This window comes from Hemitrygon akajei, unplaced genomic scaffold (assembly GCF_048418815.1).
Source record: "Hemitrygon akajei unplaced genomic scaffold, sHemAka1.3 Scf000045, whole genome shotgun sequence".
NCBI lineage: Eukaryota > Metazoa > Chordata > Chondrichthyes > Myliobatiformes > Dasyatidae > Hemitrygon > Hemitrygon akajei.
The window spans coordinates 2,150,154-2,222,242 of record NW_027331931.1 but is presented as its reverse complement, the minus strand read 5'-3'; the positions used below and the strand labels follow the sequence as shown (position 1 = coordinate 2,222,242).

Below are 72,089 nucleotides of genomic sequence, written 5' to 3'. Positions count from 1 at the left end.
ACTAAACCTGTGCTCTTCGCTTCAGATGCACCTGATGTGGGGAAACGGTTACCACCGCTGACCAAATAAAACCTTCTGTATGAAATCCTTTTCTCTCCTCTTCAAGGACAGAATGACGGATTCTCCACTGATCTCCACAATGTTTTTTTCCGGCACCTTCCTGCGGAAATCCCTCTGCATCGGCTCCACTGCATCCACATCATTTACTGATGGGGAGCCGAACAAATGCTGAGAAACTCGAATCTGACCAAAATTATTTATCGTTACATCGGGACCTTTCCCGTCAGTGAAGGCAGGGATTTCCAATGTATTTGTCACCACATTATCAATCCGCATCCTCGCCCACAATGATGTTTGAAATTGCACTTCCATGTCCGTCTCTAATCAGCACTGTGGTGAACCCCGTCACACTTTGTGAACATCCCAGCCCTACTCACCTACGGAAGACAACCACAATGTATCTCGATAATTACCAAGACCCGATTTCGCCCTTCATTTGCCAAATCAGTCATATTACCAAAATACCTAGGAGCAGAATTAGGCCATTCAGCCCATCGAGCCTGCTTGGCTGTTGGCAAACCATTGGCTTTTCCTGCAACCGGTATCGCGACACGTGACAGGATCTACTTGTGTGCTGTTTAGTTCAATCCGTTCAAAGCATAAGCACACTGAGGTAGCAACACGGGAAATTAAAGCAGAAAATAGAATGTTGTGTTATATTTCCAGTGAAAGTGCAGTTCAGATTGTTAAACAAGTCAATACGACTATCACCGCGTTACTTATATCGTTACCAAATAAGTGTATCTGCAAATCAATTCTCATTGCTGGTACAGGTGTAATGAATGCAGACGCCCTGTCGGTTTAAGCATTGGCACCAATTAGAAGGTCATGTGTACGGTGATTGAGTTACTTTGCTGCATACTGGTACGAAATTTGATGGGAGCTGGTTTACCTTGTGAGAAACTGCATTATATTTCAAGTCAAGTCAAGTCACTTTTATTGTCAATTCGACCATAACCGCTGGTACAGTGCATAGTAAAAATGAGACAACGTTTCTCAGGACCATGGTGTTACATGACACAGTACAAAAAAACTAGACTGAACTACGCAATAAAAAAAATAACACAGAGAAAGCTACACTAGACTACAGACCTACACAGGACTGCATAAAGTGCACAAAAAAGTGCAGGCATTTACAATTTACAATAAATAATAAACGTCAACATTTATTTACAATAAATAATAATCTATGTCATGTACACGGAGGAACTCAGCGGGTTAGGCAGCATATATGGAAGAGAATAGCGAATTGACGTTTCGGGCCGTTCCCCGTCAACAGGTTGAAAGTAAGATGTTATTCCCCCAGCCAGAGAGTGGCCTCGCCGTGGCAGAGAGGGCGGCCATTGGCCGACATCCCAGGCAGAGAATGGGATTATGATTTGAAATGTTTGGCCACCGGGAATATCTACTTTTCGTTGCCTCGGTCAGAGAGGACGACACTTTATTCATTTCCATAGATGCTGCCTGACCTGTTGAGTTCGTCCAGCATTTTGTGTGCGTTCCAATTAATGTAGTTAGCAATCTGGATGCGATATTAGTTTAAGGCTTTTTGCGATTTTCCAGGAACGTGCAAACAACATATTGTTTATTTTTTTAAAAATTCTATTTCAAGATTTATAACAGAGCAAATTTTTCAGAGTGAAACAGAGCAGCCAATAAGAGTGCAGCATTAGTCCATGATGACAAAATCTATGCAGTCTCGGAATGGAGAAGTTCAATAATAAAAATCATGAATTTGAGAGATGAGCATGAGAGCGTTTCACAACAACATTCACTGACTTCCCAAATCGTCGTTTCTTCGTCTTTGAGATGTTGCAATTTCGTGTCAAGATATCCATACCTCAACACAATTGGGATTTTAATTGAATTACCTCATGTTTATTTTTACCCCAGCTGTTGGAAGACACGTCAGCCTTGTGTAGTATTGAATATTCCGTGTGCTGGAGCGAGTATAAATGAATGACCGTGGAGATTCATCAGTTCAGAGATTCTTCAGCGATATCGCGGGCAGCTGGAAGACAGGCTGAATCTCACACAACATGCTTCAGACATTTTTCCGTGTGAGGAAGATATGGTTCATGATCATTGCCGTTATTGGTGTTCCCGGTAAGAACAGAGGCGAACGAACATTTGTTTTTCCGTGTGCGCAGTCTTCGGACTCGTTCAGTGACCAACGCGCTGTGATCCCGGTGTATCAGAGAGTGCGGTGCAGACGTTGTGGCAAAACTCTTTGCTCGTTCAGAAGTTCCCTTGCATTTTAATTCGTGACCCCCCCCCCCCCCCGCTGTAACTAAACCCGTAGTTGAAACAGATGTGAAGTGGAAGATCGAGGAGATTGATTCATGTTGCGGATTCATGGCAGGCCGTTTGGATTTATCAATGGAAAACGAAATTCCGATAGTTCAGCGCGCTGGACACCCTAGCATTATTCCGCATCGATAACGCAACAAGCTTTAAACTCGGTTTAATGTGCCTTACTTCCTGAGATATCATTCTTTGAAAGTGATTGAAAATATCCCCTGGGAATGTATTGGAAAGCCGGTTACTATAAGGATCCCGGGTGGTCGGGATATAGCTGGTGTTCTACCGTTTTAAATGCCATTATTCCCGTTCGTGTTATTACAACTGTTCAATGCTCTGAGAGTCAGACGCATTTAGTGACTAGTCACGTCCGTAAGGGGCTGAGGGGTCAGAGCAAGACGGAGAACCGCAGTGACCCGATGACGCAGAGCAGGAGGAGGTCTGTGATCGTACTTCTCAACATCTCCGGTAGCTTCATCATCCTGTTATCGGTGAATGTTACTGAATTCCTTTACTGCACCACTGCCGGATTGAATCCAAATAATTATAACGATTCTGAATTAATATTTCAACAGTCGGGATACATGCTGTTGATATTAAGCTGCTGCATAACCATGTTTATTTATGGGGTAAATCAGTTCAAGTTCAGAGAGCAGTTCATCAGCGGAGCGAAACAGGCGTTCATGTCCATTATTCAACTAATTAATAAACAAAATAGAGGTCATTTGGGTGGGGTAAGTTTCATGCGAATCTCCGCCCTGGAATAATATGCATCAAAACCATTCAGAAAAAAAACGATGCAGTAGCTTGGAGCAACCACTAAATGCAGATTATTTAAAGTACCTGTATTGTATTTCCTTTGCAAATTGGGACGATTACGCACAATCCATGAAACATTCTGCGAATCAGGCAAAAATTTCTAAGAGCGAAAATTGGAAGTTTCTGACCGAATGCTGCGAAGGAACTCCGGTCCAGAGTGGTTTCAGAATGTAAAAGAAGCGAGCCAAATGGGACCTCCGTGGACAGGTGAGGAACGGAGAGTCCAGAGTGGTTTCAGAATGTAAAAGAAGCGAGCCAAATGGGACCTCCGTGGACAGGTGAGGAGCGGGGTGTCCAGACTGGTTTCAGAATGTAAAAGAAGCGAGACAAATGGGACCTCCGTGGACAGGTGAGGAGCGGGGAGTCCAGAGTGGTTTCAGAATGTAAAAGAAGCGAGCCAAATGGGACCTCCGTGGACAGGTGAGGAGCGGGGAGTCCAGAGTGGTTTCAGAATGTAAAAGAAGCGAGCCAAATGGGGCCTCCGTGGACAGGTGAGGAGCGGGGAGTCCTGGAGGAGACAAGGTAGGCGAATGAGGGAAATGAATTGTTTTGAACTATGTAACTGGGCAGAGGAGCGGCTTCGCTGTACGGGGAGAGTGATAAAACATAAGTGTCGGGAACGCGGCCATAACCATCGCTGAAAAAGTTGCCGATATATGCAGCCTTTACACGTCAGTCGAAACCTGATGCTAGGAGAGTTTAATTGATTTCTCCAGAACGCTCTCGGTGACCAGTTGACAGTGTGTCCTTCCCAAACACAGTTCCATTTCCAGTACCGATTCACCGCTCCCTTTCACCCAACATGCACGCGGCTGAGGCATCTCTGTCTCGTGCTTTATGCCTTTTAAAACTCCAAAAATTAGCTGTCTGCGAAGTTTGATTGTTCTCAATTTCTCGCTGAGCTTTGCTCAGAGACCCACAGAGTGGTGAGACAGTAATCCACTCATTCTTTTTTTCTGTTTCTCCAGTGAATTTAGTGGCGATTGTCATCCTGTCCCGGGGAAAGTGCGGCCTCTCTACCTGCACCACTCGCTACCTGGTGGCCATGGCAGCGGCGGATCTACTGACCATCATCTTTGATGTCATACTGTGGCGGCTCAGTTATTATTACTTCCCCGGGACTTTTCTGGACATCACCCCCGTATGCATTGCGATCGCTGCCGTGGGGGAGTCAGCCACTCACTGTTCTGTCTGGTTCACCGTCACTTTTACATTTGATCGGTTTGTCGCCATCTGTTGCCAGAAGTGGAAAGCAAAGTATTGCACCGGGAAAACTGGGGCTGTTGTTCTGACAACAACCGGCGTTCTCCTCTGTTTTAAAAATGTGCCCGAATTCTTTAGATATCGTCCTCTGAAAGTGATTGACAATATACCCTGGGACTGTCTTATAAAGCCGAACTACTATACTGACCCCAGCTGGGTGGGATATAGCTGGCTTTCTACTGTTCTAATGCCATTACTCCCGTTTGTGTTAATACTACTGTTCAACGCGCTGACAGTCAGACACATTTTAGTGACGAGTCGCGTCCGTAAGGGGCTGAGGGGCCAGAACAAGGCGGCGAACAGCAGTGACCCGGAGATGGAGAGCAGGAGGAGGTCTGTGATCTTACTTCTCTCCATCTCCGGAAGCTTCATCATCCTCTGGTCGGTGAATGTTGCTGAATTCCTTTACTACATCAGTATGGGATTGAATCAAAGTAATTACAACGAAACAGAATTCATATTTAAACACACCGGATATATGCTGATGCTATTAAGTTGCTGTACAAACACGTTTATTTATGGGGTTACTCAGTCCAAGTTCAGAGAGCAGTTCATCAGAGCAGTAAAATATCCGCTCACGTCAATTACTCAACTAATAAACAAACGTAATATATAAGTTCTTCTCAGTGGGGTCGGAGAGCTCTCCATCTTCACAATTCAACGGGGAACGTGGCGGCAGGGAGAATAAATCTGGTTTAGAGTCCGAGAGAAACACAGCACGTGAACAGACCCTACGTCACCCGCAGCCCGAGACATCCACCTCCTACCAATTATTAAACTCAAACTATTTTTTATTTTTTATTTGTTTCACTACATCTCCGCTCCCGTCACAGCCACACCAGTTTCCATAATGACGGAGCGCTTCGGGATCTGAGGACATCGAAGAACAAATCGGTGAAAATGCAGCTCGTTTGTTATAATAGACAATAGACAATAGGTGCAGAAGTAGACCATTCGGCCCCTCGACCCTACACCGCCATACTGAGATCATGGCTGATCATCTACTATCAATACCCGGTTCCTGCCTTGTCCCCATATCCCTTGATGCCCCTAACCATAAGATACCTATCCAGCTCCTTCTTGAAAGCATCCAGAGAATTGGCCTTCACTGTCTTCCGAGGCAGTGCATTCCAGCCGCCCACAACTCTCTGGGAGAAGAGGTTTTTCCTTAACTCTGTCCTAAATGACCTACCCCTTATTCTCAAACCATGCCCTCTGGTACTGGACTCTCCCAGCATCTGGAACATATTTCCTGCCTCTATCTTGTCCAATCCCTTAATAATCTTGTAAGTTGCAATCAGATCCCCTTTCAATCTCCTTAATTCCAGCGTGTACAAGCCCAGTCTCTCTAACCTCTCTGCGTAAGACAGTCCGGACATCCCAGGAATTAACCTCGTGAATCTACGCTGCACTTCCTCTACAGCCAGGATGTCCTTCCTTTACCCTGGAGACCAAAACTGTACACAATACTCCAGGTGTGGTCTCACCAGGGCTCTGTACAAATGCAAGAGGATTTCCTTGGTCTTATACTCAATTCCCTTTGTAATAAAGGCCAAGATTTCATTAGCCTTCTTCACTGCCTGCTGCACTTGCTCATTCACCTTCAGTGACTGATGAACAAGGACTCCGAGATCTCTTTGTATTTCTCCCTTACCTAACTCTACACCGTTCAGATAATAGTCTGCCTTCCTGTTCTTACTCCCAAAATGGATAACCCCACACTTATTCACATTAACCTTCATCTGCCAAGTAGCTGCCCACTCACTCAGCCTATCCAAGTCACCCTGAATTCTCCTAACATCCTCATCACATGTCACACTGCCACCCAGCTTAGTATCATCAGCAAACTTGCTGACGTTATTCTCAATGCCTTCATCTAAATCATTAATGTAAATCGTAAACAGCTGTGGTCCTAATACCGAGCCTTGTGGCACCCCACTAGTCACCACCTGCCATTCTGAGAAACACCCATTCACCGTTACCTTTTGCTTTCTATACGCCAACCAGTTTTCTATCCATGTCAATATCTTCCCCCCAATGCCATGAGCTCTGATTTTACCCACTAATCTCCTATGTGGGACCTTATCAAATGCCTTCTGAAAATTGTTACTTTAGTCTCTTGCACTATAATGAAATGAAAAAGACAATTAACAGTCTGCACGAACTTACAGTAAACCTTGCATTTGCCCTTCGCATTAGAGAGACCTGTTATGAAGAAATGTTTAACACCAGAGAACAGGTGCATTCGCTTCATAATGCGAACTCTGCTTCAAGGATGTAATGTCTTCTCACTTCCTGATTTGTAATAAATTTCCGTCCGAGCAAACTGCATGCTGAAACTCCTCTGCATTCACCCCAGTACAATGGTATGTTTATTATCAGATATATTATTTTCATTAAAGCTGGTAAAACTTCAGATATTGACAGAGATACGTACACCGATTTCTCGAGTGTTATAAACTTTCAGACCATTCTAGCGGTGTTTCGTATTGTGGCTTTCTTGAGATTTACATTGTGCCGGGTGGGCATAATTGTTTAATGTCATTGTGTGTTGGCTTTGGGATGATACCGATCGTGGACAATATTTACAGAGAGTAACGGGCGAAAAGAAGGACGACAGCGAGACCAGAGAGGAAGACTGGATGGTGGTACTGAATGTCTGAAAGTGGGAGGGGTAGAGAGAAAAAGGAGGAATGGGGGGTGTTTGGGAAAGAGAGTGTCAGGAGGGAAGACGGGGAAGAGAGGCAGGTGAGAGGAAAAGGAAAGGTAGAGAATTGCAGGAAACCTCATGGATGTGGGTGATAAATAAACGGAGAGCGACAGACTGGGGGAAGAGAGTCACGCGGAGACGCTGAAAGACGCAGGTAGCGAGAGGCAGAATCGGAAGGAGGGAGAGGTGAAAGATGGGAGCGAGGGATGGGGAGAGAAGGAGTGTGAGACAAATACGGGAGCGGGAGACTGGAGGAGGATCATTAGCAGAGGGAAGAGCGAAGCACTGAGGAAAGCGAGAGAGTAGAAGGAGAGAGAGACTGGGGAGAACGTGATAAATCTGTTGAAGAGAAAGATTACCTGCAGCGAGAGACTAAGTGGAGAAAGACTGAGGGGAGAGAGACTGTAGAGTGGGAAACTAGGGAGAGAGATAATGTAGAGACAGGGACTAGGGAAGAGAGGGAGACGGGAGGCGAGAGAGTCTGGGGAGAGAGAGAGACTAGAGGAAAGAGAAAGAAGCGGGAGAGAGAGTGCGGAGAGAGAGAATGGGGAGACAGAGACTGGAGAGACAGAGATTGGGGAAGAGAGCTGGGGGAGAGAGATAGGGGAGAGAGAGGCTGGGGAGAGAGATAGGGGAGAGAGAGGCTGGGGAGAGAGAGAGACTGCGAGGAAGGAACTGCGGAGGGAGACTGGTGAAACTGAGACGGTGAGAGTGAGTGACTGGGGGAGAGAGACAGGAAAGAGGAAAACTGGGGAAAGGAGAGTCTGTTGGAGAGAGAGGCAGAGAGAGACTGGGAAGCGAGACTTAGAGAGACGCTGGAGGTGAGAGGCACTGGTGGACAGAGAAGGACTGGGGAGAGAGACCGGCGGTGAGCAGGACTGTTGGAAAGGGGAAGACTGCGTGAGAGATAGACTGGTGGAGAGGGAGAAATGGAGGGGGGGGGGGGGTGAGAGAGAGACGCGTCAGCGAGAAAGACCGCGGAGAGAGGCTGAAGGGACAGGGAGAACAAAGGGAGACAGACTTTGGGAAAACTGAGAGAAAGAGAGGGTAAGAAGGGAGAGGGTGAAAGAGACAGTGCAGAAAGACTGGGAAATGAAACACGGGAGAGAGACACAGGGAGACAGAGTGAAATTGGAGAGATAGGGAGAGTGTTCGTGGAATACTCGGTGAAAAGTGACGAAAGGGAAAGGGACTCAGGAGGAGAGAGACGTGCAGAGGGACTGGGTGAGAGACAGTGGAGGAAAGAAAGAAATGGAAATTGAGACAGCTACTGGATGTGAGAGAGGGAGTATAGTTACAGTGAGAGAAAGTGAGAGAGAAAGGAGAGAGAAAAAGAAAGTGTTGAAAGAATCAGACTGGGGGCGGAGAGAGGGCAGGGGGTCAGAAAAGACATGGGAGAGAGGGACGGGGAAAGGAAGACCGGATGAGAGGAGGAGATATTATCACCAATCCACACAGATTGTGGTCTTCATGTTAAAAGGCTGAGGATTCAATTGCAGAGGGAGGTCCAGATGCCTAGGAATGGTAACTTCTCAATCAAGATTGTGGGAATGATGCTATTAAATGCTGAGCTATAGTCGATGAACAGCTGCTTGTATTGTCCAGGTGGTCTAGGGCCGTGTGAAGAGCCATTGAGATTGCATCTGCCGTTCACCTGTTGTGGCGATAGGCAGACTGCACTGGGTCCAGGTCCTTGCTGAGACAGGAGTGCCGTCTAGTCATGACCAACCACTCAACGCATTTCATCACTGTAGATGTGAGTGCGACCGTGCGATGGTCATTAAGGCAGCTCACATTAATCTTCTGAGACACTGGGATAATTTTTGCCTTTTTGAAGCAAGTGGGAAATTCTGCCCGCAGCAGTGAGAGGTTGAAAATGTCCTTAAATACGTCCGGCAGTCGGTTGGCGCACGTTTTCAGAGCCTTACCAGGAAATCCATCAGAACTTTTCAGCTTGCGAGGGTTCACCCTCTTTAAAGACAGCCTAACATCGGCCTCTGAGACAGAAATCACAGGGTCATCAGGTGCAGCGGGGATCTTCACAGCTGTAGTTATATTCTCCCTTTCAAAGCGCGCAGAGAAGGCGTTGGGTATATCTGGTAGTGAACCATCGCTGCCATTCGTGCCATTGGGTTTCGCTTTGTAGGAAGTAATGTCTTGCAAACCCTGCCAGTGTTGTCGTACATCTGATTTCGCCTCCAACCTCGTTCAAAATTGCCTCTTCCTCCTTGAAATGGCCCTCCGCAAATCATACCTGGATTTCTGGAACTGGCGCGGGAGGCCAGATTTAAATGCCACTGATCTAGACTTCAGCAGACGGTGTACCCTCTGTTTCATCCACGGCCTTTGGTTTGGGTTTGTACAGTAATTCTTTGTAGGAACATACTCATCCACGCAGGTTTTAATGAAGACCGCAAGAGCTACACCATACTCAGCCAGGTTGGAAGATGAATCGCTGGATACAGTCCAGCCCACCGATTCGAAGCCGTCCTCTAGGCGCTCCTGCGCTTCCCTGGTCCAAACGTTCTTGGTCCTCACTGCGGGTGCTGCGGTCTTCAGTCTCGGCCTATACTCTGGGAGCAGAAGTACAGCCAGGTGATCAGACTTCCCGAAGTGAGGGAGTGGAACCGCACGGTAGATGGTGGTGTAAGAGTGGTCCAGTCTGTGGTTTCCTCTGGTACTGCAAGCGATCTGTTGATGGTAATTGCTTGGTGATTTTTTTTCTGGCTGGCCTGGTTAACATCCCCCAAATCGCTGGTGAAGGCGTTAGGGGGCGCTGTTTTGTGCATGTTGACCCATTGCTTCTTCCTCATGCCACCGAAAGTCGGGTTCACACCTATTAAGTTTCTGACTGAAATGTGTGTTCTCTCTCTTCTCTCTAACAACCTGGAAAGTAGTGGAATGACGGTCATTGGTCGCGAATGAATTCCCCACTGACACAGGAGCGACGTGAAACGTCTCGTCCCCTCACAAGTGATCGAGTGTAACGGTCTGACTTTCAGTATCATCTTCATTTCACTTCTCAAAGCTGTCCCGGAGTCACATAAAACATTTGACTCATATCAGGGAAACGGGAAATAAAGTCAGTGAGATTGTCTCCTGATTTTTGCCTGCACTTGGTTCGCTCTCCAAAATCACTCTGCTGACGGACTGCCACATATCGGCAGCCGAGCACGGTCACCTTTAACCACGTCCCCATGGTGACGTTATATCCGTCATTGTCGTTTCTCCCTCTATTCCTCTGGGGAATCCAAACGCGCTTTGTATTGCAGGACAAGTGGGTTCTACACACTTTTCAGAACGTCCACAGACAAGGGGTTACAAATGTCACAGATCTGTACCCTAGCCCGAACTCCAGAAACAGTCCACAGCCCGATTACCGCGGAGGTGCCAATCATAATTTATTTTTTGGGTATTGTGTAACTGGACCGACTTCTGATTTCACTTCTTTTTCTTTCTGCCCGTTTCCTGTTCTAATACGCAAATTATAGTCGTCCCAGTTTTCAGTCCCCTCGACCTGTGCAGAAGTGACCCGAAAAAAAAGGTTCACCTTTCCTTCGATAGATCTTTGTCTTGCCGTTTGTTCCCCTCCTGCTCCTCTGTTTCGGTTGCCTGAGTGTAATAAGGCGGGGTCGGGGTGTTTGATTCTGTCGTACAGCGTCTGCTAACAATAAATCTTTATCCAGACCTGAATCCGGCCTGGGCTCAGGCTCTCCAGGTGAGGATAGAAGAATTGAGACGCCTCCACTTTCTTTTGTTTGGACTTTGTTTGGTCACACAGTCTATTTTTATCTGTCAACAATGTTGATGTCGCTTTTGTACCCCCAGCACTTTTCCAATCCTTTCTTCCCGTCCGTGGCCCAGGCTCAGGAAGGTTCAAACAGGAGCGAACTCGAAGATGCCTTTACGACCCTCAGATACGCCATCGTTCGACCTCCTTTTGTAGGAATCCTCCTCAACTACGCCAAGGGTAGAAATTGTTTTAATATAAAGTTCAATACCAGACGTCAATTGGCGAATCTTTTATTTGATTATGATATCATAGAGAGTCCACACGTGTGGAACTGAGATATAAGCAAAAGACTTGTCTTTATATCTAGTAGCAAAGAGCGTGCCAGACGTTACCAGAACAATGGAAATAGTTCATAATGTTGTTTTCCTGATCTGTGGCTCATCCGATTGCATACACTTCATTTGTACAGCCGTGTTATCGTTCTGAGGAGCGGTAGTGCCAAGCACGATATTCCGGTGGAAAACACAGAAGTCCGCAATGTCACTGAGCTACAGAGACATTCAGCCCTGTAACATACATATTCGGAAATTTCATCCACAGGGAAGGAAGCTGGAGGTCAGAGAGAGAGGGAAGGTGATGGTTAAGAAGTAGGCATGGGGAAGGAGTAGAAAGTGGGGAAAGACAGAAATTAGGTAGAAAGCGAGTGTGAAGAGAGAGAGATCTGGGGGAAGAAAAACTGGGGAGAGGAAGAACCTGGGAGAGAGCGACTGTCGGGCAGAGTGCGGACGGGAAAACAATGAGGAAAAGATCGGGAGAGAGGGATATTTGGTAGAGAGCGATGCCAGGGTTATGAGAGAGATTTCGAATGGGTAGAGAGATCTGAGTGGGGGAGGGTCCGAAGATAAGATTGAGGAGACACAGGTGGATGGAGAAGAGAGACAGGAACGGTATCGAGACGGTGAGTGAACGAGTTGGGAAACAGACACTGTGAAGAGAGGGCACTCAGTGTGCGGCGCGATGGTTAATAGAGCCTGGTAAAGAGATAGACGGGGTGTACCGAAAGAGACTGGTCCGAGAATGAGACAGGGGCTGGGCAGAGAAAGGTTCCGTAGCCGGGGTGCCTGGGAAGAGGGTGTGTAAGGAAGTGTCTCAAAATCCAGGAAGAAAATGTACTGTGAGGAGCTAGAGGGCTTTCCTTCATGCTTTGCATTTTGGGATTGCTGTCCCCCCCATTGTGAAGTGCTGCCGAAACATACAATCCTTCCCGTCTCGGTGACTCTTTCCCTCGACCCCTCTCCTTCCAACTCGCATCCACAATCTCCCTCCCTACAAGCCTTCTTCGCCACCATCACTCTCCCTCACTGTCTGACCTCCAACCTCCCTGTACGTGGATGAAATTTCCGAATATAAGTTTTACAGGGCTGTATGTTGCTGTAGCTCAGTGATATAGCGGACTTTCCAGGTGAATATCGTGCTTGGCACTGCTACACCTTCGAACGATAACAGAGCTACACAAGTGCGAAGAGTGTAAGCGGATGGACTACAAATCGCGAGAAGAACATTATGAACTAATTCCACTGTTCTGGGAAGGTCTGGCGCGCTTTTTGCTACTAGATATAAAGACAAGCTTTCCAATTGTACCTCAAATTTCCACAGACGCGGACTCTCCACGACATGAAAGATTCCCCAATTTAAGTCTGGCACTGAATTTCATTTTAAAATAACTTTTGGCAAATTGGCGTAGTCGAGCAGGATTCCGACATAACGGTCGAACGATAGATAAACTGAGGGCAGCAAAGGCAAGAACGAGTTCGTCATGACCCTGGCCCATGACTGTGTAGAAAGCAGGGGATCGGCCAGACGAGGTAGGAAAGACCGCACCATTATGTGAAGTGTTGTGCGAAATAAGGAAGTCCGGATCTGAATCCTAGACCCACCTAAGATTTTCTCCGATTAGTAAATAAAAGTAGTAAATATAAATAAGATGTCAAGAGGCGAACGGAACGAAATTTCATTCGCGCTTGTGCTTGAGACTGACTGTCCTTCTTTTGCAGGAGCAGGTAAGTGGATTTAAGTAGGATGGAATATAGTAAGAGTAAAGTTGATCAGGAATGCGGGGAGAGAGTTCCCTGTAAAGACAAAGATGAAAACCAGGTAAGTAGATTGAAGGAAGATGGTGAGTAATGATAGTAAAGTTTATGAGTGAAATACGGGGAGAGTTTTCTCTGTAAAGGTAAAGAAGAAACCGAGAAAGAAACACCATAAGTTTGAACAAGTAAAGAAATCCCTGGGAGATCCGCTGACGCCGCCAACTTCCTCTGCTGATAAGGTCTCGTTGGAAAGTGGATATAGTAGAGATGTGACACACACAAAATGCTGGTGGAACACAGCAGGCCAGCCGGCATCTACAGGGAGAAGCACTGTCGACGTTTCGGACCGAGACCCTTCGTCAAGACTAACTGAAAGGAAAGCTAGTAAAAGATTTGAAAGTAGGAGGGGGAGGGGGAAATACGAAACGACAGGAGAAGACGGGGGAGGGTTGAAGCTATGAGCTGGAAAGGTGATTAGCAAAAGGAGCTTCTTCAGCTCCTATCATTTCGCATTTTCTCCTCCCCCTCCTACTTTCAAGTCTCTTACCATCTTTCCTTTCAGATGGTCCTGACGAAGGGTCTCGATCCGAAACGTCGACAGTACTTCTCCCTATAGATGCTGCCTGGCTTGCTGTGTTCCAAAAGTACTTTGTGCGTGTTGCTTGAATTTCCAGCATCTGCAGATTTCCTCGTGTTTGTATTGTCGGTATGTGATTCCTTTTACAAGTAGCGTGTGCGTTTAGACACAAGGGCGGTGGCACTATCGGGGCCTTTTGAGATAAAGAAAAATAAATATTTTAGACAAAAAACTGGTAGCGGAGACGGAGACCCTACGTGGGATTATGATTATATAATAACGTGTTTTGATTTATGCAACTTTGTCCGTGGCTCATCGGAGGATGCTGTCCTTTCTTTCATAAGTGGTTGTGTGTTGTGTGTGTGTGCTGTGCTTTACACCCCGGGTCGGGGAAACATTGTCGTGTTTGTCGGTGAGCATGTGTGTTGTTAAATTACAACAAAGTCGACTTGAGTTGAATAAGTGCTGGAGGTAGCTGAGCGACACCAACCTACGAAACAACAACAACAAAAATAGACTGATTGTCCAAACCACGTCCAAACAAAAGAAAGGGGAGGAATCTCAAAGTCTCTATCCTCACCTAGACAGCCTGTGCCCAGGCCGGAATCAGGTCTGGGAAAGGTTTTCATGTCAGCAGAAGCTACACGACAGAATCAAACACCCCGACCCCGCCTGATAACTCTCAGGCAACCGAAGCAGAGGGGCAGGAGGGAGACAAACGGCAAGACAAAGAACTATGCAACGAAAGATGAGCCCATTTTTAGGGCCGCTTCTGAACCGTCGATGGGTCTTAAAAAATGGACATGACTAATTTGCGTATTGGAACAGGAGGCGGGGAGAAATAAAAAAAGCTCATTTAGAACTCGATCCTGTTACATCATGTCTAAAAGATTATGTTTGGCACCACCGCGGTAACTGGGCTGTAGACCCTGTATGAAGTTCGGTCTATGTGACAAAATTGTGAAATTTATAACTCCTTGCCTGGAAATGTTCAGATGTTATGAAAGTTGATGTGTGGAACCCACTTGGCCTGAAGTACAAAGCGCGTTTGAATTCCCCACAGGAATAGAGGGGGAAACGATAATGATGCATATTCCGTTACCATGGGGACGTGGTTAAAGGGGACCGTGTTCGACGGCCCGTGTGGGGCAGTCCGGCAGCAGAGTGATTTTGGAGAGGGAACCTGGTGTAGGCAAAAATCAGGAGACAATATAACTGACGTCATTTCCCGTTTCCCTGACACATGATAGACTTGCAGAGCAACTCTGCGCTGCCGTACACAGAATTGGAAATACACCTGGGCTAAGATGTTAACCAACGACAGCTTATCCTGACATGCCGACCTCTGATACATTTCCATCGCACAGTCCGATACACTGAAACATCTCAGCCGAGCGATCACCAGAAGCACCTTTCGGTAACTAACAGAACAGAAACTCTTCCTTTAACTGAACACATCTATTATGGTCCAAAGGACAAAGCGACAGAAGGGTTTTTGAGTGAATATCTGAATGAGCGATTTAAACTGCCAAACGTAACCCCTCATGTCACCACAGCCATCAAACCCCCTGCAACTCCTCAACTACTCGGATCCGCGCTTCAGACTTTACAGGAGTTAAACCGCACACAGTGTATAACTCTGCCTAATACTAACGCTACTCGACAACTTCATTCCGCTCAGGCGGGGTGTATAATATTTCCTTCTTCATCGTTAAAACAAGGTTTGACCTGTTTGCTCCTCCTGCGTTGCCTGAGCATGTCGTGCACGTGTTGCTTTCGCAGATTTACCTCCCTCCCTGTGGTCGATAAACAAAAATCACGAGAGACTTGTACTTTCCGCCCCACCATACGAAGACCAACGCTATTCTACCCTCTAAACGGCAATACGATTTGCCACTGGAGGCAATGGAAGGCAGGAAACCTGTCATAAAAGCGCTTTTCGATCAGGAAGGGTTTGTACCAACCTGCAGTCCCTGTAATTCTCTTGTTTTACCAGTTCCGAAAACAGGTCGTGATATTGAGTGACTTTTTGCAATACTTAAGGGCGATTAGCAAGATAGCATGCCTAGGGTTTACTGATGGCAATTTATCACAACGACACGGAGCCGCAGACAACACATTGCACAGTGCTCTGCACCATTACCAGCAGTTGTAAGAGGCATGCCTGGGTGTCTAACATCTGTCGCCGACACTACAATTAAAAAAACATAGAACATAGAAAACTAAAGCCCATTACAGGCCCTTCGGCCCACAATGTTGTGCCCACCATGAAACCCACTCTAGAAACTGCCTTGGATTTCCCTGGTGCACAGACCTCTACTTTTCAAAGTTCCATGTACCTGTCCGAGAGGCTCTTAAACACCCTATTGTATTCGCTTCCATCACGGCCGCCGGCAGTGTTTTCCACGTACCCAACACTCTCTGTGTGAAAACTGGACTCTGACATTCCCTCCGTACCTATTTCCAAGCACCTTAAAAGTATACCCCGCGTATTAGCCATTTTGTCCCGGGGAAAAAACCACGGGTTATCCACGCGATCAATGCCGCTCATCATCTTGTACATATAATTATGGTAGAAACGTCCGATCCTATTAAATTGGATCTCCCTGATGAAGTGTGTCGGCCCGGAACATTGACTGTTTACTCTTTTGCATAGATTCTGCCCGGCTTGCTGAGCTCCTTAGGATTGTGTGGGTATTACTTTGATTTCCAGCGTCTGCAGATGTTCTCCAGTTTGCGATTAGACTTGGACAACAGTCAACAACATTGGAAACTGCGCTGCCTTCACGAGGCAAAATTAACCCCAGGTCATTACCAACTCCGGAACGCGATGCTCTTGTCATTTAATCTTGCCAGGCATTTATGTCGTAGTCTTTAAGCCACTCAATCTGATTGGGAGTTAAATTGGCCAAGACTAGAATGACGTCGCTTGGGATTCAGGCTGCTTTTGTGCTCACGGTGGACGGAGATGGGACAAAATCCTTACGTATCACTGGAAACATTATTTATGATAAAGTGTTGAGTTGGTAATACCTGGCGCGAGGCGCATAAATCAATTCTGCGCTCAAAAAGATATCTGTCGTGTCGACTCTAACTTCCATCAATCACGGGCGAGGAGAATCACTGTTGTTGTGCAACGCTAATCGGTGGCAGGACAGACATCAGTGAGACGGAACTGGAAATGCAACAGAGTGAGTAATGTTCCGTCAGAAAGCGGTACAACATCTCTTTAAGTAATTTTAATTCGGATTTCCAGTATCATTCATTTATTTTTCATACATCGATAAAACTTCAAGGTAGAGCTCAGTTAGATCGAGAGAGAAACAAATAAACAAATAACTTTTCTTCCCGCGGCTCTGGAAGTTGATAAAATTTCAGCGTACATTGATGATCAATATAAATATATGTTCCTGCAATGAGATTTATTTTGCTCAGGTCGCGACCGGACGGAAGGTGTGGTCAGAGAGAAACACAGAACAGAGAGAAGCAGAGGGAAAGAATCAGACTGTGACGGAGCCTCGGGATGTGAACAGAGATAAAGCCGGAGAGATGCGGGGACAACGAGGGAGCAGGTCGGAGATGGAGTTGAAAAAGAAGGAAAAGAACGCACACACACTCTGTTCCAGCCCGATCATGTCTCCCTCACGGTGAAACTCACTCGTCTACAATGAGATTAGATTCTGTTCAGAACACACACACACACACACACACACACACACACACACACACACACACACACACACACACACACACACACACACACACACACACACACACACACACACACACACACACACACACACACACACACACCTCCGCTATGTTTCAGTCTGATCACGTTCCCCTCACCGGCGTGGGGGAAGGAGTGAGCGAGGACAACGTGAGAGATATTGGGAGTAAAACACTGTGAGCGTCACTGAAAATGATGAATCAGAAACAACGGAGAGAATGGAGAAAAGGGAGAGGATTCTTCCGAACCGGACCAACCCAGAGTAAAACGCTGTCAGATGTAATGGAGATTATTAAAATCAAACGGGCGGGATCTGACCATAGACCCTCCATCGGGGTGAATTACAGCTGAGGTAACCGCTACATATTACATATTTGATGAAGGACACATTTCACCTGTACGGGGTAAACAGCGAGTGAAATATATTATCACAAAACGCATGCGTATTTCGGAGCGCTCAGTTGTTACCCGTGGTTCTACATACCGGCAAGTGGATAGATTATGGAGGAAACATGGTGTTTGACTGAAATCTCCGGCAGAAACCAACAAGTCGCTCTAGGAGTTAAGGAATTTAGTTAACAGTTTCTGCGGGTATTTCACCGCGTTCTTCAGCTCCTCTCTGAACTTGCTCTGAGTCACGGCGTAAATACATGTGTTGGTGCAGGAGCTGAGGATCTGCAGCATCGTCGCCGTGGAGTCTGCGATATAAATCGGATCCGTGTCCAAGTAACGAGGGATGTTTGCAATCAGTACGTAGATATCAAAAACCACTAGTGTTATCCACAGAAATATAAAACTACCGGTTATATTGAATAGTAAAACCACCGAATTCCTTCGCTTCTCCATCTTCGGGTCCTTGTCATTCTTTCCGTTACTGCGGCCCCGGAGCCCCATCCGGACTTTATTAGCGGACAAAATCCGTCTGACTGTCTGAGCATTGAACAATAAAATCAGAACAAACGGGAGACAAGGCATGAAAATGCGATGAATCATGCGAAGTGCAGCCCACGAGGGAGACGTATAGAAGTTCTCTTTGGTGACACAGCCATAGAAAACTCCATCAATTATCACAAAATGCTCCAAAGTAAAGTAGAAAGTGACACTTTCCAAACAGCCCAGAACCCCCACTGTCCCGATAAACACAGCCGCCGTTCTTTCGGTGCAATATTTTGTTTTCAGCTTTTCACAACAAATTGCCACAAATCTGTCACAGGTGAACACGACTGTCAGCCAGACAGAGACCCCGGTGCTTGCTATGAGCAGGCAACGGGAGACCCTGCAAACGGGAGTTTGATTGAGGAAGGAAGACGTAAAGTATATGAAAACAGTCCAGTTCAACAGTGGGTCAGAGATAACGACCAGGAGATCGGCCGCTGCCATTCCCAGCAGGTAGCGAGTGATGCATTTGGAGAGACCGCACTTTCCTCGGGACAGGATAACAATCGCCACCAGGTTAACTGCAAGAGGGAGGGAGGGAAACAGAGAAATTACTGACCTGTCAGGGCAATAGAGCAAAATTATTATTATTAGACTTCATCTTGTGTTTTTTTTTTGCTTCAAATAGAGGAAACAGAACCCAGAACATATGAACCCGCTGACAGTGTGCAATATCGGCGTGACAGAGAACTCTACGCGAGTTTTGTAAATGGGTTCAATCTGGGTGAATTCCCAAATCGACCAGATGACAGCTGGTTAAACGCTTCCTGACCGCAGTAAGGAATGGGTATGATATACCAACGTCACTGGTCTGAGCGGCACAGGAATGAAATGAAATCCAGATCGGCAGTTCCCTCTGCTCATATTTCTAACACAAATGAGCCAGTCGCGTTGTTCCATCACCTAGTCAGGCAATTCACAGTCGATTTATACAGACAGAACAAAAGTTCGGCTGGCTCCCCACGGATGCTGTATAGCACGGTGCCCCCCTGTGCAGACATTCACAATTATTCGGTGATATCGAGGCAGCGGAGAGGATTTCAGACAAACCACCATCTCGTCTCCAATATGGAGCGCTGCCTGCTACGAAAGCAATGGGATTAATATTGTCAGACCCTTCCGCCCTTGACTGAAATGCAGAGACTGGGCAGGTGGCTGTGGAAACAAGCAGCGAGAGAAACACTTCAGAACATCGGAATTAATTTTCATTTCTGCCGTTTGCAGGCGTGACAGCGGCTTACTGGGAATTCCAACGGCTGAAATAACAGGGTAGTAAATGTCTTCTATCCGCCAGATTACTGGATATCCCATTAGCGTGACGCAGTGAAAGCTATTGCTCTGAATTCCACAGCTCGGCAAACACTCTGGGCTGACGTACTGCAACAGGCTCTGATTTATACAGGGGATCGATCTCCAGTGACAAGGTCCCACCTCTCACCATTGTTACTGAACAAACAAATTACATCACCGGCAGTGTGTCAGGTGTGACTGCTGTGGGGATGTAACATTAACACGTCAGTATCATTGGCATTACCACATTCAGATCCCTCAGTGTAATTCGACCAAATTGTTCAATGAGACCAGTAAGTGAGCAATTCCACAGTTGTATTGGCAGTGGTCACGACTGTTCCCATTTTCCAAACTGAAACTTTCACTGTGGTTCGCTTACCACAAGCATTCCGGAATCGATGTTTCCAGCATTTTCAACAATTTTCACTGTCACGCCTGCGGTCAAAGAAATCTACCAGGAAATGCGGTTTCCCCTCAGTGTGGTCCGGATCCAGTGACACATGAATACCCCTTCCAGTCTCCTCCAGCAGACTTCAGTTTAATATCTTTCACTTTTTCTTAATTCAGCAGCCTCACATTGGCCGCTCAGACACCAAAACCACCCACACCGTCCGACGATGTGTCACCATTTATAAAACATACTCGCTGTGTACACAGACACTCTGTCCAGTTCTCCTTCAGACCTGGACGACATCGATATTTACGTCATATTGATCACCTTCCCTGTATAATGTTTATTTTCGACATCGTGGATAAGTCCAGAACTGTCCACGGCTCCCTCCGTCTCTTAAACTATCTTCTTCGCATCTGTAGAATCTGTGTGTGTGTGTGTGTGTGTGTGTGTGTGTGTGTGTGTGTGTGTGTGTGTGTGTGTGTGTGTGTGTGTGTATAGGTGTGTTTGTGTGTGTGTGTGTGTGTGTGTGTGTGTGCATAGGTGTGTTTGTGTGTGTGTGTGTGTGTGTATGTGTGTATATAGGTGTGTTTGTGTGTGTGTGTGTGTGTGTGTGTGTGTGTATAGGTGTGTTTGTGTGTGTGTGTGTGTGTGTATAGGTGTGTTTGTGTGTGTGTGTGTGTATAGGTGTGTTTGTGTGTGTATGTGTGTGTGTGTGTGTGTGTATAGGTGTGTTTGTGTGTGTGTGTGTGTATAGGTGTGTTTGTGTGTGTGTGTGTCTCTGTGTGTGTGTGTGTGTGTGTGTGTGTGTATAGGTGTGTTTGTGTGTGTGTGTGTGTGTGTGTATAGGTGTGTTTGTGTGTGTGTGTGTCTGTGTGTGTGTGTGTGTGTGTATAGGTGTGTTTGTGTGTGTGTGTGTGTGTGTGTGTGTGTCTGTGTGTGTGTGTGTGTGTGTATAGGTGTGTTTGTGTGTGTGTGTGTGTGTGTGTGTGTGTATAGGTGTGTTTGTGTGTGTGTGTGTATAGGTGTGTTTGTGTGTGTGTGTGTGTGTGTGTGTATAGGTGTGTTTGTGTGTGTGTGTATAGGTGTGTTTGTGTGTGTGTGTCTGTGTGTGTGTGTGTGTGTGTGTATAGGTGTGTTTGTGTGTGTGTGTGTGTGTGTGTGTAGGTGTGTTTGTGTGTGTTATTATCGTGTGTACTCATGTGTATCGATGTTTGTGTGCAGCTCTTGTATATCACAAAATGCATATGCATAAAATTTGTTATTTGTGCTGTGGATTTTGAACAGTAAAGTGACGGACAAAACCGCTGTTGAATCCGCCTGAGGAACAGTGAGATGTTGAAATACTGCGGCGTTCAATTAGCTGTAGGAATATAATGGGCTGATAAGGCTGCAATTCACTGTCCTGTGGGGTACAGGCACAACCATCAACAGGTTTCTCCATGGTGCAAATGCAGGCATGATTTAATAAAATATTTTCTGCTCTGTGTAGATTCCATTCCGATTTGATTTCATGGTTTAACATAAAAATGCCATCTTTGGCAAATCATTTGGAGTTCCTTTCGCAGGACCGTCAAACAAGGCAACGTCATCAAATAAGGCCATATTTAAAAAGTATTATCAGCAAACACATACAGACACACACACACACACACACACACACACACACACACACACACACACACACACACACACACACACACACAGAATGAGACTGTGGGTTTCATTCGGTATCAGTCGGTCTCTGCTATAATGTGAGAGTGTGGGTTTCATTCGGTATCAGTCGGTCTCTGCTATAATGTGAGAGTGTGGGTTTCATTCTGTATCTGTCAGTCTCTGCTACATTGTGAGAGTGTGGGTTTCATTCTGTATCTGACAGTCCCCGCTGCAGTGTGAGAGTGTGGGTATCATTCTGTATCTGTCAGTCTCTGTTACAGAGTGAGAGTGTGGGTATCATTCTGTATCTTTCAGTCTCTCTTACAGTGTGAGAGTGTGGGTTTCATTCTATATCTGTCAGTCTCTGTTACAGTGTGAGAGTGTGGGTTTCATACTGTATCTGTCAGTCTCTGTTACCTTGTGAGAGTGTGGGTTTCATTCTGTATCTGTCAGTCTCTGTTACAGTGTGAGAGTGTGGGGTTCATTCTGTGTTTGTCAGTCTCTGATACAGTGTGAGAGTGTCGGGTTCATTCTCTATCTGTCAGTCTCTGCTACAGTGTGAGAGTCTGGGTTTCATTCTGTATCTGTCCGTCTCTGATCCAGTGTGAGAGTGTGGGTTTCATTCTGTATCTGTCGGTCTCTGCTACAGTGTGAGAGTGTGGGTTTCATTCTGTATCTGTCAGTCTCTGCTACAGTGTGAGAGTGTGGGTTTCATTCTGTATCTGTCAGTCTCTGCTACATTGTGAGAGTGTGGTTTTCATTCTGTATCTGTCAGTCTCTGCTACTGTGTGAGCGTGTGGGTTTCATTCTGTATCTGTCAGTCTCCGTTACATTGTGAGAATGTGGGTTTCATTCTGTATCTGTTAGTCTCTGATACAGTGTGAGAGTGTGGGGTTCATTCTGTATCTGTCAGTCTCTGCTACAGTGTGAAGTGTAGGTTTCATTCTGTATCTGTCAGTCTCTGCTACGTTGTGAGAGTGTGGTTTTCATTCTGTATCTGTCAGTCTCTGATACAGTGTGAGAGTGTGGGGTTCATTCTCTATCTGTCAGTCTCTGCTACAGTGTCACAGTGTGGGTTTCATTCTGTATCTGTCCGTCTCTGATACATTGTGAGAGTGTGGGTTTCATTCTGTATCTGTCAGTCTCTGTCACAGTGTCAAAGTGTGGGTTTCATTCTGTATCTGTCAGTCTCTGTTACAGTGTCAGAGTGTGGGATTCATTCTGTATCTGTCAGTCTCTGTTACAGTGTCAGAGTGTGGGTTTCATTTTGTATCTGTCACTCTCTGCTACAGTGCAATGGGAATGTCAGCATTCATTTTTAGAGAGGATTCGAAGATGAAAGATGAAGATGTAATGTTGAGGCTTTGAAAGGAAGCCATAATAAAGGACAATAGAGAATAGGTGCAGAAGTTGACCATTCGGCCCTTCGAGCCTGCACCGCCATTCTGAGATCTGTCTGTCGCCCATGCAGTGGGACCCGCTTCTACTGAGGACGAATTTCGATACAGTTTGGTGCCAGCAGCATCGAAGGAGTTGCCTTGCCGGTATTGGATACAGCAGGCAACCGCGTTCGTGAATCCGTATTTTTCCTCCGGGCTTACTTCCAAAGCCTTTCCCGTGAGCGAGAATAGCAGCAAGGCATCGGAGGTTTGAAATGGGAGTTTCCTTCTCCTAGATGAGCTACCATCCGTAGTTAACAAGCCCCATCTGCCCATAGCAACTATTTTTAAAGCGCCAGTGGCCCGCCTTTGCCCCTTCTCCTGTCAGTGAGAACAGCTCCGCCGGGCACAAGAACTATGCCACACGTAAAGGCCAGGAGTTGGACTTGGTTGTCAGAGTCTATTTGAGACGCTCGCCATGAAGTGCATTTGTTTAGCAGTGGGAGCTCGCCCCACTGCCACCCTTCGGCTATGACTACACTTGGAGTCTAATATAGTAAATCTAGTAAAAAAATTGTTTCTGTGTTCCCTGAGTTATGTTTTAGAACAAGAGTCTTCTGCAGAGGGTTATGTTAAAATTGTGCGATGGACAGTGCACTTATGAATGATGAAGTTTGTGTGGAGCAGTATATCCTGCGTAATAGAGTCATATGGCAAACAGACAGCTCGGCTCGATTTCATTCTGCACGCTATTCGTTACTCAACCACATAGAGCCAATTGAGCACCGCCTGATCTGTAACTTACTATGTTTTGGCAACACTACTTCTTATATGATGAATGAAAATAAACAAAATATTGAAATTAATTAATTTAAGTAAATACAAGGGGTGATTAATAGGAGCTGAGTTATGCGGCTCTCTTTACATGCACATGCAGATCAACCCTTTGAGTGATTATGCAGAAAGTTTGAAGTTAATAACTTTTAGTTAATGACTCATCGGGGTGATTGATAAGTCTGGGCCTAAGATAGAAGGAAATGAGTTATTAACTTCAAACTTTCTGTACAATCACTCAAAGACTTAATCTGTATGTGCGTGTAACGAGAGCTATATAACTCATCTCCTTCTACCTTAGGTCACGAACTTATCAATCACCCATCTGTGGACACTTTCTGAAAGTCCAACATCCGTATGCTCCACGACCGCTGGAGTAAGTGTTGCTATGCACCCCGTAACTGCGTGTCTAACCAGCAGGGAAAGAAGTTTCCGTTGGAGACTGGTGGTACTATTTTCAACAGTGTTTATTAGTAAAATACACAAATCAATATCAATAATGCAAATATTAGATAATACACGTTAGCAATAATAAACCTAAAAATGTGGGAATAATAATAAGCAATAATAAACAAGCTCTATCGATGTCTAGGGGATAATGAATTGTCATTTATAAGTATAAAGTTCAGTTCAGTTCATACGTGCTGAGGTAGATGTTGGTCGTTGTGTGGTAATCGTTGGAGAGAGAGAGAGCAGTAACAGCTACAGTCAGGCAAACCTTCCTTTGCGTTCTTGATCCGTCGATGTGTTGTTGTGGCCATTCAGGTATGACCCCTCTGTCCTTCAGCTAGACCGTTCTTCTGTGGTGGACTCGTCACTCTGGCATGAGTTGATACACACACAAGCCCCCACCGGTCCTGCTATAACACTGTGAGTTAAACTGACCAATCCTTCCTTTGGTCTCCGATGCCTCACACCTTCACGTGGGTTCCAACACTCAACCAGTGCTCAATAGTGTGTCTCCTGGTGTGTCTGAGGGGTGTCTCCCCAGACCTCACTTTTATCCCTACTCACAGGGTCTCAGGTGTCAATCAGTTTTGAATGGCTTTGTCCATCAAACCAGCCCACTCCGGCTGTCCACTGAGGAATTTTAATGAACAGAATAGTACCAAGTAAACAGCCTTCTCCAGAGCCATAAGTCTTTCAGGAGTCATAATATGGTAAATCAACAAGTCTCACTCCCAGGATTTATCTCTCTCTTATCTGTAGTAGATGTTACAATTCTAGCATGTTTTCCCTTACATCTCTTTCTCTCTCATTAGCAGCATAGCAACAGTAACGGTTTGTGGTTCTCCCAGGGGAGGGGGACATGGGCAACTCTGCACCCTTCTGCCCATCAGAGCTGTTCATCCGTCATAAATGCAGGAGGGGACTATGTTGAAATATGAATGTGAAAGTTCTGAAATTGACACCAACTTTAGGCCACGAACATTTCAATCACCCTCGTAAGTGTGTAAGTAAATTCAGAATTTGATACGAACGAACCTCTCAGAAGCAACTGCCACCTGTTCGACTTGAAAGGCCGGCGTGTGGTCCACGCGGAGACGTTCCAGACTTTCCAGCTAGGAGAAGCCAAGCTACCGGCCCTCCACCTGGATTCCGTGACCCTCTCGGGTAACAGATTCGCCAGGGTGTTGGCGGAATTCCCCTCCATAGTCACCTCGCAGTTCTCCACGGCCGACCCCAAGCACGGCGTGCAGCACCACATCCCCACGCAAGGCCCGCCGCTGCATGCCCGACAAGCTCCACCTCGCCAAGGAGGAGTTCCGTAAGATGGAAGAGATGGGAATCGTACGCCGCTCAGACAGCCCGTGGGCATCCCCGCTGCACATGGTGCCCAAGTCCGCAGGAGGATGGAGGCCCTGCGGAGACTACAGAAGGCTCAATGACGCCACAACCTCCGATAGAAACCCGGTACTCCACCTCCAGGACTTCCCGGCGAACCTGTACGGAGCGACCATCTTCTCCAAAATCTTAGCAATTCTAAATTCCTACCTTCACCATTTATCTCTGTCCTCTTATGTTTGCCGATTCTGTTATCCGTTCCACTATCTGCACCAGATTAGAAATTTTTTAATGTCTCACTCATAAATAATATAATATTCATTTTGATTTTCTTCTGACAGCTTCAGGCTGATCAGTAATATGTCTTGTATATTTTTGATGGAATGTGATGGAATGGAACGGAAAGAGCTACACTCCGCAGCATTTAACTGGCCGGACTGGTCTTGGACGATTGCGCTGAGAATCTCTAAATTGCTGATGGGGGTACTTTCCGTTTTAAACAAGGGAACTGCAACGGGGTATGAAACAAATTCGCTATAAAGAATGGGGATATGCATAATGGGGCATGACTTTGGAAAATAGAAACATTGAAACATAGAAACCCTTCGGTCCACAATGCGGTGAATTTACCTAGGCTTAGCCATAGTTCTCTATTGTTCTAAGCTCCAAGTACCTATCCAGGAAAATGGTTTGGAATTAATTTCCATTTAGAGTAGATTTTCCGTTTACCCTTGAGGACCTCAGCGCAGTGTATGATTCCACGTACGTCATGCATGTGAGATATTAACTTTGCTTGAGTGGTTTGAATCCGAGAAAACGTGAGTCCGACAATCGGTCAGGCAAATCCAGTATTTGAACTCGTCTGGAGATTTCGAAGTGTGTTATTCCTGGCTTATTCCAGGGACAGAAGGCTGAATGACGTGGGCGTATCGGAAGATTACGTTACAGATAGAAGCTGCTTTTAGCATTGTGTGGTTCTGATATTCTCTGTCATTCGGATAATTTTCAGAGGTAGACCATCAGCATTCGGCATTGTGTTACTGCAGAGAGTTTTCTCGGACAGAAGTGTCAATATTAAATTTATTTTCATTAGTTTGGCCGTTTAAGATTTCATCTAATAATCCCTATTTTTAAAGCAGTGGTTTTGAATTTCAGGTAGTTTGCTGACGTATTTCTTTCTGTTACTTTCTACTGTTTGATAAGTTACCAGGCTGCGTCTCGTGCTGAGAGGAATTGCGGTTCAGCTGTATTATCACCAGCGTGATTCATTGAGAGAAAATTCATCACTTTCTAAGAGTTTAAAATTGCGCCTGATCTGCTGTTTATTTGAGTCATGCTCCTGTGCGGTTTGTTCTTGCGAGGGGATTTTCTTTTTGTTTACGTAGTATATTTGTCGGTGTTAAGATTGTATTGGAGATTGTATACTGAGAGAAAAAATAACAGACTGTCATTATACTGATGAACTACTCTACATCCAGTATGTTAAAGCTGTTTTATGTGTGCTGCTACATGTACAATGGGGCAAGGCACGGAGATATTGTGTTTATTTGGAGAATAGCTTACAGGATGTGTTGGCATGTTATTTTGAATGTTTGACTTCAATTCAGATTGAAGTATATTCCGTAGATTTCTGTCGTCACGGTTTACTAGGGGGAAATCACTAATAATGCTGTGCTGTGTGATTTTCATGTACTTGTTGGCCCGAACAGTTGTACAATTTCAACTAACCTGTTCCATCTGAGCCTTGTTTTATTTGTTTCACGTTTCGTCAACTTTTATTGTTGCCGTGGTCTATGCTAGACTGCAATATAGACGCTTTATCGGCCCGCGGCGCTGGAGGCATGAGTTGAGCTGAAGCTGCTAAAGGCGTGTTCCACATTGATCTGCACGGTCACAATTTCTTTGTCGGGTGCATTCCTGATCGGCATTTGATCTTGTCTACCTCAGTTTGAATTCGGAACTGATGATCCTGACCTGTGGCACAGTAATTCTGAATGTCTCTGGTTCTCTTATATTCACAACTATTTACATGTATTTAATTACGACTTCAGAAGCTGAATTGTCTGAATAGATAATGTATGACCAGTTATGTATTATCTTGATGCACACCTCCGGTGTGAGGTCTTGTATCACTACAGGGTGCTTTGTCGTTTGGATAAATTCTATCACTATTGACAGCAGAAAATCAGACCGGATATATTTTCTTTATTTTTGTGCTGAAATGCATCACTGCCGCAATTTGTTTCTTTCACATTTCCCCCGACAAGTTAATCTCCGAAATAACACAACATGCGATGTGAAGTATTTGGGAACGGTTCGCTCATCCGTGCGTCTCCATCCATTTTAAATTTTCAAAATGCATATATTTTAATATTTTAAACATGTGAAATTCTGCACATGATGAAATCCAAATCAGCACCCAAAATGCTGGAGGAACTCAGCAGGTCAGGTTGCATCTATGGACGTGTATAAACACTTGACGTTTATTCCATCATCTACCCGAGACCTGTCTTCAGGTCTGGGAAGTAAGCAGGGAGACGCCAAAATAAATGGCGTGGGAATGGAAAAGGTGATAGATGAAGCGAAGTGGGTATAAAAGATAAAGCGTTGGAGCGAAAGGAATCTGATAAGAGAGGACAGAGGAACACAGGGAAAATAGAAGCAGGATGGGGACGACGTGTGTGGTGATAGGCGGGTGAGAATAAACATGAGGCCAGAGCGGTGAATAAAAGTCGAGGGGATGAGGAGGGAAATTTTTTAACCGACATTCATGACATCAGGTTGTCGCTCCTACTTTCTTGAGTTTATCCTCACCGTGGCACAAGAATAAGCCATGGGTTGAAAATATTGGGTCGGGATTGGGAACCAGAATTCAAATGTCTGGATACCAGAAAGCTCCGCTTTACACGACTGGAGCTCTGGTGCTCGACGACATGAAGTCCAGTTCATCATTGGTCTCGCCAAATTGGAGAAGGCCTCAATAGATCAGGTGAAGCGTTGCCTCACCTTGAAGAATTGTCTGGGGACCTAAATAGGAGGGGGTGACTGGCAGGTGTAGTAGGCTGGCCGTTTGCAGGGAAAAGAACCGTGAGGGATCAGTCGTGAGGGACGGATGACAAAGGGAATCACGGAGGGAGAGATTCATGCCGAAAGCGGAGTGATGAGGATAGGAGGTAGTGATATGTTTGTGTGAGGTATCCCTTTAAAAATATGGTCGGCCTATCTGCACTCACCTAATCTTCCCGCCGCCTTAACAGCAACAGTGTTCCTTTTGTCCTTACATACCACCCAGTGTCACCTCGCATTCAACATACTCTACACTGCAGTTTCCACCATCCTACCAAGAAACTTATACTTACCTCTCCCCCACCCCTAAATCTCCGCTTTCCGCACGGTTGTGGTGCAACATCTTTTAATTCTGTCTGGGAAGCCTCCAGCCTAATGGTGTGAATATCGAGTCTACTACAGGTAAAAGTGTTCTCCCTCCATACTTATTCTGTTCTCCACACTGGTTTCTTCTCACTTGCCTACCACCCCCTCGTGGTCCCCTCCTCCTTCTCTTTCTCCTATCGCGCATTCTCCTCTCCCAACCGACTCCTTCCTCTCCAGCCCTTTCCTGACCTGTTGCCTTCACCTATAACCTTCTTGCTATTCTCCTCTCCCTCCACCAGCTTTTCCATTCTGCCATCTTCACCCTTCCTTTCCAATTCTCAAGAAGGACATTGGAAAGAAACACCATCTGTTATTTTTTTCACTTCAGTATATGCTATCTAACCTACTGAGATCCTCAAGCTTTAAGCGTGTGCTGCTTTTAATATTTGGTAGTGAGATATCGTGCCGGAACATCCCATTCAAATGTGTCATTGCCAAGTTCTCTTTGAGCCAGTGATGCCTCGCTGTATGTCCATGTTGAACTTGCTTTAAAAATCGGTTCCCTATAATGTTCAGGTTGTTAAAAATTGTGAAAACTGACACTCATATAACGTGTTTCAGAGGCCAGGAACTTTCCATCGTAACAGCAACAACAATTTGGAACTGGTTACACTCATGAACACATTAGGTTGTCATTGCTCTCACGATGTGAATTTAAGATGGTCATTTGTCCAATATTACATTGCGGGAAGACAGTGTTGAATTTATTTGTCAGTTTTACGGCTCCGGGTTGTGACTCTGAAAGGAAAGGCAGCACTTGCCTGAAACAATTGGGCTGTTAAAGGTCTTGAAACCAAAAGAACAGAGTTGCAAATGACAACAGATGAGACCGTATCAGGGCAGCGTGAGTGTCAGGAAGTGTTGAAACCAGGGAGTTGTGTCCGTCCGTCTGGGCAGAATCTGCAGCGACACGGATAACCAATGGACAACATTCTGACCTCCTTCTTGAAAGTAGAGGAGACGTATGCTGATCAGATGGACCCTCAGTGTCGGATCCGTTTCCAAATGAGAGTGAGAGGGGAAGTCAGCACCTGCTTCAGCTGCTGCCTGAACTTAGTCTGGCTGACGGCGTAAAGAGCGGTGTTCGTGCAGCAGCTCAGGAGTTGCAGCATGTAGCACAGTTCGTTGAAAAATGGAGGTCTAGTACATGAGCCAATCTATTCCATCTCCGGGTCTCTGTAACTCTGATCACGGCTGGAAGCCCCCCGCGGGCTCTACTGGCCAGTAAAACGTTCGTGATGGTGAAAGCATTGAGCAGGATAACAACGAGGAATAGGATCACAGTCGAAAAGACGGAACGAGCGACATCGATTACTACCCAGAACAGTAACACTAGTAATTCCCATCTCTGCAGGCAAGGCTACACTATGTTAGAGGAAGTGTATACATCTTGGACCATGAAGAACCAGGAAACGTTCTTTAAACAACTCAGTGCAGTCACTGTGTTCAGAACCACAGCCGCCGTTCTCCTAATACTTCGCGTTTAGATCCTGGAAGCAAATGGCCACAAATCGATCAAAGGTGAAGGCGACGGTGAACCAAACAGAGCAATCTGTGGCGGCCTGCAATAAGAAGACGTGGGTTCTACACACGCGGACGTAAAACAGGAAGGAAAAGTCATCCGGAAAAGCCTTCGGAATTTTCATCAATATAACGTCCAGGAAAACGACCGCTAGGTCAGCCGCTGACATGGCCATCAGATAGCGGGTGACAGTTTTAGAGAGCCCACACGTTCCCCGTGATAGGATAACAATCGTCACCACATTCACTGTGAAAAGCAGAAGTACAGAAATTATACATCAAATGAGAACATCTTTGTAAAATTTACTAAGAACAAAACCAAACACTTGCACGATTCAGAGGTAGAAGTACTTACTGCTGATTGGAGACAGTGTTTAGGTCAGTCAGGGATTAATATTCAATACGAATGATATTTAGTGAAAGTGACGTCCCCCACTAGACAGAAGACACTTTGAAATCCGATATCTGACTGAGGACAAAAATGAGCGGATGTGGTTTGCGTCATTGCTCTCCCCAAATAAAATATACAATCTGAGAGAAGCATCAAATAAAAAGTTCAACAGTGAGCCAAATTCAGTCGAACAATCGAGCTGATATTTGCCCCGGTTCAGTGCAGTATCACCGATCTCCGTACATCACGGTAACAAACGGCCAAGGTCAATAAGGAAAAAAGTTGTCCTTGTTGATCGAATACCGTGACTGCGTGCAAAATTAAACCGGGGTCAATAAAATTCAGAACGTTTCAGCTGGACATGGTTCCGGGAAATGCCGCAGCCTTTGTATCTTCTACTGCTTTTGCTCTTGCGTTATCAAATCAGACATTTCACAAAAAGGCTAATCAGTATATTATAATTGACCATCTCCTTGGTCCCTTTGAATGGGCAGTGTTTAGGGTGCATAGAAAAGCTGGAAAGAGAAGAGTACTGCAGTCTGATGTTTCAGGTGGGAGTGATGCTGAGAAACACCCGGATATAGCTCCTGCGGAAACGGTCGGACGCTCATTCAGCGCCTCGGCCATTAGACCACAGGTGGAGATTGATGGAAATCATTAATACCCAATGAACACACGGGTACACCATGAGAGTGGGAGAAGGCTGCAGAGGATCGAAACTGGCGGCATGCACAAAAACAAGAGTATTTAGGTCAGCCGGAGGAGTAAAATGAAATGGTCAGGTAGGGGTCCGGTGGAGAGAGTAAGGCAATGTGACCAACAGTCAGTTAGGTACGGGTAGATTCAACATGCAGTGAACGCATTGTGAATGGCTGGGGTGGAGCATTTCGATTTTTTCAAAGCCGCCGGGTCAAGGCAAGAAGCTGTCTTGACAACATTAGTGAACCACCAAGCACGAATTTTAATGGGGCGGGATACAGATTACATAGTAGCTTCACTCACTGAATAGATGGTCTTCAAGTTTGTATTAATTCTGAAGCCACTGATTTTCCGTCTCACCCATTGTCGTCTTGCATTCAGTTGCAATTCCGACCGTAATATTCCAAACTCTCTAACCCCCACCCCACCCACCCCAGGACTGATAGAGCTGTTAGTTCTCTGCCATTTTACTTCTTTCGATAAGGTCATTAATCTGTATATACTAATCTTCCTGATTTGTTCCACAGTTACTCTTTCTGCGCATAGAATATGTTCGACTGTCTGTCGGCGGTGCAGATGTCATGCACTGCGTGTTGGTTTAACTCTATCAGAGTTGCAACCCGTGTTTTAGACTAACAAAACACAGAAATGCAGAAGGTACTTTTTTTTTTGCTTCACGGATCAGTATTTGGCCGCGCTGAATACATCGCGTGCCAGACCGGCCTTTAGCGAGAAAGTCAGACATGGCCCAAGTCTTCGTGAGGAGCAGAGTCTGAGGCGCTGCACAGATATTGGTTCGAGCTTCGGAAGGAGGACAGAGTGTAGATGAGACCGCTCCCTCTACGAAGCCAGGAATTGAACAGGGATTTATGGGTTCATCATGCCTAGTGACAGAGAGAGTCAAAGTCTTTATCAGCCGAAGGACTTTGATTCTATAGAGGAGTCAGACGTTCCTCATATGTTAACCCTCTCGTTCCCGGAATCATTCTAGTGAATCTTCTCTGAACCCTCTCCAATGTCAGCACATCCTTTCTTAAATAAGGAGACAAAAACTGCACACAGTATTCCAAGTGAGGTCTTACCAGTGCCTTATAGAGCCTCAACATCACATCCCTGCTCCTATACTCTATTCCTCTGGAAATGAATGCCAAAGCAACACAAGAAAAGAGAACGGCGCGTATCTTTGAAAATCTGCGGTAATTGGTGCCGGCTACACGAAACACTGGAGCAACTTCCTAACCTACGACAGCAACCATCTAGAAGTTCAAGAGCGGCACACCATGGGGATTCCGCTGCCTGGACATTTCCCTCTGAAATACGCCATTCTAACGTGGTAAAGAATATCGCAATTCTATTGCAGTCTCTCGGTCAGGAGCCTGGAACTGCCTCCCCAACAGCCGTGTGGGATACCTAGTCCTTAAGTACATCAGTTGTTCCACAAGACAACTGACACACCTGCTCTCAAAGACAGGTAGGGATGGACAATACAATGCTGGGACAGCTTGAGAAATTCACGGCTCTTGAACAAGTAAAGTAAAACAGAAATTGAACGTGGGGATTTGACAGCACCTCTAACTGTCGGAAAAGAGAGTAAGTCGTCAGTCTAACACGGGCGTTTTCAACATTTACCGAATATAAACGTGGAGGTACGAACATGTCACAAGTGTGTATTTGTGGGTAACGGGGGAAGAACAGACGTGACATGCGTATTGTATGCGATAATAAGACCATGGTATAGCTACCGTTCGAAATGTTTTCAACGTGAGACTTCGGCTTACCAGGGATGGCAACAACAGCAAGAATTGGGTAGTAAATCGGCGCAAAGTCCAAGAGCGCAATTTGGATCCGCTGTGATAATATTAATTCATTTGGATGAGTTTTGAAGTAAGCATCCCCATTGAAACGTTCTGATCCATTGGTGTAACTTTCCACTGAACTGATCCCAGATTCCGACCCATTCTTGAACTGTCCCACTTTGTTCTCCAGGATAGGTGCGTCGGAAGTCCGATTCCCAAGTCAGCTGAACAATGTCATTACCGGAGGCGTAGCTTGTACTGACAATCATTGTAGACATCTCTTTATTGTACTAAAGAAGCACAAAGCGATGACGCAATCAGACTCTATGGATGTTCACTTAATTCAACCCCATGCATGAATAGGTGCAGTTAACCCCTGCACAGACAGTGAAATAAAGAAGCAAGGATATAGTGGAGGGAACAGTCTGTAAGGAGCGGGGTTTAAACCTAGATGTCACTGGCATGTGATAAAGAAAACTATCACCGGGACTGATACTCCGAACATTTTCTCCAGACGGCTGGAGCATTCGTTTGTTTGTTTTTGGCATGCGCAGTCTGTAGTCGGCTTTCTAAGGCTCAAGGACGAGATGAAAACCTCAACTTAGCCAACGTACAAGCCACAACTTATAAAAAAAGAGAAATGTTCGAAGCAAAAAGGTGCCTGTAATATCTCGCTGTAGAAACATGATAGAGAATATGGCGAACCATGGTACTCTCTAAGAATATTGCATTCTCCGGTTATAATTTATCTTGTACACTCGGATCTATACTCCAACCGCGTTCGCTTTTTATAAATTAGGATATCATTTAATTACTCATTTTAAATATTTGAGCTAGGCACAAGTAACAATTCCTTGTCAATTACTTTGCACCGTCAATAGCTTCTGATTACAGTATGTGCGGAGCGGGAGCGGGATTTAAGCGCGGATGTCATGAGCATGCGGTAGAAAAAACTATCACCGGGACTGATCGTTCGAACATTCCGTCCTGACAGCTGGAGCATCAGATAGTTAATTGCTGTTATCGTTGTTCTTTTGACATGCGCAGTCTGTAGTCGGCTTGTATAAGCACTCCGTGATAAACTTTCTGAGGCTCAGGGACGAGATCAAAGCCTCAACTTCATAAACGTACAAACCGACAAAAAGCCGATGAAAAAGAGTAAGGTTTAAAGCAACAAGGCGCCTCTGAAAAATTTCGATGTCGAAACCTGATAGAGCATATGTCGTAGAGTGATGTTTCACGAAGAATATACCCTCTCCAATGCCAGCACATATATTCATTGATAAGCGGTTTCAAACAACTCACAATACTTCAAGCGTGAAGTGCCCAATGACATCTTTCACCTCCTACGACAGGAACTACTATAGGACAAGGACAAGTAGCGTTGGATGGGAAAGAGTTTATTCGGTAAGACTACTGAAATCTCTGCCACGTAACATGCACCGTTACGTTGTTTACTTTTTCATTTGTATCGTATATACACCTCATTATTTGTGAACTTATGTGTGAAACGTTGCTTCTGTCAGCCGGCTGATGGCGTAGTGGCATCAGCACCGGACTTCGGAAAGAAGGCTCCCGTGTTCGAATCCAGGCGATTCCCGTGCACGCTTTCCATCCGTGCTGGGTCGAGCTAGCAACTCCAATAAATTGCCTGCTACAGAAACATCAACACCAAAAGATGTTGATGGCCTATGCTCTCCCTCGTGAGATGAAAGGCAATTTCTCTTCTACTCCCTTCTTTACGTCTGTGCTGACCGTGAGTTACAGATGAGTTACACGGTATGGAGGAACGTTTTCTCATATACATGTGCACGGTCGAATATCAATAAACTTGAACATACTTGTTTTTATTTTCTGTCGAAATGATTGCTAGCATTCTATTTGCCTCTGTCATCAACGACTCAAGCTGCAAGTTTTTATTTAGGGAATCCTTCCACGTCCCTACATTTCTAAATTTGTTCCCGGTTTAGAAAGTGGTCTGTGACTTCATTTATTCTCGAAACTCTCGAGAGCATACACTCTATTCCATGTGCCACTTCCATATGCAACCTCCGAATCTGTCTAAATCGTTCTGCAGACTTCCAGCTACATTAAACATTACCAGCCCCTACACCTACCTTCCTATAGTCCTCCATTTAACCACAAAACTATCAGCTCCATGATCGATATGATTGACTTTTAACGGGTAATCCCTCATGATATAAACCTCTCCAGAAGATAACATCTCCCATGTATTATTATTATTTCTACTACTACTACAAATACTACATTTTCGCAGCTCAAGCTGGTAAAACCTGAGTTACGGGCATAGCCAAGCATACTCATTTGTCAGATGCTGGAAACATTTGGGCTGTTCTGGTGTTTTATAGTTTTGTAGCTTTCTGTAGATTTACATAAATATTGCTGACAGGGCCTAATAGCTTAATGCTTTTGTACCGTGGTTTTGTGATAACAGTTATATGTATTCTGTAACAACACTAGTTGCCGGCAGCCAACCTGAAACTGCTCCCTTTATTTCTACTCTTTGCGTCCTGTCAATCAGCCAGTGCTTTATCCATGCTAGAAGCTTCCCAGTAAAACCATGGGCTCGTCCTTTGTTAAGCAGCCTCATGTGTGGCACCTTGTTAAAAGCTTTCTGAAAATCCAAGTATATAACATCAACCGATTCCCCTTTGCATATGCTGTCTGCTACGTCCTTAGAGAATTCCAACACATTTGTTAAGCAAAATTTTCCTTTGAAGAAGCCATGCCGACTAGGGCCTACTTTATCATCAGTCTCTAAGTACCCTGAGACCTTATCCTTAATAATTGACTCCAGCATCTTCCCAACCACTGAGGTCAGAATAACTGGACTACATTTTGTTTTCATCAGCCTCTCTCCCTAGTTAAAAAGTGGAGTGACATTGGTAGTTTTCTAGTCTTCCGGGACCATTCTAGAATCTAGTGATCCTTCAAAGATTATAACCAATGCTTCACGATCTCTTCAGCCACCTCATTCAGAACCCTGGGTGTAAGTCCACGTGACTTACCTACCTGAAAAACTTTCTGTTTCCCAAGAGCGTTCTCTCTAGTTATGACCCTTTCATCTGGAAATTCCACCATGCTGCTGGTCTCTTCCACAGTGAGGACTGATTCGAAATACTTACACAGTTCGTCCCTTACTTCGTTGTCCCACGTTACTACCTCTACAACATCGTTTTCCAATGGTCTGATATCCACCCTCGCCTCTCTTTTACACTTTTGTGCTTGAAGAAGCTTTTGGTATTGTCTTGAATAGTATTGGCAAGCTTACTTTCATAACCAATCTTTACCTTTTTGATTATTTTTTTTTGACCGGGACTGACTGTGGCATTTCCATTAAGAAACACTGGATCTAGTTACATAGAGAGGTGTTGAGACCCATCGAGGACAGTTTACCGACCAGTTTCTGAGCGATGGTCTTTTTCAACACCAGGCTGAAGATGAAAAACAGTATCCTGGCGTATGAGTTACTAATTCCTGATGGGACACGACAGAGTGAGAGTGCAGATCTGGATCGATTTGAGTGATAGAGGAACTAGAAATGTTCCAATGAAGATCAGATTTAATGTCATTGAAAGTGAGCCACTCAAAACAATTCATTTTTTCCCCAGTGGTTAGTGTCTCTGGACTGTAGTCGTTGAGACGACTTTCCAGGAAGTGTGACGTTGCGTGGTGCGTGGGAGATTCTCTCAATGTCTGCCTCTGTGTCTGACACAAGAATTTTGTAAAGTGACACCAGGCGTGAGAATTTCTGAATGACTGATCCTGTAAGTGTATCATGGAATGGTGTGGAGGGAATTCCCGATGTTTGTCCCTGTGGGTGTGCGATCGGACGGTGTGGAGGGAAGGTCACTCTGTTTCTAAACCCGGGTGCATGTGATAGGACGGTGTGGAGGGAGATTCAATCTGTGATCCGGGTTGTGTGTGATGGGAAGATCTGCAGGAAGCTTCACTCTGTGTCTGACCCATGGAGTGTCTGATAGGACAGTGTGGCAGTAGTGTTTGAATCTGGGAATTTGTGATGAGACGGGGTGGAGGGAACTTCACTCTGTGTCTGACACTGGGAGTATGTTTCTCCTCTAATGAGACTCAAGTCCGATACCAAGACAGGATGTTACAGCGGTTTATTGATTTCATCATGATTATGTAAATTAAACAATGAGTGAGCTACTAACTTGCGGGAATAAATAAATAAGGGGATCCCGATTCACTCACAGTCACACACAATCAACTGACCGGCGACAACAAGAGACAGTTTGAATAATTAATCCCGTTTCTCACCGTCACTTTGCATTGCGAAACCAATGATTATGAAATCACACTTCAGGGCCGTGTCCGGGTTTGCTACAGATCAACGGTCACTGACGAGGGATCTGTCAAATTAACATCATTATTTTGGCCAGTTTGCCGAATGCACCGTCCTCAGCCCAAAGTGAAAAAAAGAATTGCTCCCAACACACACAAAACATTGGTGTGTGTTGTGTGCATTTTGTGTGTGTTGTTTGAATTTCCAGAATCTGCAGATTTCCTTGTGTTTGCGTTTTTAAAAAGGATTCTCCTCCGGGATATCCCGCCCCGGGTCACTAGTGTCCCAGACTGAGCCCCGGCCTCCGGGCTCTTCCAGTCTGTGTAATTCCCTGGGGTCTCACTTGGGGGAGCCTAGAACCCGCACATCAGTAATTGGCACGGCGAGACAGGAGACGGAAATACGTCACTGCGGGTTCGGGATCGCTTCGGATGTCGCGGTGTGCGAGACTGGAGTCAGTTCCGTTAAAACCGTTGGGAATTAAACCTGGCGCGCAGCCATTAAAGGGGAGGGCGGGGAATCGGCCAGAATGGACCACCCTACAGGTGGGAATGTTCATACATTCAGATCTTCACACTCTCAGTGTCAGTCCGGGTCTGTCTCCCTGCAGAGGTCTCAGTTCCATCTCTCCGGTCTCACTGAACTCATTGTCCCCCAGTCTGAAACAGATGGAGGAATAAAGATGAAACAAACAGATTATTCAACAGCGTCAGGAACAGGGGACCGTGGATAATGTTTCAACAACACTCACTGACAAATATCATCAGAAATCCCGCGGATCCGCTGATATTTTATCACATTGAACAATAACACAAACGCTCACTCAATCCACTCCAGACTCCGGAGGGTCAGTATGAGGCGGCGGAGAGCGGGGACAGATCAGTCTGTCAGCGAATTCCATCCCAGGTCCAGATCAGTCACTGATGGATTTGTACTGAGAGCGGAGACGAGATCCTCGGCACCAGAATCTGTGAGACCGACATTGTCCAGCCTGGAGATGAGAGAGAGTGAGGGTGAAGGACACAGAGAGACAGGAGACGGTACAAATCCCCAGTGTTTATCAGTAACACAATTATTGATCACATTAATGTTCAGTGTCAGACACCCAGTGACTGTAAACACAATCTCCCACAGTCTGGTACTTACCACAGTTTATGTATTTTACACTTCGGGTTCCTCAGAGCCGCAGACACCAGTTTCACTCCTGAATCTCCCAGTTTATTATAACTCAGGTTCAGCTCAATCAGTGATGGGTTTGTACTGAGAGCGGAGGCGAGATCCTCGGCTCCAGAATGTGTGAGACCGACCTTCCCCAGCCTGGAGATAAGAGAGAGTGAGGGTGAAAGACACAGAGAGACAGGAGACGGTACATATCCCCAGTGGTTATCAGTAACACAATTACTGATCACATTAATGTTCAGTGTCAGCCATCCAGTGACTGTAAGCACAATTTCCCACAGTCTGGTACTGACCGCAGTTTCTGTATTTTACACTCTGGGTTCCGCAGAGCCGCAGACACCAGTTTCAATCCTGAATCTCCCAGTTTATTATAATTCAGGTCCAGCTCCGTCAGTGATGGTTTTGTACTGAGAGCGGAGACGAGATCCTCGGCACTAGAATCTGTGAGACCGACATCCCTCAGCCTGGAGAAGAGAGAGAGAGTGAGGGTGATGGACACAGAGAGACAGGAGACAGTACAAATCCCCAGTTTTTATCAGTAACACAATTACTGATCACATTAATGTTCAGAGTCAAAGACCCAGTGACTGTAAACAACATCTCCCAGAGTCAGGTACTTACCCCAGTTTCTGTATTTTACACTCCGGGTTCCTCAGAGCCGCAGACACCAGTTTCACTGCTGAATCTCGCAGTTTGTTACCCTCAAGTCTAAACACAAGCAGAGAAAAATGATGAACAAAGTGATTCAAACCGTGGGTCTGAGGAAATTTCTCTCAAGTGATATTTCAGGAAATATTTCAGGATATTTCAGGAAACATTAAACCCTTCAGTAAATCACTGATCGGAGTTCCCATCACTGTCAATGTCCCTCACTGACCAGCTCCAGGGTATTCACCGAATTCCAGTAATTTAGTCTGTCGGTGTGACCCTGTAAATTCCACATATTCTGTCCCATTCCACGATGGTTAGAAAAGTTCCTGAAGTGAGAGGGTCGGAAGGGGCAGGTTTGAAGTATGGAAGAAAGTCCAACAGTGAGGAAGGTTTGTGAATGGGAAAGTGTCGATGAGAGATGGTGGAAGAGACCCCACCTGAGGAAAAGGGATAGGAAGACAGAACCTGCAGGAGGAGGGAGGATGGGGAAGAGAGATTCCACAGGTGGAAGGTGGACGGAGAAGAGTGATCCCACAGGATGAACGGGGTGGGGATGAGAGATCCCACAGGAGGAAGGGGTATGGGAAAGAGAGATCCCACAGGAGGAAGAACATAAGAACATAAGAGATAGGAGCAGGGGTAGGCCAATCGGCCCCTCAAGCCTGCTCCGTCAATCAACAAGATCATGGCTGATCCAATCTTAACTCTAGTTTTCACCGAATCCCACAAGGCAACAGTGCCAACCAACAGGGGTACCATGCCGCCCATTTTATTTTATTATTCATCCCGCCCAAACCCATGTGATCACCCGGGGGTAAAAAACCGAGTTGCCAATTGAGGAGAAAAAATCTGGAAAATTCCTCTCCGACCCATCCAGGCTATCGAAAACTGGTCCAGGAGATCACATGGCTGATCTAAACCTAGCCTCATGGCCACTTACCTGCTCGCTCACCGTATCCCCTAATACCATTTTTATCCAGGAAAATGTCTATCTCCGTTTTGAATTTATTCAGTGTAGTAGCTTCCACAGCTCTCTGGGGCAGTAAATTCCACAGCCCCACTACCCTCTGAGTGAAGAAATTTCTCCGCATCTCAGTCCTGGAATGGCATCCCCTTATTTTAAGATTATACCCCCTAGTCCTAGTTTCACCCATCATTGGGAACATTCTCCCCGCATCCACCTGATCAAGCCCCTTCACAATCTTATATGTTTCAATAAGATCGCCTCACATTCTTCGGAACTCCAATGAGTAGAGTCCCAATCTACTCAACCTCTCATCATACATCAACCCACCCATCCCCGGAATTAACCTAGTGAACCTGCTCTGCACTGCCTCGAGAGCCAGTATGTCCTTTCTTAAATATGGACACCAGAACTGCACGCAGTACTCCAGGTGTGGTCTCACCAATACCCGGTACAACTGCAGTAAGACCTCCCTGTTCTTATACTCCATCCCCCTAGCAATAAAAGCCAGCATTCCATTGGCATTCTTGACCACCTGCTGCACTTGCATACTAACTTTTTGTGTTTCCTGCACCAGGACCCCCAGATCCCTTTGCACAGAAGCACTTTCCAGTTTCTCTCCATTTAGATAATAACTTGCTCCATTATTTTTCCTGCCAAAATGCAAGACCTCACACTTGTCAGTATTATATTTCATCTGCCAAATGTCTGCCCAATCACTCAGCCTATCTATGTCCCCCTGCAGAGTTTCAATGTCCTCCACACTCATTGCACTCCCTCCCATCTTTGTGTCATCAGCAAACTTCGATACGTTGCACTTAGTCCCTTTCTCCAAATCATTTATATAGATTGTAAAGAGTTGGGGTCCCAACACCGACCCCTGCGGAACACCACTAGTCACCAACTGCCAGTCTGAGAATAAACCATTTATCCCAACTCTCTGTTTTCTGTTAGAAAGCCAATCCTCCACCCATGCCAGAATGTTATCTCCAATCCCATGATTTTTTTTTACTTTAAGTAATAATCTTTGGTGTGGCACCTTGTCAAATGGCTTTTGGAAGTCCAAATACACCACATCCACTGGTTCCCCTTTATCTACCCTATATGCTATGTCCTCAAAGAACTCCAACAAATTTGTCAAACATGACTTCCCTTTTGTAAAGTCATGCGGACTTTGTCCTATTAAGCTATGTTTATCCAAATGCCCTGTTACTGTTTCCTTAATTATCGATTCCAACATTTTGCCAACCACAGATGTTAGGCTAACTGGCCTATAATTCCCAGCCTTCTGTCTATTGCCCTTTTTAAATAAAGGAGTTACATTAGCATTTTTACAATCTGCCGGGACCATTGCCGAGTCCAGCGAGTTTTGAAAAATTATCACTAATCCATCCACAATCCCGACCGCCACTTCCCTTAAGACCCTAGGATGCAAGCCATCCGGTCTAGGGGATTTATCCACCCTCAGTCCCATTAATTTATCAAGTACCATTACCTTGGTGATTTGAATCGTATTTAGCTTGTCTCCCCCTAGAGCCCCCTGTTTATCCAATGTTGGGATATTTTGAGAGTTCTCTACTGTGAAAACTGATACAAAATATTTGTTCAGCGTTCCCGCCATCTCCATGTCACCTACCATTAATTTCCCGGTCTCATCTTCTAGGGGACCAAAATTTACTTTAGCCACCCTTTTTCTTTTTATGTAACTATAAAAACTCTTACTATCTGCTTTTATGTTTTTCGCCAATTTACTTTCATAATCTATCTTCCCCTTCTTAATCAATCTTTTTGTTATTTGCTGCTGATCTTTAAAAGATTCTCGATCTTCAATCTTCCCACTAGATTTAGCTACCTTATATAACTTTCTTTTTAGTCGTATACTTTGCTTTATTTCTTTACTTAGCCACGGATAACTATTTTTTTCTTTTACACCCTTTTTTTCTTCAGTGGAATATATTTTTCTTGATAGTTGTAAAATAGCTCCTTAAATATACACCACTGATCAAGTACCGATCTACCCTTTAATCTATTTTCCCAATCCATCTTAAGCAATTCCGCTCTCATACCATCATAGTCTCCTTTATTTAAGCTCAGTACGCTTGTTTGAGATCCAACCCTCTCATCCTCTAATTGAATATGGAATTCGACCATGTTATGGTCACTCATTCCAAGGGGATCCTTTACTAGGACATTTTTTATTAGTCCTGTCTCATTACACAGGACCAGATCTAAGACTGCTTGCCCCCTTGTTGGCTCAGTAACATATTGTTCAAGGAACCCATCCCAAATACACTCAATAAACTCTTCTTCAAGGCTGCCGTGTCCGACTTGATTAGTCCAGTCAATATGAAAGTTAAAGTCCCCCATAATTATAGCTGTTCCCTTATTACAAGCCCCAACTATTTCCTGATTTATGCTCCGACCAACTGAGTTACAGCTGTTTGGAGGCCTATAGACTACTCCCACCACTTCTCTTTTCCCTTTACTATTTCTTATTTCTACCCAAATTGTTTCGTTATCCTGATCCTTTGAGCCAATATCATTTCGCTTTATTGCAGTGATTTCTTGCTTTATTAACATAGCCACCCCACCTCCTTTTCCTTCTTGCCTGTCTCTCCTAATTGTCGAATACCCTTGTATGTTTAATTCCCAGTCCTGGTCACCCTGCAGCCATGTTTCCGTAATTGCCACAATATCATAACCATACGTAATTATTTGTACCGTCAACTCATCAATTTTATTCATAATACTACGTTCATTTAAATAAAGGACTTTCAAATATGTTTGACACTTATTTCCTACCTTACGCTTATCTCCGTACATTGTTTCCCCTCCTGACACACTCTGTCTTTTTATTCCTCCACTTTTACCTACATCTATTACCTTCTCTATTGTCTTTTTAATTATTTGCTCTCTAGAATCCCCCTCCCCCCCCCCCCCCCCCCCCCCCCCCCCCACTAGTTAGTTTAAAGACCTCTCTGCAGCCCTAGTTATATGATTCACCAGGACACTAATCCCAGCCCGGTTCAGGTGAAGCCCGTCCCTCCGGAACAGTTCTCTCCTGTGCCAGTGTCCCAAGAAGCAAAACCCACTTCTACCACACCAGTCTTTGAGCCACGCGTTTAACTCCCTAATTTTATTTAACTTAGCCAAATTTGCTCGTGGCTCAGGTAATAATCCAGAGATTATTACCCCTGAGGTTCTGTTTTTTTAATTTGACCCCTAGCTGCTCATTTTCCTGTAACAGAACCTTCTTCCTTGTCCTATCTATGTCATTGGTACCGATGTGTATTAAGACAACTGGATCCTCCCCCTCCCACTGCAAGTTTCTCTCCAGCCCAGAAGAGATGTCCTTAACCCTGGCACCAGGCAGGCAACATAGCCTTCGGGACTCTCACTCTCGGTTGCAGAGAACCCTATCTATCCCACTGACGATACTGTCCCCTATTACTACAACATTTCTATTGACTCCCCCCTCTGGAATGGCCCCCCACTCCACGGTGCTATGGGCAGGTTGCTCATCCTGCCCACAGTCCCTGCTCCTGCCCTCACAGGGAGTTAAAGCCTCAAATCTGTTGGACAAGAGCAAGGCCTGCATCTCTTCCAGCCCTACCTCCTGGATTCCCCTACTTGCCTCACTCATAGCCACACCATCCTGTGCTTGACTGCAATCTACATTATTTAATCTATTAGGTGTGGCTATCTCCTGGTACACAGAGTCCAGGTAACTATCCCCCTCCCTGATGTGTCGCAGTGTCTGAAGCTCGGACTGCAGCTCATCAATATGAAGCTGGATTTCCTCGAGCAACAAACACTTGCTGCAAATGTAGTCGCCGTGTCCCTCAATGGGGTCCACCGGTTCCCACATCTCGCAGCAGTAACACATCACCTGCTCCATGCTATACAGTTAATTTAATGTACTAGTATTAGTTATGCAAGAACCCTTTGCCCCAATACAGCTAACTATCACACTATTTAACAATACTTTTAAAGTCATAAGTGTAAAAGGAAGCAGGACTACTTACCAATACTTACCAAGCAACTAGCTGTGAGAGCTCTGCAGCTCCGGTCTTCCTCGCCTCGCCCGGTTCCGCCGAAGCCCGTTGAGCCAAAGCCCTTAGGCCTCCACTCTACTCCCGGCTCACTCCACTGCCCGCAATGACGCTGCCCACTGTATTGGGCTGTGTTCCTTTTAAATCTCCCGCACTTCACTGCCCGACGTCACACGCCTGTACAGTCCCGCCTCTCTCAACTCAGATGAAAACCGGTAAAATTCAAAATGGCTTCCGCCTCACTCTTGCTCCGATTCTCAGAAGTCCTTCTCCGAAAATCTGAAAGGAGTGAAATTTTACCCCTTACCAAAGGAAATTATAATCAATGTCGATTAGTAACTCAATTTCGATGGTCAATAAACGGGATAAAATATTTAGGTATTAGAGTTGATAATGATGTAAAAAATTTATATAAACAAAATTATTTGCCATTATTAAAAAAAAGAGGATCTTGATAAATGGATGATGTTACCAATAACATTAATAGGTAGAGTTAATGCTGTAAAAATGAATATATTTCCTAGATTGCAATATTTATTTCAAACTTTACCAATACAATTACCTCAGAAGTTTTTTCAAGAACTGAATAAATATGTAAGGAAATTTCTTTGGAAAGGAAAGATGTCAAGAATATCATTGGAAAAATTGACATGTAAATTTGATTTAGGAGGGTTACAACTTCCAAATTTTAAGAATTATTATAAAGCAAATCAACTTAGATTTATTGCGTCTTTTTTTGATGAAGAAAAACCGGCATGGATTAGAATAGAATTAGATAAGATAGGAGAAAATATACCAGAAGATTATATATGTAAATGGGAATCTAAATGGATACGGGAAAAAAAGAATCTCCTATATTAAGACACTTGATTGATTTATGGAATAAGGTAACTATGGACGATGAGATAAAGAAATCTTTATTAGCAAAAAGAACTTTAATTCAAAATAGGCTTATTCCTTTTAGAATAGATAATAAACTTTTACATAATTGGTTCCAAAAGGGGATTAAATATATAGGTGATTGTTTTGAAGGAGGTATATTGATGTCGTTTGATCAATTAAAAAATAGATATAAAATATCAAATAACACTCTGTTCTGTTATTTTCAATTAAAGGCTTATTTATGAGAAAAGCTGGGTCAAACAACGTTGATGCCAAAATCTAGTGAAATAGAAATATTAATTCAAAAAGGTAAAATTAAAAAATTTACATCTTGTATGTATAATTTGATTCAAAAACATACAATTAAATCAGGAATTCATAAATCAAGACAAAAATGGGAATTTGATTTGAATGTTAAAATTGATGGAAAAAACTGGTCAAGATTATATTCTGATAGTATGAGAAATACAAAAAATGTTCGACTTAGATTAATACAATATAATTTTTTACATCAATTATATATAACACCACAGAAAATAAATAGGTTAAATTCAAATATGTCTGACCAATGTTTTCGATGTAATCAAGAAATTGGTACTTTTTTTACATTCTACTTGGTCTTGTTTTAAAATTCAACCATTTTGGATAAATCTAAAACTTTTATTGGAACAAATTACTGGAGTACAACTCCCACATAGTCCAGTATTATTTTTATTAGGAGACATTGAAGGGACAATATCGAAAGTTAAATTGAATAAGTATCAGAACAAATTGATAAAAATTGCATTGACAGTAGCCAAAAAAGTTATCGCAGTTACTTGGAAATCTGATTTATATTTAACTATGGATTGTTGAATTGATGAAATACATAGTTGCATTCCACTTGAAAAAATTACATACAATCTAAGAAATGAATATGATATATTTTTGAAAATTTGGCTCCCATACCTACAAAAGATAGGATTAAATACATAGGTCCTTTGAAGATAAAATTATAAAGTAATTGGGGAAAGTAAAAATAAATATTAAAATTATTTTGAACTCCATGGAGCATGCGGGGATCCTCCGATATCCAGGCAATCTTTCTCTTTTTTTTTCTCTCTTTAGATAAGGTTTAAGGGGGGAGGGGGGAGGGTTAATATTATTTTTCTCACTATTTATCATCACATTTATTCTTTGTAATTTTCGGACCGAGATGAGGAAAAACTTCTTCACACAGAGAGTGGAGAATCTGTGGAATTCTCTGCTACAGGAAACAGTTGAGGCCAGTTCATTGGCTATATTTGGATATGGCCCTTGTGGCTAAAGGGATTGGGGGTATGGAGAGAAAGCAGGTACAGGGTTCTGAGTTGGATGATCTGCCATGATCATACTGAATGGCGGTGCAGGCTCGAAGGGCCGAATGGCCTACTCCTGCACCTATTTTCTATGTTTCTATCCACTGTCAACCCTTTAAATATCATTTGCCAGTCTGTCTTAGCTAATTCACATCTCATATCTTCAAAGTTGCCCTTCTTTAAGTTCAGAACATTTGGTTCTGAATTAACTATGTCACTCTCCATCTTAATGAAGTATTCCACCATATTATGGTCTCTCTTACACAAGGGGCCTCACATGACAAGATTGCTAATTAACCCTTCCTCATTGCTCAATACCAAGTCTAGAATGTCCTGTTCTCTAGTTGGTTCCTCGACATGTTGGTTCAGAAAACCATCCCGCACATATTCTAAGAAATCCTCTTCCTCTGCACCCTTACCAATTTGGTTCACCCAATCTATATGTAGATTGAAGTCACACATTACAACTGCTCCTTCTTTTTTGCACGCCTTTCTAATTTCCTGTTTAATGCCATCCCCAACTTCACTACTACTGTTAGGTGGCCTGTACACAACTCCCACCAGCGTTTTATGCCCCTTAGTGTTACGCAGCTCTACCCATATCGATTCCACATCCTCCAGGCTAATGTCCTTCCTTTCTATTGCGTTAATCTCTTCTCTAACCAGCAACGCTACCCCACCTCCTTTTCTTTCCTGTCTATCCCGCCTTAATGTTGAATATCCCTGGATGTTGAGCTCCCATCCTTGGTCACCCTGGAGCCATGTCTCTGTGATCCCAACTATATCATATTCATTAATAACTATCTGCACATTCAATTCATCCACCTTATTACGAATATTCCTTGCATTGACACACAAAACCTTCAGGCTTGTTTTTACAACACTCTTAGCCCTTATACAATTATGTTGAAAAGTGGCCCTTTTTGATTTTTGCCCTGGATTTGACTGCCTGCCACTTTTACTTTTCACCTTACTACTTTTTGCTTCTACTCTCATTTTGCACCCCTCTGTCTCTCTGCACTTGTTCCTATCCCCCTGCCACATTAGTTTCAATCCTCCTGAACAACAGTAGCAAACACTCCCCCTAGGATTAGGAGGAGGGACAGCCCTCAGTGATTCCTGTGTATGCACCCTGGAAGCCTCAAGAAATGATAATGATCATGAATCAGGCCCCAGATAGAAAAGAAAAACCAGCACAGTTTGCTCAGTGTGTCCACAGTACTACACAAAAGTTTAATGTGACTCTGCAAGATTTATTTGGTCTCTGCTGCATGATTCTCTCAGCTGATGAGGGGTGGAAATTGAAGGCAGAATTGAGATACCAAACCTATCAGCAGTCACAGGCGGAAAAACATAATGAGAATGAACAGATGGACCAAATCATTCAAGCTTTGGAAAGGGCTCTCCAGCAACCTGTAAACATCACTAAAGTACCTGAATGCAAACATAAGGCTGGGGAATCGGGACCAGACTATTGAAAGCGATTTGTGGCCTGCTACGGCACCTTTGCAGGAGACCAAGACTTTAATGATGGGAATCTGTTCCCCCAGTTCAATGCCCTACTGCTCCAATGCTTACCAACTAAGTTAGCCAACATGATTAAAACAAATAATATGGATTGGACTGACAATGACCGAAATCAAATGTGACGAGCTTTGACATATCATTAGGACCCAACTTTCGAATCTCGATCAACCCCGAAGGGAACTAATATTAGAGCTGAATATGCTCAGCGGGAAGAAGGACGCGAGCGGGCTATATCTGAGGAACAAAAATGGGAGAAAAAACCTAGCACGGGACAGGTAGGGACAACAACCCATTTAGAAACTGACAAGAAGATGCTTCCAACCATGATTGCCAACCCTCAGGAAGAGCCCAATGTAATATTGCAAGTTGCTGGAAATCCAGTTCCGTTTATGATTGATATGAGGCAACCACAACCACTCTCGATCAGGAAATAGTATTGGAAAAGGGATTCCAGCTATCAGACATTATAATCACTCTGTCAGGGTTCGAAGGCACGGAACGTACGTATTCACGTACGCAGCCACTGCAGGTGGAATTCCAGGGGAGCCAGTGTGAGGTTTCATTTACAGTCACCACCAGACGGGGGGTGTAATCTAGCAGGGAGAGACTTGCTCTATCTGTTGGAAGTCGAGATTCTTTGCACAGACAATCCTGTCACCCTTGACAGGTGAACAACCGGCAGCTTCCCCAGTTTCCGACCCCCAAGTGGAGGGCACTTAATTTAGATTCCACTCCTTCTGCCAGCAGCCGACCCTCATGTGACTCTGTGCTTTGACCCTACGGGGTGCGCCACTGAGGAAAGCCAATATTATGCACCCCTCGACGGACAGAAGTTCCCAGTCACAGTGATTAGACAGGTTAAAGGAAGAGACGGTATTGCATTACTGGCCGAATTTCCAGATTTACTTTGGCGACAGACAGAACTGGTAGTTCCCCATACCACCATTAGGGTTTGCACTGGGTTCAAGCCAAAGAGCCCAGGGTTCCTGGCCTACACCCTAACGAAACAAGCCTCCAGCACCGAGGGAGACTGGCAAGACTTGGCCGCGGGTCTAGTCTAATACGGGAAGGAGTCTGAGGTGAAGACGGGATATCTGGTAAGACAACCTTTTAATAGTGTCCAATCCCAAGATGCTGTATCCCATCTCTGTGTAATTTCAGGCCAAGAAATCTGTCGCACCAACTGTCCCCCTGTCTGGATCACCATGAAAGAAGGACAGACTCTCCCATCCATTCTGCAATATCCCCTCAATCCCGAGGCAACGTTTTATGAGGAAGGAAGCTCCTTTGTGGATCCAGCAGGAAAACGATATCCTGACTATGCGATAGTGATGGACAGTGAAGTAATTGAGCAAGCCTCTTTTGAAGCAGCTGTCTCTGCCCAGAAGGCTGAGCTGTTTGCTCTGACTCGTGCCTGTATCCCAGCAACACCCTAAAGTGGGAACGTTTACACAGACTCCCGTTATGCATTTGGAATTGTACATGACTACAGGGCTCTCTGGGAACATGGGGATTCCTGACTTCCTCTGGCCACCCCATTAGTAATGTCACCTTTGGAAAGAACTTACACACCACTCTACAGCTACCTCGAGTTTTGTTCTTCTCAGGGGAACACCTCTGAGGAGGAGTGAAAACTGTGGTCCCAGATGGGGTGCCAGAAAGACCCCAACCTAGGTTTTTGGATCACCCCAGCGGGGCAGGTTTGTGTTCCTACAGAGTTTTTACCAATATTGGTCGATTATATACATAATTGTACACACCTGGGAAAGGAGGGAATGGTTGGTATCCTGTACCCTGCACACCGGGTATGACTCCCTTGACAGGTGGATCCTTTTCTGTGTCTACAAGTTGATTTTATTGAATTGCCTAGAGTACATTGCTATAGATACTGCTTAGTTATTATAGATGTGTTTAGTAGATGGGTTGAAGCTGTTCCAACTACCAATAATACTGTTATGACTGTTGTGAAGGTATTATTACGGGAAATACTTCCCGGGTACGGCCTGGCAGAGATGCTGAGCTCTGACAATGACCCACACTTCGTGATGAAAGTAAACAAAGGCGTACGTAACAAACTAGGTATCAAGCAACAATTCCACTGTGTACACCACCCATGGGCCGCTGGCACAGTGGAGAGAGCCAATGGCACTCTGAAGAGTAAATTGGCCAAACTAACAGTGGAGACTGGACTCGGTTGAAGGTCCTACCATCACCCAGTTCCATATGAGGGTTACCCCACAGGGGAAAACAGGGTTGTCACCAGCTGAAATCATTTATGGATGGCCCATGATGACACCCTGGGGACTAAGACCTTGTGTACCATTGCTCCCAGAAAGTCTACCAGCAAAATTGGATATTCATACCCAAGGGGAAGACATGGGGACATATATATGCCAACTAACCAAAATTTTTCAAGCATACATTCACAGGTACGACAGGCTTACAAGGAAGAGAACTACTCTGCAGAGAGGGGTGACTATCCCACCATGGAACCTGGGATATTTTTTTCCTGACAAACAACTGGGATTGAGGGAATCTTGGACCTCGGTGGAGAGGACCATATTAGGTGTTGCTGACCACTCACATGGGTGTGAAACTGAAGGGGCAATCTCGGTGGATACATCATTAGGTGCCAAACATGTTACTGAAGGAACTGAGTAGAAGGTCTCTCTCGGACTAATGGGAATGTATTGGTTGTTAGTGGTGTTCATGTTTATGTCTTTGAGAGGGCTCACCCCAGCATCCGGGGGCCCCCATGTTAACACATTTCTGTCTTTCTGTCATACTTATGCCAAACAGGTAGAACTCAGGGCCTGCTGGGTTTGTGCTGAAATTCCACAGCATGGTAAAACTATGCTTCCAATGTCAGTAATCCTGCTCAACCAGAGTGAGGAACTCTCAGCCTGGGCTTTCTCAAATAACATCCGGGGAAGTGAGATGAGGACCTGTGGTCCAGTCATAGATGACTGTGGCTGTCAGTGTTTTGAGGAATGGTGTCTCAGGCCCCCACCAAACGGAACTTCCAACACTGGGAAACATGCATCCTGGCCATACTTGCAGGTGCCCAGCAGCTGAGAGGAACAACTGAGACTGATTGATTTTGGATGATTACTTTTCTCTCCTATGGAGTAGCCGGGAATTTATGAGAGATAATCAATTTGGATACAGCACTTGAGGAGCTGGCCACAATACTGCAGGGGCCCTGACAGAAACACAGGCCCAAGTAACAGAAATATCCACTGAAATTATTGCAATATGACAAACAGTCCTACAGAATTGTATGGCTTTAGATTTTATCCCAGCTGAGAAAGAGGGAACCTGTGCTGTTACTGACCCAGAATGCTGCACCTATATCCCTGATGAGGCTACTAACGTTACATCCCTCTCCAAGCACACTGCCAAGGAGACTGACAGCATCAAGAGAGTAGGGCAGGATTTACACGGGTTCACCGAAGGATCGAAACGGTGATCTTGAAGGCCTGTTTGGTAATATGTGGGGCATGATACTGCATTATGGCCTAATAGTTGTACATATCTTTGTTATAATTACTGTTGTACACTGTCATTACCCACTGAGAAGTCAAAGCTGTACTCGGTTGCTTTCTCTGTAAAACGTTACTGCTTTGTTGATCATGTAATGATCTAAAGGAGGGAATGATAAAGTATGTAAAAGGGTTAACACTACATTAAAAATAGCAGCCTGTTTTTCTGAAAGAATCTTCTGATGATCAACCAATGTGCTAAGCCGTGCTGAGCCATATTTCTTCTTCAGGGTCGCTAGCTCGGGTTTCAGGATGCTTATCTCCTTGTGCACTCATGTGTAGAGATAGGACAGCTTCTGTCTGTTCTGTGTGTGTAAGCCATTATGACTATTTTGTAATTTGTCTTTAGGGTCTGTCATGTAGTAAATATCTTTGGCTCCAGCCTGTGTTGCGTGGGGAGTATCTGGATGGATATATCTGTGGTGTAAGGGGAATTGTTAGTCAGTTAGTGGATTGGGTGGGAACAGTCATCGACTGTGTCTGTCTGAGTGACCAACTGAGTAAGCCTCAGGTGCTTGGAACAAAGCATTTGTACTTATACGGTCTCTGAGTGACTCTCTCCAGATTCGACTTCCACAGAATAGGAGTGGTTTTAAAGGGCTGGAAGCTGGAAGCTCATTACCAGACCTGGACTGATTGCAACTGGGTCTGACAGAGGCATAAATGGTTCTTCTGGTCACAATCAGTCTCACTCGAACTATATCCCACCTTCCTTTATACAGGTATGTAATGTCTAAAGGATCAGAGTTTGAGTAAATGAGACTCACCAAACTTTCTCCTGACTGAATAAATGGAATCTCCGAGTCTCTTGAGGCAGAGCTGTTCTCTCCAGTTAATGCTTTCAGTCCTCAGGCTGGTTCACTTGTTGCTGTTCCCTCGTCTTCAGCCGTGGTTTGCTTCTAGTTGGGCTTTTTCTTCCAATAAACCTCTCACCGCAGGTCTAACTTTAACCAGAGAGATAATGAAGCACAATAACAATAAAAAGGAGAACCAAACATTTCTGGTTAATGTTACTAAGAACAAAACGTTGAAGGCTGATATAATGATCTCAGTAAACATTTTTTTATTGTCATTCACACATCACAAAATGATATGGGATAAGGAGGAGCCATCATTCAGTCAGGAACAGAATTAGATGATTCGATCCATCTGGTCTGCCCCACCATTTAACCACAGCTGATTTTCATTCCAACACCATATTCCTGCCTTCCTCCTGTAACCCTGAGCTACTCAGCAATCAGGAATATGTTAATCTCTGTCATAAATATACCCAAATGGCAGCTTCAACCAGCCTCTGTGGCAACAAATTCCACAGATCAGACATCTTCTGGCCAAAAAATTCTTCTCCTCTCAGTTTTAAATGGAAGCTTCTTTATTCCGAGACTGTGCTGTCAGATCACAGTCTAATGGAAACATACTCTCCATGTCCACTGTATCCAGGCTTTTCAGCAGTTGGTAGGTTTACTTAACCAAACATCCCCCACCACCCCCACCGTCCCTCTGAACTCCACTGAGCACAGGTCCAGAGCCATCAAATGCTCCTCATACATAACGCCGAACATTCCTGAGATTATTTTTGTAAACCTTGTTCGCAGCAACTGTACTGAACACATTTCTAGGAATAACAAACTAATTGGTACCAGGGTAATTTGCAGGGGAAAGTTGTGGTTACTTTACTGTTCTACTATCACAGAGTGAGCCATTTCCATGTCCATATTAAAACCGGTACATTTCAGGAAACATAATCCAATCCTGAGTGAATGTAATAAAAAGAAATTGGAATTACCAAACTGCTCAGCATGTAAGGAACAGCTGTGGGGACAGGAACAATCTTTACAATTCAGGTTAAAAACATTTTGTCACGATGACTTCATTTTCAGTTTTTAATGCAGATCTCCAGCAACTTGAGATTCTGCCCGATTTCCACCACTTTATCCAGATTTGACTTCCACAACATGCGAGTGATTTTAAAGGGCTGGGGTGCTGGAAGCACATTATCAGACCTGCAGTGATTGCAACTAGGTCTGACAGAGGCATAAATGGTTCTTCTGGGCACATTCAGTCTCACTCCAACTATTTCCCACCTTCTATTGTACAGGTATGTAATGTATAAAGGACCAGTGTTTGAGTAAATGAGACTCACCAAACTTCCTCCTCACTGACTCACTGGGAACTTCAAGTCAGCTGATTCAGAGGTGTTCTCTCCAGTTGATGCTCTCAGTCCTCAGGCTGGTTCACTTGTTGCTATTCCCACATCTTCAGCCATGGTTTGCTTCCAGTTGTGGTTTTTCTTCCAATAAACATCTCACCGCAGGTCTAACATTAACCAGAGAGATAATGAAGCACATTAACAATGAAAAGGAGAACCAAACATTTCTGCTTAATGTTACTAAGAACAAAACTCACCGAAATTTAAACGTTGAAGCCAAATATAATCATCTCAGTGAACAATCTTTTATTGTCCCTCACACATCACAAAACAATATGGGATAAGAAGGAGCCATCATTCTGTCATGGTAATACATAAGACACAGGAACAGGATTAGGTGATTTGTTCCATCTGGGCTATAAACGTGCAGGAGCAATGTGTGGTTAAGTGCCATGCTCAAGGATACAACACACTGCCTGGCCTGAGGCTCAAACTCATGACCTTCAGATTGCTTAACCACTTGGCCACGTGCACATCACAGAAACCACTCTCCCCCCATGACTTCCCAGTCCCTCGGTAAAGCAGGCAGTAAAATCAAAGACCCCACAACCTGGAACGTTCTCCTTTCTCACCCACCCCAGTCCGGGAGAAGACACAACAGCCAGAAAGCTCAAGGACAAATGTGAGCAGCCTCAGGAAACGAGGCGAGTTCAGGGAAGTTAATGAACACAGTGTCGACCTATTGGCAGAACTTCCATTTCAACTCTGCGGAAACAGACAGCCTGGGCTCCTGGTTTGAATCGTTCAATGCAGGTTAAGTGAAGTCCACACATTTTTGACAAGCCCAGATAATCGGAAAATAAATGAGCAATTAGTGATCAGTTCAGGGCTCACGGCCAACAATGGATCTCCCTGCTCGGGACTGGTCTCAATACTCAACAATGGGAACGCAATATCTTCGGCCCGCAGACAGTGATCCAGATCCCTGGCTCCCCCACCCAGAAGATGAGGACCCTTTCCCAATCCCACAGATGAAGTACTTCAGCACTGAGCGGAAATGAAAACACCGCCCAGCCGGAGACAGAGAGCATGCGCGAAGTGAGTGCCTCAGAAACAGATGGGCAGATGCTGCCCATCTGTTGTTAAATGGGAGGGGCAAATGTGATCATGTGACCAGTGGGGTCTCCCACCACTCTGTGGAAAGAAGCAAACCTGCCGCTCAGATCTCCTCTCACCTGAAATGTATCAGACATTTCAAGCCCCAGGAAAAATGTATCATCAGTCCACTCAGAATCACAATCAGGTTTATTATGAATGGCGTGTGTCAGAAAATTTGTTAACTGTGCAGCAGCAGTTCAATGCAATACATAATATAGAACAAAAAAACCCTAATTAAAATAATAAAAATAACTAAATCAATTACAGTATACATATATCTGGGGCTCTTACTCTTCATGATTTTTATGAATGACCTGGATGAGGAAGTGGAGGGATGGGTTAGTAAATTTGCTGATGACACAAAGGTTGGGGGAGTTGTGGATAGGGTGGAGAGTTGTCAGAGGTTTCAGCGGGACATCGATAGGATGCAAAAATGAGCTAAGAAGTGGCAAATGGAGTTCAACCAGCATAAGTGTAAAGTGGTTCATTTTGTTAGGTCAAACATGATGGCAGAATATAGTATTAATGGTAAGACTCTTGGCAGTGTGAAGGATCAGAGGGATCTTGGGTTCCCAGTCCATAGGACATTCAAAGCTGCTACGCAGGTTGACTCTGTGGTTAAGAAGGCATATGGTGCATTGACCTTCCTCAATCGCGGGATTAAATTTAGGAGCCGAGAGGTAATGTTGCAGCTATATCTGATGCTGGTCACACCCCAATTTGCTCAATCTGGTTGCCTCACTACATGAAGCATGTGGAAACCATAGAAAGGTTGCAGAGATTTACACAGATGTTACCTGGTTTGGGGAGCATGCCTTTTTAAAATTGTTTGAGTGAACTCGGCCTTTTCTACTTGGAGCAACGGAGGATGAGAGGTGACCTGATAGAGGTGTATAAGATGGTGAGAGGCATTGATCGTGTGGATAGTCAGAGACTTTTTCCCAGGTCTGAAATGGTTATGACAAGACACCACAGGTTTAAGGTGCTCGTGTGTAGCTGCAGAGGAAATGATAGGGATAAGTTTTTTACTCAGAGAGTGGTGAGTGTGTGGAATTGGCTACCAGCAACGGTGGTGGAGGTGGGTATGATAGTGTCTTTTCGATAGGTACCTGGAGACACTGGAGAAAAATAAAGAAAAACTAGCTTAGAAAAATAGAGGGCTATGGGTAACCATAGTAATTCCGAAGGTAGGGACATGTTGGCACAACTTAGTGGGCCGAAGGGCTTGTATTGTGCTGTAGGTTTTCTATGTTTCTGTTGTTATGAGTGATGAACAGACCTGATGGACAATGGGGTGCAGAGTTAACCATTCCCAACCCCCCTCCTGAGAACTACAAACTATTGATGTTGTTATGCTGCTCATGAAAGAGAGAGATGAAGCCCAGGCAAGAACATCTGCTACAGATAAGAGGGGGAGAGAGACTGTTGATTTACTGTATTATGACTCTTCCTGGATTATTTACCTTCCACTACAAGATAGAGATAGATAGATAGATAGATAGATAGATAGATACTTTATTCATCCCCATGGGGAAATTCAACTTTTTTCCAATGTCCCATACACTTGTTGTAGCAAAACTAATTACATACAATACTTAACTCAGTAAAAAAATATGATATGCATCTAAATCACTATCTCAAAAAGCATTAATAATAGCTTTTAAAAAGTTCTTAAGTCCTGGCGGTTGAATTGTAAAGCCTAATGGCATTGGGGAGAATTGACCTCTTCATCCTGTCTGAGGAGCATTGCATCGATAGTAACCTGTCGCTGAAACTGTTTCTCTGTCTCTGGATGGTGCTATGTAGAGGATGTTCAGAGTTTTCCATAATTGACCGTAGCCTACTCAGCGCCCTTCACTCAGCTACCGATGTTAAACTCTCCAGTATTTTGCCCACAACAGAGCCCGCCTTCCTTACCAGCTTATTAAGACGTGAGGTGTCCCTCTTCTTAATGCTTCCTCCCCAACACGCCACCACAAAGAAGAGGGCGCTCTCCACAACTGACCTATAGAACATCTTCAGCATCTCACTACAGACATTGAATGAGGCCAACCTTCTTAGGAAGTACAGTCGACTCTGTGCCTTCCTGCACAAGGCATCTATGTTGGCAGTCCAGTCTAGCTTCTCATCTAACTGTACTCCCAGATACTTGTAGGTCTTAACCTGCTCCACACATTCTCCATTAATGATCACTGGCTCCATATGAGGCCTAGATCTCCTAAAGTCCACCACCATCTCCTTGGTCTTGGTGATATTGAGACGCAGGTAGTTTGAGTTGCACCATATCACAAAGGACTTCACTTTGCTCCTTAACATTCCTCAGGAGATAGCAGTAGTGGCCTGATTTGATGGACACGGTCATTCAGAGTTGATGGATAGCTGAGACCCCGTGAGTGGGGATAAAAGGCAGGTCTGGAGAGACACCCTTCAGACACCACCTTCAGAGACCGAACCAGGAGATCGGTCAGTAAAGCTCACAGTGTTACAGCAGGGCCAGTGGGGACTTGTGTGTGTGTCCACTCATGCCAGAGTGATGAGTCCACCACAGAAGAATGGTCTAGCTGAAGGAGGGAGGGGTCATAACTGAATGGCCATAACAATATGATGGATTAAGAAAGCCACAAAAGGTTTGCCTGCCGCAGCTGTTGCTGTTACATCTCGCTCGCTCTCACTCTCTCTCCAACGATTTCAATACAACAGCCATAACCACCTCAGCATTTATGAACTGAACTCTATACTTTCCTATGACAATTCATTTACCCCTAGACATCGATAGAGCTAGTTTATTATTGATTATTATTATTCCTACACTTTTAGGTTTATTACTGCTAACTTGTTTTATATGTATATTTGCAATTTTGATAGTGTATTGTGTAGTTTACTAATAAACACCTTTAGTTTGGTACCACCAGACTCCAACGGATTCTTCTTTCTCTGCTGGTCAGACACCCAGTTACGGGGTATGTAACACTGTGAATAAATTAAAAATCGTGCAACAAACAGAAATACTATATATTTTAAATGTGAGGTAGTGTTCAAGGGTTCAATATCCATTTAGCAATCGGATGGCAGAGGGGAAGAATCTGTTCCTGAATCACTGAGTGTGAGCGTTCAGACTTCTGTACCTCCTTACCTGCTGGTAACATTGAGAAAACCACATGCCCTGGGTGCTGGAGGTCCTTGATAATGGACGCTGCCTTTCTGAGACATGGCTTCTAATCCTCTGGTAATCTTATAAACGTCTATCCAGTCTCGCCCCAGCCGGCACAGCTCCGGAAAAACAACACAAGTTTGTCCAACCTCCTGTTATAGCTCAGGCCCTCTAATCCAGGCAATATCCTGGTAAACCTCTTCTGCGCCCTCTCCAAAGCCCCGATATCCTTCCGAAAATGGGAGCGACCAGAACTGTATGAAACACTCCAGATGTGGTCGAATTAGTTTTATAAAGCTGCAGCACAACTTCCCGACTTTTGAACTCAATGCTTCAACTAATAACTTTAGGAGATCTAGGCCTCACATGGAGCCAGTGATCATTAATGGAGAATGTGTGGAGCAGGTTAAGACCTACAAGTATCTGGGAGTACAGTTAGACGAGAAACTAGACTGGACTGCCAACACAGATGCCTTGTGCAGGAAGGCACAGAGTCGACTGTACTTCCTTAGAAGGTTGGCGTCATTCAATGTCTGCAGTGAGATGCTGAAGATGTTCTATAGGTCAGTTGTGGAAAGCGCCCTCTTCTTTGTGGTGGCGTATTGGGGAGGAAGCATTAAGAAGAGGGACGCCTCACGTCTTAATAAGCTGGTAAGGAAGGCGGGCTCTGTCGTGGGCAAAGTACTGTAGAGTTTAACATCGGTAGCTGAGCGAAGGGCGCTGAGTAGGCTACGGTCAATTATGGAAAACCCTGAACATCCTCTACATAGAACCATCCAGAGACAGAGAAGCAGTTTCAGCGACAGGCTACTATCGATGCAATGCTCCTCAGACAGGATGAAGAGGTCAATACTCCCCAATGCCATTAGGCTTTACAATTCAACCGGCAGGACTTAAGAACTTTTTAAAAGCTATTATTAATGCTTTTTGAAATAGTGATTTAGATGCATATCATATTTTTACTGAGTTAAGTATTGTATGTAATTAGTTTTGCTACAACAAGTGTATGGGACATTGGAAAAAAGATTGAATTTCCCCATGGGGATGAATAAAGTATCTATCTATCTATCTAAAGACAACCATGCCATTTGCCTTCTTAACCACCCAATCAATCTCTGCAGTCTCTTTCAGGGAGTGATGAACTTGGAGTCTAAGATCCCTCTGATCATTAACACTGTTCAGGGTTTTGCATTTAACAGTGTACATTCGACCTACCGAGCTGCCAAGATGATCATCACTAATCAAATATCACTGAGATTTCTCAGGTCCTGTTGAATTTATTGCCAAGTGCACAAGTACGGGAAGGTACAGGGACAAAGAAACACTGACTTGTGGCAGCATCACAGGCAAGTACATTCAGATAACACACGGAACACAAATTATACAATTCTCTGTCAGTAACAATACAGAAATATGTTTTACTTCATCCTGCTAATAGGACCAGAACACCAGGGGCTGAGCGGCGGCTCATCTCAGACGGTTCGGTGTGAAGGTCTCACAACCCGGACCGACCCCGGCAGATTCTGTGAAGGAAGCGAGGCGAGGCCGCCAGTTCGGGAAAGTTCATCCCCTCCCCCTTCAGGTTTCACCGATCACCCTGTGTTTCTCTCTTCCCTCCCCACCCCCATCTTTTATTCTCCAGTCCTGCCGAAGGGTTTCGGCCGGTAATGTCGACTGTATTCTTCCCCTAGATTCTGCCCGGACTGCTGAGTTCCTCCAGCATTTTGTGCGCGTTGCTCGAATTTCCAGCAACTGCAGATTTTCTTTTGTTTGAGTTCGGGAAAGTTAAGTCACTGCTCAACGTCAGACCTCCCCGCTCGGGACCGGCTTCAATACTCACCGAAGGGAAATTGTTGGTGTTGCCCCGCAGAGAATAATCCGTCTCCGGCTCGCCGTCCAAGGGGGCGAGGACCCCCTCCGGATCCCGATCCCGAACCCGGACCCACCGCTGACCCACTTCCACAAAGAACGAAAAAAACATCACTGCCTTGCTCGTGCATGTGAGCATGCGCACTGTGCTTCATGCGGCACAGGCGGTGGGCGGGGCCACGGAAACAACCCCGCAAATGCTGCCTATCTGCAGTAAAACATGATCACGTGACGCTGGAGGGTCTCCCATGTGACCGGTGACTGTTCCTCGCCCTTCACATACTGCCCTACCCACTGCCGCATTTCCCAAATTATTTCATTATTTCCGTATATCATTTCCATACGTAATTAGATTTTCCCTCGATATCTTCCCCGATCCCTGTCCCTCCAGCCCCAGGTCACAGAGTTCTCAGAGTTATAGTTTTGATTCACTTCCCATCCCGACACACAATTCAGACCCACACAGAAAATGAGCAGGTTTCTTTTAAATCCGTCAACACACACAAAATGCTGGTGGAACGCAGCAGATCAGACAGCATCTATAGGGAGAAGCACTGCCGACGCTTCGGGCCGAGACCCTTCGTCAGTCCTGAAACGTTCCGAAACGTGGACAGCGCTTCTCCCTATAGATGCTGCCTAACCTGCTGCGTTCCACCAGCATTTTGTGTGTGTTGCGTAAATTTCCAGCATCTGCAGATTTCCTGGTGTTTGTCATTTAAATTAGTCTATGTTTATAAACACTCATTTCTATTCACATTCCTCTGGCCTCACTGGACAGGAACACTGAAACATTAAGTGAGATACAACAGGAGGAGGCCATTCGGCCTCTTTAACCATCAGCAAGATGGAGGCTACTCTCCCATCTCAGCCACATGCTTCTACCGATCCTCATTTTCTCAATCCCTTCGGTCTCCACGCATCTGCCAGCCTCTGTTTTATGTGAGGACGATCACCGAGTCTTCAATACCCTCTGTGGTGTGGATTTACAGACATTCACCACCCTCGGCGTGGAGACATTTCCCCTCATCTCAGTCCCGACATTTTCACTGCCATCATATTTGACTTACTAAAATGAACCACTTCACACCTACCTGGGCTGAACTCCATCTGCCACTTCTCAGCCCTGTTCTGCATCCTATCAATGTTCCGCAGTAAACTCTGACAGCCATCCACACTATCCACAAAACATCCAACCTTTGTGTCATCAGCAAACTTACCAACCCATCCCTCCACTTTCTCATCCTGGTCATTTATAGAAAAACACAAAGAGTAAGGGTCCCAGAACAGATCCCTGAGGCACTCCACTGGTCACCGGCCTCCATGCAGAATATGACCCGTCTACAACCACTCTTTGCCTTCAGTGGGCAAGCCAGTTCTGGATCCACAAAGCAATGTCCCCTTGGATCCCATGCCTCCTTACTTTCTCAATAAGCCTTACATGGGCTACCTTATCAAATGCCTTGCTGAAATCCATATACACTACATCTACTGCTCTTTCTTCATCAATGTGTTTAGTCACATCATCAAAAAATTCAATCGGGCTCGTAAGGCACGAACTGTCCTTCACAAAGTCATGCTGACTATTACTAATCACATTATACCTCTCCAAATGTTCATATCCATAGTGACTTATCCAACTTGATGCTTTCCAAAAGCTGCAGCACATCCTCTTTCTTAATATCTCCATGCTCAAGCTTTTCAGTCTGCTGCAAGTCATCAGTACAATCACTAAGATCCTTTTCCATAGTGAATACTGAATTAAAGTATTGATTAAGTACCTCTGCTTTTTCCTCCGGTTCAATACACACATTCCCACTGTCACACTTGATATTTCAGGGTGAAAGGTGAAATATTTTTGGGGAATCTGAAGGGGGATTCTTCACTCAGAGGTTGGTGCTAGTGTGGAATGAGCTGCCAGTGGAAGTGGTGGATGTGGGTTCGAGTTAGACACTAAAGAGAAATTTGGGTGAGGACATGGATGGGAAGTGTATGCAGGTTGTTGGCAGTAAAAACAAAAACGGGTCCGTATTGACTAGAAGGGCTGAAAAGCCTGTTCCAGTGCGGCTGGGCTCTGTGACTCTAATAATATTCTGATTTGTAATTTCCACAGTCATGTGCTTTGCTGCTAATTACCGAAACCAGTAATTTACAGAATGGGTGTACAGGCTGCCCAGTGACTGTTCCTGTGATCAAAGTCACTGGAACGTCTCATCATTGAGCAGATAATGTCTTCTCCATTCTCCTTCACTCAGTCCGTCATTCAACACCTTCCATGTTTACAGGAAATCACAGAACTCACAGAGAAGGAAACCGTGACAGAGGATTCCCCGCTTTTCCTCAGACCTGGTGATGGGGAAAGGCTCCCAGTCCCAGAGGGTGATGTGGGAATCAGGAATGAGTTTGCAAAGTTGGACAAAAGGCTGAAAGGATTTCTGCAGCTCGATACGGTAAAACAACGCACCGAACTGAAAATAACATTGAAATATTGCTGACGTAACAAAGTACGTCAACAAAGTTCGGCCCATCATGTTGAGCTCAACCAAATAAATTAGCGACCAAATGGCCACTAAACTGATTCCTTGTGCCTGCACAATGTCCATCTCCCTCCATGTTCTTCACATTTATGTGTCTCAGCGTCTCTTAGAAGTCTCTAATATATCTGCTTCTACCTTCACCCCAGGCATTCCAGACACCCACCAATCTCTGTGTGAATGAACTTGCCTCACATCTTCTTTGAACTTACCCCCTCTCAGATTAACTGATAAAAACAATCATAATAAACATGCGATTGTACTGGAGTGAGTGTCACGGTCCGGTCCGTGAAATCCGCATTCCGGTTTACGGTCCGGTTCATCGATCCTCATTCCGGGATTTTCTGTTTTCCCTGGGTCCAGTAGCTGCCTAAATTGAGGCACCTGATTCTCGTTTTGGGCTGGTTCCATAAATCGTTTCGGGATTCAGCTTCAGGCTGCTGGACTGTTCTCTCCTTTCTTCCTGTTCCCGCACTTCTGAATCCCTGGCAGTTAGTTCGGCAGCTTATCTCAACAGTTATGTTAATCCATTTTATAAAAGATACCCCTAATCCATATTTTTCCAATACCTTAAATAAAAAATCCCATTCCAATCTATCAAATGCTTTTTCTGCATCTAAAGCAACTGCCACACTAATTTCCTCCCTCTTTTGAGCCAAATGAATTATACTAAATAACCGAGTTACATTATCTGCCGATTGTCTATTTTTAATAAATCCTATTTGATCCATATGTATTAATTTTGATAAGTATTTAGATAGTCTGTTAGATAAGATTTTTGCTATTATTTTATAATCAGTGTTTAACAAAGAAATAGGTCTATATGATGTTGGCTTTAAAAGATCTCTGTCTTTTTTTGGCAATACTATTAAAATAGCTGTCGTAAAAGATTCTGGAAGTTTATGAGTTCTTTCCGCTTTATGTATTAACTCCATAAAAGGAGGAATTAATAAATCTTTAAACTTTTTATAAAATTCAGGCGGAAAACCATCTTCTCCTGGAGATTTATTACTTTGAAATGATCCTAGAGCTTCTTCAACCTCTTTTAATGTAAAAGGCATATCTAATCCCTCTGTTCTTCCGTATTTAATTCTGGAAGAGTTATTTGTGATAAAAACCTTTCTATCTTGACATTTTCATTTTGTGATTCTGATTTATACAATTTAGAATAAAAATTCTTGAAAGTTTCATTAATTTCTAAAGGTTTATAAGTAATTTTATTTACTCTTGTTCGAATTGCATTTATCGCTTTAGAAGTCTGGTCTGTTTTTAACTGCCATGGTTCATAATATCTCTAAAGTAGTGACAAATGGTCAAATGTCAACACCATTTCAGTTAACAAGGTCAACTAGGCAAGGTTGTCCATAACACCTGCTTTATTTGTGTTGGCGATAGAACCATTAGCTGAATTAATTAGAATGGACCCAGATATGTTCTGATATGTTCTGCTTTATTTAAGAAACCCATTGCACTCTTTGCGTAAATTATCCTATAGATTAGAAGAATATGTGAAAATATCAGGTTACAAAATAAATTGGGATAAAAGTGAAATTTTACCTCTTACTAAAGGAGATTATAGTCAATGTCAATTAATAACTCAGTTTAGATGGCCGGCAAATGGTATAAAATATTTAGGTATAAGAGTTGATAATGATATAAAGAACTTATACAAATTAAAGTACTTAGCATTATTGAAAAGAATTCAAGAAGATCTTGATAAATGGATGATATTACCAATAACATTAGTAGGTAGAGTAAATACCGTAAAAATGAATATATTCCCTAGACTACAATACTTATTTCAATCACTACCAATACAATTACCCCAGAAGTTTTTTTTCAAGAGTTAAATAAATATGCGAGGAAGTTTCTTTGGAAAGGTAAGATGTCAAGAATATCGTTGGAAAAATTGACATGGAAATTTGATCTAGGAGGGTTACAACTTCCAAATTTTAAGAATTATTATAAAGCAAATCAACTTAGATTTACTGCATCTTTTTTTGAGAAAGATAGACCGGCATGGATTAGAATAGAACTAAATAAAATAGGAGAAACTACACCAGAAGATTTTATATATAAATGGGAATCTAAATGGATACGGGAAAAGAAAGAATCTCCTATATTAAAACATTTGACTGACTTATGGAATAAGATAAATGTTGATGATGAGACAAAGAAATCTTTATTAGCAAAGAGATCTTTGATTCAAAATAGACTTATTCCTTTTACAATCGATAATCAACTTTTATATAATTGGTTTTAAAAAGGGATTAGATATATAGGAGATTGTTTTGAAGTAGGTATATTAATGTCATTTGATCCATTAAATAATAAATATAAAGTATCAAACAACTCTCTTTTTTAAATTTCCAATTATGGGCTTATTTAAGAGAAAAATTGGGTCAAACAATGTTATTGCCGAAATCTAATAAAATAGAAACTTTAATTCAAAAAGATGAAACTAAAAATTGTATTTCTTGTATGTATAGCTTGATTCAAAAACAGGCATTTAAACAAGGAGTCCATAAGTCAAGACAAAAATGGGAAAGTGACTTGAATATTAAAATTGCAGAAACAAATTGGTTAAGACTATGTTTTGATAGTATGACAAATACAATAAATGTCCGGTTAAGATTAGTGCAATATAATTTTTTACATCAATTATATATTACACCACAAAAAATAAATAAATTAAATCCAAATTTATCTGATCAGTGCTTCCGATGTAACCAAGAAATTGGTACTTTTTTACATTCTACTTGGTCTTGTTCTAAAGTTCAACCTTTTTGGACAAATTTAAGAGTTTTATTGGAACAAATTATTGGAACACAACTTCCACATAATCCAATATTATTTTTATTAGGCGATATTGAAGGGATAAAATCGAAACCCAAATTGAATAAATATCAGAAAGAATTTATAAAAATAGCACTGGCAGTAGCCAAAAAAGGCTATTGCATTTACTTGGAAATCGGATGCATACTTAAGTATAGATCGTTGGAAGAATGAAATTTCCAGCGGTATTCCACTTGAAAAAAATACTTATAATCTAAGAGATAAATATGAAACATTTTTGAAAATTTGGCACCCTTATTTACAAAAGGCAGGATTGATTATATAGGTGCTCTGAAGATAAAATAATTGGTTATTTGGGGAAATAAATAAATATATATGCTAAAGTTATTACGAACTCTGTGGAGCATATGGGGATCTTCCGATATCCAGGCACTCTTTCTTTCTTTCTTTCTTTCTTTCTTTCTTTCTTTCTTTCTTTCTTTCTTTCTTTCTTTTTCTATAGGGATGTTAGGGGGAGGTGCTAAGGGGAGGGGGAAGGGTATTTTTTTCTTCTTTCTGTAATTATCTGAAAACTCAATAAAAAAAGTTTTTTAAAAAACAGTTATTTTGGCACCAACCTTCGTCAGTTTCCTTCGCCTGCTACCTTGCCTGTAACCTCGCCAGCGTCCTTGCCTGTATCGCCGTCAAGTTCAACCGCCGGAGTGAGACTGGAGCCTCGCCATGCCAAGATATAGAGGTATCTATTACTGAGTTTGGATCTGTCTCTTTGTGCCCCTGTGTTTAGTGTCCGTCAAGGAAAGAGACCCGGCCTTAGGAGGGTCCTGACTCTGTATAGATCTCCGGCCCTAAGTCCTGTTCCCAAGGAGGGGTTCCGGTTCTGTGTTCTGTGTAGAACCCCGGCTCTCAGACCTGTTTCCAAGGAGGGGTCCTGGTTCAGTGTTCTGTGTAGAACCCGGGCTCTCAGACCTGTTCCCAAGGAGGGGTCCCGGCTCTGTGTTCTGTGTAGAACCCCGGCCCTAAGTCCTGTTCCCAAGGAGGGGTCAGGTTCTGTGTTCTGTTTAAATCCCCGGCTCTCAGACCTGTTCCCAAGGAGGGGTCCCGGCTCTGTGACCCTGTACTCCAACACCAAGGCTCTGTGTTCCAAGATCAAGTCAGGGCGCCGTGTTCCAGCACCGTCCAAGTCCGAGCTTCGTGTCCTCATCCAGTTCTGGTGCCTCACTGAGCCCAGGAGTACCTCGCCCAGCCTGGTGCTGGGGATTCTTCGTCCAGCCCTAGCCAGGTCCAAGATCCTGGTCTAGTCCAAGCCACGTCCCTGTGTTCCCAGTGCTATCTTGTGTCTAGTCTGTTCCTAGTCCCGAATCCTCGACTGGATCCAGGTTCCGAGCCCGAGTCAAGACCCATGTTCCGGATCCCTGTCCAGTCTCTGGCTCGGAGTCCTAGTCCAGACATCTAGTTCCAAGTTCCTCATCCAGGTCCCGTTTTCACAGTCTAAGTCCTAGACCAGGCTCGGTCTGCTTGTCTCGTCCACGGCCTGTATCCATGTCCAGCGTCCTTTCCTCCTGACTTCCGTTGCATTCTGGATAATCTTAGCCCTGCTCCCAGTACTTCAGTGTCTGTGTCTTGCATTTGAATCCACTACCAGCGCCCCCCTCCACCGCCGCTGGCAACATACATAAGCTAGCCCGTGGCGTTCCTAACTGTGATTTCCTCAATATTACGAACATTACCGAGAATCTGGAATCTGCAGCGTTCGCGGTTACAGAGCTACTGACTTGTTAAGTGATGTTTATATGAGGGTGGAGGTAGAGGTAGAACGCTACCTCCCTCCATTGCTGAGGAATGGGAGGAGAGTGAGGTGTTGAGAAAGTTGTGTGTGGAAAGTGGAGAGCGGGTAGCTGCAGATGAAAGTGAGTGTGTGGAGAGATGGTGGGGAAAAGAGAGGAGGCGAAAGAGAGACCATAAGACATGGGAGTAGAATGAGGCCATCTGGCCTATCGAGTCTGCTCCGCTATTTAATCAAGACTAAACCTTTTCCCCTCCTCCTCAATCGCAGTTCCCGCTCTTCTCCCCGTAATGTTCATTGTCATGTCTAATCAAGAGCTTGACAATCTCTGTCTTAAACATACCCAACGATCTGACCACCATCGCTGCATGTGTCAACGAATTCCACACATTCAACATACTTTGGCTCGGGAAATTTTTCCGGTTCTGTTTTGAAAGGGCGCCCCTCTATCACGAGGCTGTGATTTTTGTCCTAGACTGTCCCACGATGGAACACATCTTTTCCACACCCACTCTGTCCGGACCTTTCGAAAGGGTTCAATGATATTCCCCTCATCCTGCTGAATTCCAGCGAGTACAGATCCAGAGCCATGTAACGCTCCTCGTGTGATAACCCTTTCATTCCTGGAATCATCCTTATGAAGCGCCTCTGGACCCTCTCCAATGGCAGCAGATCTTTTCTAAGATGACGGGCTCGAAGCTGTTCAAAATACTCAAGGTGATGCCTCACCAGTGCCTTATAAGGCCTCAGCATCTGATCCTTGCTCTTGTATGCTAGACCTCTTGAAATGAAAGCTAACATGGCATTTGCCTTCCTCACCACCGACTGAGCCTGCAAGATGACCTTCATGGTGTTCTGCACAAGGACTCCCATCTCCCCCTGCATCTTAGATTCCTGGAATTTCTCCCAGTTTAGAAAATAGTCCGCACATTTGTTTCTGCTACCAAATTGCATGACCCTGCATTTTCCCACATTGAACTTCATTTGCCACTTTCTTCCCCATTCTCCTAATCTTAGTCGTTCTTCATCCTACCTGTTTCCTCAACACTATTGCTCCTTCATCAACCTTCGCATCATCTGAAAACTTGGCAACAAAACAATCTATTTCATTATCTAACTCATTTATATAAAGCATAAAAAGAAGCGGTCCCATTACTGACCCCTGTGGAACTAGTGACTGGCAAACAACCAGAAAAGGGTCCTTTTTATTTTAACTCCCTGCGTCCTGCCAATCAGCCAATGCTCTAACCACTTTAGTGAATTTCCTGTAATACCATGGACTCTTAACTTGGTAAGCAGTTCATGTGTGTGCACCTGGTCAAAGGACTTCTGGAGTTCCAAATGTACAACATCCAATTCATCACCTTTATCTAATCTACTTGTAATCTCCTTCATGAATTCCAAAAGAGTCGTCAGGCAGGATTTTCCCTGAAAGAAACCATGCTGACTTTGTATTATCTTGTCCTGTGTCACCAGATACTGCATCATCTCAATCTTAACAATTGATTCTAACATCTTCCCAACAACTGAGGTCAGGCTAACTGGTCTATAGTTGCCTTTCTGCTGCCTTTCTCCTTTCTTAAAGAGTGGAGTGGCATCTGCAATTTTCCAGTCCTCCGACACCATGCTGGAGTCTAACGATTACTAAGGGCCTGTGCGACTGAACTGGGAGAACCACTACAGCGCATCTTCAACATGAGTCTAGATCAGAGAAGAGTACCCAGACAGTGGAAAACATCTTGTATTGTCCCGGTACCGAAGAAACCACAGCCAAAGGAGTTGAATGACTTCAGACCTGTTGCCTTGACGTCGCACGTGATGAAGACCATGGAGCGGCTGATAATACAGAATCTGAGGCCACAAACCAGGCACGCCCGGGATCCGCTTCAGTTTGCGTATAAGGAGAAGGTGGGAGTGGAGGATGCTATCACGTATTTGCTGCACAAATCACTCTCTCACCTAGATGGGGTCAGTTGTGCTGTGAGGATTACATTCCTTGACTTCTCTAGTGCCTTTAACACCATCCAGCCCAAGATATTAAAGCACAAACTAACGGAGATGGGAGTAGACTCTTACATGGTGGATTGGATAGTGGACTACTTGACAGATAGACCTCAGTATGTGCGGTTGGGAGACTGTAGGTCTGACACAGTGGTCAGCAGCACAGGAGCGCCACAGGGAACCGTACTCTCTCCGGTCCTGTTCACCCTGTACACATCTGACTTCCAATATAACTCGGAGTCCTGCCATGTGCAGAAGTTCGCTGATGACACGGCCATAGTGGGGTGTGTCAGGAATGGACAGGAGGAGGAGTATAGGAAACTGATACAGGACTTTGTGATATGGTGCAACTCAAACTACCTGCGTCTCAATGTCACCAAGACCAAGGAGATGGTGGTGGACTTTAGGAGACCTAGGACTCACATGGAGCCAGTGATCATTAATGGAGAGTGTGTGGAGCAGGTTAAGACCTACAAGTATCTGGGAGTACAGTTGGACGAGAAGCTAGACTGGACTGCCAACACAGATGCCTTGTGCAGGAAGGCACAGAGTCGACTGTACTTCCTTAGAAGGTTGGCGTCATTCAATGTCTGCAGTGAGATGCTGAAGATGTTCTATAGGTCAGTTGTTGAGAGCGCCCTCTTCTTTGTGGTGGCGTGTTGGGGAGGAAGCATTAAGAAGAAGGACGCCTCACGTCTTAATAAGCTGATAAGGAAGGCGGGCTCTGTCGTGGGCAAAGTACTGGAGAGTTTAACATCGGTATCTGAGCGAAGGGCGCTGAGTAGGCTACGGTCAATTATGGAAAACCCTGAACATCCTCTACATAGCACCATCCAGAGACAGAGAAGCAGTTTCAGCGACAGTTTACTGTCGATGCAATGCTCCTCAGACAGGATGAAGAGGTCAATACTCCCCAATGCCATTAGGCTTTACAATTCAACTGCCAGGACTTAAGAACTTTTTAAAGCTATTATTAATGCTTTTTGAGCTAGTGATTTAGATGCATATCATATTATTACTGAGTTAAGTATTGTATTGTATGTAATGAGTTTTTGCTACAACAAGTGTACGGGACTTTGGAAAAAAATGCTGAATTTCCCCATGGGGATGAATAAAGTATCTATCTATCTATCTATCTATCTATTATCGCAAGATAATTTCTAATGCCAGCAGAATCTCTAACGCTACCTCTTTCAGCACCCCAGGGTGCAGTTCTTCTGGTCACGGTGACTTGTGTACCTTTAGGTCTTTCAGTATTTTGAGCACCTTCTCTCTTGTAATAGTAACTACACCCACTTCTCTTCCTTCACACACCACAATATCAGGCGTGTTGTTAGTGTCTTCCACAGTGAAGAATGATGCAAAATACTCAATTAGTTTCATCAGCCATCTCATTGCACCCGGTTATTATTTCTCCTGCCTCGTTTTCTAGCGGTCCTTGATCCACTCCAATTTCTCTTTTATTTTTAATATACACTTGAGGAAAAACTTTTATATTCCACGTTGATATTATTTCTCAGCTTGCTTTCATATTTCATCTTTTTCCCTTCTGATGATTTTAGTTGCTCGCACTCGTGTTGCGATCACATTTTCCAAAGGTTCTTCTACTTTAAGCTCCCTAATCGCCTCCCGTTCATTGTATAGCACCCAATCCAGTACAGCTGATTCCGTAGTAGGCTCAACGACAAACTGTTCTGAAAGGCTATCCCTCGGGCATTCAACAAACTCACTCCCTTGAGATCCATTACTAACTTGATTTTCCCAGTTGACCTTCATGTTAACATGTCCCATGACTGCCATAACATTACCCTTTTGACTCGCCTTTTCTATTACCTGTTGTAACCTGTGGTCCACCTCCCAGCCACTGTTAGAGGCCTCTATATAACTGCCATCAGCGTCTTTTTACATTTGCTGTTTCTTAACTCAATCCACAAGGATTCAACATCTTCCAGTCCTATGTAAAATCTTCCTACCTTTACCAGTAGAGCCGCACTACCCACTCTGCCTGCCTTCCTATCCCTCTTGTTTAACCTGTAACCTCGGGCATTCAGCTCCCAACTGCAATCATCCTTCAGCCACGATTCAGTGATGGCCGCATCATCATACCTGGCAATGTATGATGCTGAGAGTGGACAGTCACGGGGGATATAGAGAGGTGGATTTAGAGATGGTTAGAGCCAGGGGAGAGAGCTGGAGAGTGAGGAGAGCGAGGTAGAGAGAAAGGGATAGAGGGCTAAAAGAAAGGGAGTGGGAGGGTTTTTTTTACGGAGACTGGGATGGAAAGGTGGAATTGGCGGGGGGAGGGGGAGGCGGCGTGGTGGGCTACAGAAAGGGGTGAGGAAGGATGGGTGTGCAGGATACCGAGGCGGTGGGGGTGAGCTATAGGGGTGGCGAGGAAGGAGATGTGAGTGAAAATGGCGTCAAGAGAAAGGAGAGGGGGAGACGAGTTTGCAGCGTAAATGAATGAATGAGTGCAGTGTGGAGGGTGTGGTAAACTGCCCGGGTTCATAGAAAGGAGGGTTCAGTGTTTTGGGTGGCGAGGAGAGTGGAGCGATTTGGAAGGGAAGAGGGAGAGTCTGGAAGAAGAGTCCACTGTGACGGGGAGCGGCAGTGAGGAGTCATGGATGAGTGAGAGGTGGTGCGTCTGGTCAGAATGATTAAACTAACCAGTTATTTATCCACAGTGGCGAATATGTTAGTCATGGTTGAGATTGTGGCCCTCGTCTCGGAATCCCACAGCGACAGTTTTACCGCACATGGCCCCGGTTCTGCAACCCGACGCTGGGGTGGGGTAGGG

General features: G+C 44.5%; 1 long non-coding RNA gene across 5 annotated transcripts; it reads right to left on the bottom strand.

Moving 5' to 3' along the window:
- Positions 1 to 37,521: 37,521 nt before the first annotated feature.
- LOC140720557 (uncharacterized) lies at positions 37,522 to 60,285 on the bottom strand. Of its 5 annotated transcripts, none has more exons than XR_012097221.1 (9): positions 60,153 to 60,285; positions 53,998 to 54,170; positions 52,622 to 52,798; positions 44,540 to 44,845; positions 39,521 to 39,607; positions 39,193 to 39,363; positions 38,867 to 39,037; positions 38,544 to 38,711; positions 37,522 to 38,379 (listed from the first exon to the last, which is right to left on the bottom strand). It is a non-coding gene; the product is annotated as an uncharacterized lncRNA (long non-coding RNA). The 5 variants fall into 5 exon arrangements; XR_012097218.1 differs by having other exon boundaries at positions 44,550 to 44,845; XR_012097220.1 differs by having other exon boundaries at positions 44,550 to 44,845; positions 52,622 to 52,794.
- Positions 60,286 to 72,089: the final 11,804 nt, after the last annotated feature.